The sequence below is a fragment of the Dendrobates tinctorius genome, unplaced genomic scaffold (genome assembly GCF_039654945.1).
Source record: "Dendrobates tinctorius isolate UK_male_01 unplaced genomic scaffold, ASM3965494v1 ptg000174l, whole genome shotgun sequence".
Classification (NCBI taxonomy): Eukaryota; Metazoa; Chordata; class Amphibia; order Anura; family Dendrobatidae; genus Dendrobates; species Dendrobates tinctorius.
Genome location: NW_027361841.1, coordinates 10335847 through 10407935, shown reverse-complemented (window position 1 = coordinate 10407935; position 72089 = coordinate 10335847). Strand labels below are relative to the sequence as shown.

The 72089-nt window shown below is 44.3% G+C and overlaps 1 long non-coding RNA gene across 1 annotated transcript; it reads left to right on the top strand.

Annotated features, from left to right (window-relative positions):
* The first annotated feature begins 41030 nt into the window (after window positions 1-41030).
* On the top strand, window positions 41031-66363 carry LOC141054083 (uncharacterized). The gene is made up of 2 exons (XR_012221354.1): window positions 41031-41179; window positions 65977-66363. It is a non-coding gene; the product is annotated as an uncharacterized lncRNA (long non-coding RNA).
* The last annotated feature ends 5726 nt before the right edge of the window (window positions 66364-72089 follow it).

Genomic DNA, 72089 nt, shown 5'->3' with positions numbered 1-72089 from the left:
CCCAAAGAATATCATTCAATATACAGTATTTTGGTCATGGGCAAAAAATGGCTCTTTTCAGCACCAAGATAAATGGTTGATGACAGGATATAGATGTCTCCTCAACCTAGAAGAGCACATCAGTCTACCTAGTATGAGTATCCTTCAGTGCCTCCAAATGTTTGTAAATTAGAAGCTTTTGAGACTACTCAGGTCTCTTCATCAGGCGAAGCTTGCAATGTGTTACCTTCTTTTCAGTTAGCCATTAAAAGATATCAACCACTGAGGACTCTCAAGTCTGAATATTTTTCAATCTACTGGCTAACACGATACAAAGATATACATCTTTCCTGTATGTAAATTAGAAGGCAATTTATTTAAGAGAATCTGTCAGAAGGATTTTGCTACACAGACAGCAGGAATGACCAGTAATAGCATAGTCCAGACAGGATGGATTTTCCAACTCAGAAACAGGGCGGTCACACCCTTATATGCACTGAATGCACACAGAAATGAGAAACTAGGTCTGAGCTGAAAATGTAAATTAATGTGTATGCAAAATGTAAATGCATATAAACACATGACCTTTACACAGAGAAAACCAAAAAACAAATCTAAAAAAAAGTAAAAAATAAATTGGTAAAATTGCATGAAGTTAGTAATAATAATAAGGGTATTTAGTTAACATAATTTTGACCAAAGAATGTCCAAGCCATCCTGCCAGGTCAAGGCAACCCTTGTGGGACAGTCCTAACTCTTGCATTTAAAACCTTTCCACTTGTCAAGTGACGTAAATGTGAACAAGGACGAGTTCAATGTGCATTCTGTGCATATAAGGGTGTGACCGCCCTGTTTCTGACAAGTGGAATGGTTTTAAATACAAGAGTTTAATATCATAGCTAGTTGTGTCCTTTGAATTGGAAAAGCTTTGTGCCCTATTGATATTTGGACATGCCATACATTTTCCACATGGTTTCGAACCCAAGGGTATTTTAACACCTGACAAAAAAGTAACAGGAGATGGGTTGGATATATAATGACTCTTTACCAAATAGTCTCTTATATTCCTTGATCTTCTATATGAGATGCTTGGTTTATCCCCTATATAATTGGATAATATCAGATCGGTTTTCAAGATTCCCCAGGATTTGGTTAGGTATTGTCTCATTAATTCTGTTTGGCCATGATATTGCGTGATGTACCTAACCAATTGGTTTGTTTTGGGAGTTTTATTACCATAAAGTGCTTGATGTCGGGTAGTGTTATTACCCGATTATAAGCCTTTTTAATGGATCAATGGCTATATCCACGCTCCAAAAATCTATTTTTCAAATCCAGGGCTTGTTTTTCAAATTCCTCATCTTTTGAACAGATTCTTCTCAACCTTAAAAATTACCCTATTGGAACTGATCGTATCATAGCCGGTGGATGTGATGAGCTTGCATGGAGTAGTGAATTAACTGATGTCGCTTTTCGAAAAATGTCAGTATGTAGACAATTATCTTCACCTCTCTTAATGCATACATCCAAATATTCCATCCGGTTTTTATCAAATTGGTATGTCAGATGTACATTGTGAGAGTTATTATTCAAATGTGTCATAAAGTCATGTAGGGATTCCACTGATCCATCCCATATCAAAAAAATATCGTCAATGAAACGTACCCACATTAGGACATGCTCCATTGATGATAAGGATCCAGACATAAAAAGGTCCCTCTCCCACAGCCCCAGGAATAAATTTGCATAAGCCGGCATAAAAGAAGCGCCCATTGCGGTACCCTGGAGCTGCAGGTAGAAGGACCCTTTAAATAAAAAGAAATTATGTGAAAGAGCAAATTCCAAAAGCTCTACTACAAAATGGCGCATTGAATGAGGTGTGGTTGATGAATGTAGAAAATATTCAACAGCTTGAATGCCATCAGTATGGCGTATGTTTGTATAGAGGGACTCCAAATCGCACGATACTAATAAAGTGTCACTGCCGATGTGGAGCCCATCCACCTTTTTAAGGAACTCATTTGTATCCTTAATGAATGAGGGCAATTCCTCCACCAACGGTTGTAACCTAAAGTCCATGAACCTGTTTACGTTTTTCAAATAATTACCACATCCAGATATGATGGGTCTCCCTTGGGGGATTCATTGATTTTTGTGGACTTTAGGTAACAAATACAATGTGGGTATCGTTGGTTCAGATACCTGGAGTGCTAAAAATAAATCCTTAGAAATAGTATCTGTCTCCAATGCCTCTAGAATACCTACCAATTTGGTCTGAAATTTATCTGATGGATTATATGTACGTTTTTTATAACATAATTCATCCTTTAACTGTCTGCCTCTTTTTCATAAAGTTGTTTAGGCCAAACAACCAAATTGCCCCACTTGTCAGCCGGTTTATATACTACATCAGGTATTTCTTGCAATTTTTTTAAAACCATTTTTTCTTCCTTGGTTAGATTTTCTGTGTTTGGGAATCTTGAATCTTCCCTACTCACAGCCTTCACAAATGCATCAATCACTGGATAGGCTGACAAGGGGGGAAATTTTTGTGACTTGGGTCTTATAGATTCAGGGATCTTACCTTCCACTGGTTCATTATGCTCTTGTGCCAATTCATTCAGGGTAATTAGTGCCTCCTGCCTCCTGTTCCGCCTCTGTTGGGAATTATTGCAATATTTTTTCACTATGAAAATGTCTTTTGAAAATAAGTTTCCTAGTGAATAAGTGTAAATCTTTAACTGCAGAAAATTTATCAAATTGAGCTGTGGGACAAAACATAAGACCTTTACTAAGAATTTCAATTTCAATGTCAGAAAATATATATGAACTTAAATTAATCACCTTTGGATTGTTCTTGTAATTCTCAGGAGAATATCTGAAGGTTTATTTAGCCGGTACATAACGGGGTTCCCTCTTGCAATTTGGTGTAGATATAGTTGAGACAGTTACAGAGGCAGAAGAGGAGGCACCAGAAATGGATTGGATGATATAGAGATAGACCGATCCCAATTTTTCTCCCCAATTTGATATCTACGCCATCTGTAGATTTTCCCATCTGATAAATCTTTTTGATCTCTCAATAACTTTTCGGTTTGTTTATTCTGAATGTCCTTTGTCCATTGGTCAATATGTTTTTCCAGTTCATCATCAATTGATTGATATAATTTGGTAGAAAAACATAATTTTGCTTTTGCAATGGACTCCACTAATCATTTATCTAATTCAACCAAATTTTTTGAGTTATATTTGACCAATAGCTCCATCAGTTCTCTGGATGCCGCATTACAAACGATTTCCCAGTTCTTTATAAACTCCGTTTGAACGCGTTAAAGGGACGTGATGACCCTTAAAAGTATATGATTCCTCCACTATTGCATTGCACCTTATACAAAAGTCACTGTGGCTCTTTTTTTCATATGATATGTTAGCACATAGTTGTTTGTTTGCACAATGCACGCTGCGCTTTATATTGCAGTGATTTATTAACTTACTATTTGTTTCAATTGATATATTTTTATTCATGCACATGCACTTTTTATGCTTATTAAATAATTTTTATGCAAAGTTTTTTTCACCCTTCAATATATGAGGAATGCATATTAATATAATTTGGTCCAATTTTATAGTTTTACAAATGTGTGTAAAAACTGTCCCCAAACGTGCACATTGTTTTTAATTGTTTTTTATATGAAACCACCAACGTAATAAAGATTATTGATTATCTATATCCTGTTTGGTACTTTCTGGTTGATAGGTCCTATGGTTGGTTGTTTTTAAAATTAGCAAGATGCAGCAGACACCCATGATAAAAAAAAGGGGGCAACACAGGTGCAAAATACTGATGGAGCAACCACTCACACACCTACCAATTCATAGTGGGGGTAGTTGCCTAGTATTAAAAAGCACACAGATGAAGCTTACATAGGGCGCCAATTACACAGATACAGTGGGGAAAAAAAGTATTTAGTCAGTCAGCAATAGTGCAAGTTCCACCACTTAAAAAGATGAGAGGCGTCTGTAATTTACATCATAGGTAGACCTCAACTATGGGAGACAAACTGAGAAAAAAAAATCCAGAAAATCACATTGTCTGTTTTTTTTTCATTTTATTTGCATATTATGGTGGAAAATAAGTATTTGGTCAGAAACAAGCAATCAAGATTTCTGGCTCTCACAGACCTGTAACTTCTTCTTTAAGAGTCTCCTCTTTCCTCCACTCATTACCTGTAGTAATGGCACCTGTTTAAACTTGTTATCAGTATTAAAAGACACCTGTGCACACCCTCAAACAGTCTGACTCCAAACTCCACTATGGTGAAGACCAAAGAGCTGTCAAAGGACACCAGAAACAAAATTGTAGCCCTGCACCAGGCTGGGAAGACTGAATCTGCAATAGCCAACCAGCTTGGAGTGAAGAAATCAACTGTTGGAGCAATAATTAGAAAATGGAAGACATACAAGACCACTGATAATCTCCCTCGATCTGGTGCTCCACGCAAAATCCCACCCCGTGGGGTCAGAATGATCACAAGAACGGTGAGCAAAAATCCCAGAACCACGCGGGGGGACCTAGTGAATGAACTGCAGAGAGCTGGGACCAATGTAACAAGGCCTACCATAAGTAACACACTACGCCACCATGGACTCAGATCCTGCAGTGCCAGACGTGTCCCACTGCTTAAGCCTGTACAGGTCCGGGCCCGTCTGAAGTTTGCTAGAGAGCATTTGGATGATCCAGAGGAGTTTTGGGAGAATGTCCTATGGTCTGATGAAACCAAACTGGAACTGTTTGGTAAAAACACAACTTGTCGTGTTTGGAGGAAAAAGAATACTGAGTTGCATCCATCAAACACCATACCTACTGTAAAGCATGGTGGTGGAAACATCATGCTTTGGGGGTGTTTCTCTGCAAAGGGGCCAGGACGACTGATCCGGGTACATGAAAGAATGAATGGGGCCATGTATCGTGAGATTTTGAGTGCAAACCTCCTTCCATCAGCAAGGGCATTGAAGATGAAAAGTGGCTGGGTCTTTCAACATGACAATGATCCAAAGCACACCGCCAGGGCAACGAAGGAGTGGCTTCGTAAGAAGCATTTCAAGGTCCTGGAGTGGCCTAGCCAGTCTCCAGATCTCAACCCTATAGAAAACCTTTGGAGGGAGTTGAAAGTCCGTGTTGCCAAGTGAAAAGCCAAAAACATCACTGCTCTAGAGGAGATCTGCATGGAGGAATGGGCCAACATACCAACAACAGTGTGTGGCAACCTTGTGAAGACTTACAGAAAACGTTTGACCTCTGTCATTGCCAACAAAGGATATATCACAAAGTATTGAGATGAAATTTTGTTTCTGACCAAATACTTATTTTCCACCATAATATGCAAATAAAATGAAAAAAAAAACAGACAATGTGATTTTCTGGATTTTTTTTTCTCAGTTTGTCTCCCATAGTTGAGGTCTACCTATGATGTAAATTACAGATGCCTCTCATCTTTTTAAGTGGTGGAACTTGCACTATTGCTGACTGACTAAATACTTTTTTTCCCCACTGTATGTGTGATGCACACTGTCTGGCTTACAACCTATTAATGATGCCCATACTGTTAGATCAGGCAGGCTGTCAAGCACTATATAAGTGCACCCCATATTACAGAGACTCTAAAGCACCCAACCAACAGTAAAGGGCCTGGCTTCCCTCTGCATAAAGATAGAAAAATGTGCAATAAAGAAATGAAAAGTGATGAATAAAATACATGAGATATTGTTTGATATTTTGGCACTTTATCATGGGTTGTCTGCTGCATCCTGCTAGTGTATTGCTAACCTGGAGTTGGTAAGGCTGTATTTTGTTATCAATAGACAATATACACAGAAAGCTCTCATGTGGGTGGGATTAGTTTTCTCAACTCAGCTTCATGCAACATAAAAAACTCTGATTGTATCAAACTGCTGCTCCCAGTAAACTAAGTGATACATCATTGGAATCAGGCTCTCTTGTCCCAAATTAAGCTACTCTCAAACTAAATAGCAAAAATCTTCTGACAAATTACCTTTAACTACTTTAGGGCTGCTCAAAGATTTTAAACGTCCCCATTCATTTTATAAGATCTAAGACATCAATGAATAATAGAACTGCTGCAAACAGTATGCAGTTGTGGGGACAGTGAGCCAACTGTCAAACATAGCTAGACTCCATGCAAAGAAGGCAGACATACTTTATTATCATGTCCACCATCTCCATTACTGTATATGCAATCCTGAACAAGCAGCATCTATACTTACTGTGCTTCCCTCTCCAGACTCAGAGATCAAGTGAATCCTAGGTGTATGGAGAGTACAGAAGCAGCTGAATCTCTGTAAACCCAGTCAGCACTTTTGAACTGAGAAGAGACTGATTTTTCTCCTGTAACTGAGGCAAATAAACCATTTCCATTTACAGGGAAAGTCAGCAAAAAAAATGCACTCATGTGTTCAAATGACCCCCAAAGGTCTTATGCGACCACATTGAGGTTACACTGTATAAGTAGGGAAGAAAATGTTAAATGTTTTTAGCAGTCCATTATGGTCATAAATAAAACATAAAATTAAAAATGTGAAAAATAGGCATGTATTTATTTTTTCTTTACATTTTCCTTCTATAAGTCAAAATAAGAATATAAAAATCTGGACTAATTAAATGCCATGTGTCACAAGAAAAAGACATGAAAATAATTTCAATATCCAAACAATAAATAATGTGCAGCCAAAAGCGCATGTATGATAAACAAATTGTCAGTGATATCAGAAATAGAATAGGTGATAGGTTTTATTATTACAAAGTTAATTATTTATTAATGATTCATATCCTGCTAGCAGTAAAGTGGTCATCTATAAAGTACATGCATGTTACAATGTACATTTGTGTGAAAAAGTGTTTCATATCACCAAACAAATTTAAATATTAGAGAAATATAACACAAGTAATCTCAACTTACAGGGCCCTGTGTAAAAAAAAGAAAATCCCCCCTCTTAAAACATAAATTAAATGTTGTTTATCACATCTTTGGGAAGCTGAGTTCAAATTTGCCAGCCACACCTGTTCTCAATCAAGAAATCACTTAAATAGGACCTACCTGACAAAGTGAAGTAGACTAAAAGATCCTTAAAAGCTAGACATCATGCCGCAATCCAAAGAAATTCTGGAACAAATGTGAAACAATGTAATTGAGATCTATCTGCTTGGAAAAGGTTATAAAGCCATTTCTAAAGCTTTGGGACTCAAGCAAATCACAATGAGAGCCATTATACATATATGGCAAAAGCATGCAACAGTGGTGGTGACTCTTTTCCAGGAGTGTCCAGCCAGCTAAAATTACTCCAAGAGCACAGCGATGACTAATCCAAGAGGTCACAAAACACCCCACAACAACATTCAAAGAACTTCAAGTCTCACTCAAATAGGGTCAGTATTCATTACTCTACCAAAAGAAAGAGACTGGGCAAAAATGGCCTGCATGGCAGAGTTCCATGATGAAAACCACTGCTGAGCAATAACATAAAGGCCTGTCTCAGTTATGCCAGAAAACATCTTGATGATCCCGAAGACTTCTGGGAAAATACTGGACTGACATGACAAATGTTTATCTTTTTGTAAAGTGTATATCCCATTACATCTGTTAGGGTTGTCGGAACGTAACAAATAAAATATAATAGTAAGGTGCCTTTGCAACCCAGGATCCACCGTGCAGAGATGAAACCTGCAGCTAGGCAATGGCAGACACAAGAAGACAGGCGGGTTAAATGTCACCCTGTGGGAACAGCAGCGAACTCTGTTGAACCACAGAGCTGCAGCAAACACTGCAATAGAATGTTGTTCCCTGTTAAGCATCACAGGGCACAGCAGATATGATGCTAGTGAGGTCCCTAAGTCTCAGTCCTTAGAATGCTGGGGTAAGAGTCTGGCCGGACCCAAAAAGCGTACAGTGTCACACAAGCAACGCTGCTACTTGGCCCTGGCTCTTTCTCCAATCTCCCCTGAAAACCTGCATAACCAAGGGTAGGGGATATTTAAGAGCATTCACCAGAGACAATCATACATGCATACAAATCACATCTCGTGGTCTATACTCGCGCACGGCCATGCGGCCAGGAAATCCCTTTGTTTTTGTAGGTTCTAGTCTTCCGGAACCTTGCTAGCAGACCAATCCAAAATCACTTGAGAACCTAAGCAGCTGACTGCCAACTGTTAGGAACCCCGCACTGCACTTGCTCACTGAGCCAATGCATGTGTCCTGGGTACAAAAACAGTGCTCAAAGATACCTGTGGAGCAGGGCATCAGCGGTGACGATGCGTGCTTCAGAGTATCAGGACCTGAAGCACGTGACTGCTGGGGGCATGGCCTAAGCTCCACAGAGCTAGGAGCTGCAGGGAAACTCCTAGAAAAGGTAACTACAGGACAATGTTACCAAGGGGCATAGACAGAGACAGAAACCAGATGAAGCTGGGGTCAAAGCACAAGATAGCAATACAGTACCAAAGGGTTAGACAGAATGGATAGTCTGGACGTAGCAATAGATCAGAAAACCAGAACGGGCAATGGACGGTACAATAGGGACAAACTGTAACGGAGTAACGATAGCGAAGCCAGGAGGTCAGAACCAGAAAAGACAATAATACCAAAACGAGAGACGGAGTACAGAGTGAGGGAAGAGACCAGGTCATACACGGGAAGCAAACAAGCAATGCAGAATCCACACACACCAGGGGTCAGACACACCAGAACAACAGTATAGCTGACAGAGAACCCAGGTAAAGAATGAGTATAAATACCCCTCCCAGATCCAGAAAGAGGCCACGAATACTTAACCTTGTGAGTGCAGGGCAAGAACCCTGTTCAAACCATGACAATTCCCTCCTCTTAACCGGGGGCCACTGGACCCCAGGCTTGTCTGGGTTTCTGGCGTGGAAAGCCCACACCAGACGATCGGCATGCACTGAACTGGCCGGAACCCATGACCAATCCTCCAGAGAGTACCCCTTCCAGTGTATCAGATGCTGGAGTCTCCGGCGCACCCACCGGGAGTCAACAATGCGCCCTACTTCATACTCCAGCTGCCCCTCTACCAGCACTGGCGGAGCATTTGATGAGGGATCCTCTCACCGTAGGCTACTGGGTTAACAACCTCCACAACTTTGTATGGACCAATAAACTTGGGGCCCAGCTTTATAGATGGTATCTGAAGCTTGATATTGCGGGTGGATAGCCACACCTTCTCCCCTACTGCAAATGCTGGACCTGGCCCCCTCCTCCTGTCAGCAAACCGCTTATAGTTTTCCTGGGCCTTGGAAATATTCCTCTGAACCTCCCTCCAAAGAATTCTAAGACGTTGTGTCGCACCCTCAGCTCCAGGACAACCTGAATCCATGCGGGAAAACTCTCCAAAATGTGGGTTAAACCCATAGTTGATCTGAAAGGGAGACTTCCCAGTAGACTGACTCACACGACGGTTGAATGCAAACTCTGCCATGGGCAATACCTCACACCAGTCCTCCTGCCTGGAAGAAGCCAAGCATCTCAGAATCTGCTCCATCGACTGGTTCGTGCGTTCCATCTGTCCGTTAGACTCTGGGTGGTAGGCAGATGAGAAGGACAACGAAATCCCCAGCTTTTTGCAAAAAGCCCTCCAGAACCTGGCTACAAACTGTACTCCTCTGTCTGACACCACATTCATAGGCACTCCATGCAACGGAATTATATGCTGAATAAATAAGCGGGCCAGGGTTTCAGTAGATGGTATCGTGGAGAGAGGTACAAAGTGGGCTTGTTTTGAAAACCTATCCACCACCATCCATATCACCGAGTTGCCCCTGGAAGGAGGAAGATTTGTGATAAAATCCATGGACAAATGTGTCCATGGTCTATCCGGAATTGGCAAAGGCACCAACTCCCCGGCCGGCCGGACTTGATAACTTTTAGAACGAGTGCACACCTCACATGCAGTCACAAACTTTTTAATATCTGTTACCATAGAGGGCCACCAGAAGCCCCTCGCAATTGCCCCCCGGGTAGCTGCAATCCCAGGGTGAGCACTGAACATAGAATCGTGAAATTCATGCATAAGTCTGAGATGGAAACGTTCCGGTACAAACAATTTACCCGGGGGTTTACCACCTGGAGCCCAAGCCTGGGCCTCCAAAATCCCTCTCTGTAACTCAAATGAGATTTTGGCCACCACTACTCCTGGCTGAAGAATGGAGGAGGGAGGTCCTGGAGGGGACACCGAATCAAAGCTTCGGGATTAGGCATCAGCCTTGATGCTTTTAGATCCCGGGAGGAATGTGATGGTAAACTGAAATCGAGAAAAAAAAAAGCGCCCACCGAGCCTGTCTGGGGGTCAATGTCTTGGTAGACTCGATATAGGCCAAATTTTTGTGATCAGTGATGACTGTAATGGGATGAACAGCCCCCTCCAGGAAATGCCTCCATTCTTCAAAAGCCAACTTTACCGCCAACAACTCTCTATTGCCAACATCGCAATTTCTCTCGGCAGAGGAAAATTTTTTAGAGAAGAAGGCGCAAGGCCTCAGATTAGTAAGGGTACGAGGGCCCTGAGACAAAACTGCCCCCACCCCTACTTCCGAGGCGTCAACCTCCACGACAAAAGGTCTCGACGGGTCGGGTTGTACCAATACGAGGGCTGAAGAAAAGCACTTTTTTAATGTCATGAAAGAATTTTTTGCAGCTACAGACCAATTTTTTACATCAGCTCCCTTGAGAGTGAGGTCCGTTAGAGGCTTTACCACCTGCGAGAAGCCCTTAATAAATTTCCTATAAAAGTTGACAAAGCCCAAAAATCGCTGCAACCCTTTCAAGTCATGAGGCTGCACCCAATCCGTAACAGCCTGGACTTTCTTAGGATCCATGCGGAACCCCTCCCCTGACACAATCAACCCCAGAAAGGATACTGTACTTCTTGCATGAAAAATGAGCATTTTTCCAACTTGGCATACAAATGATTCTCCCTCAGTCGCATGAGAACCGTCCGCAAATGGTGCAAGTGAGATTGACTGTCCACCGAGTACACCAGAATGTCATCCAAATAGATAACCACAAAACGACCAATTAAATCAGAGAAAATTGCATTAATAAAACTCTGAAAAACAGCAGGAGCGTTGGTGAGACCAAAGGGCATAACCAAGTTTTCGAACAGCCCTTCAGTCGTCAGGAATGCTGTTTTCCATTCGTCCCCTTCCCGGACTCATATAAGGTTATATGCCACACGTAAATCCAGTTTAGACAACCACTTGGCCCCGCTGAGTTGGTTACATAGATCAGGAATTAGGGGGAGAGGGTATGTATTTTTCACAGCAATTTTGTTTAATTCCCGAAAGTCGAGGCATGGCCGCAAACCACCATCTTTTTTCTTAACAAAAAAGAAGTCCGCCGCAACAGGTGAAACAGAAGGCCTAATATGCCCTTTGCGGAGACTCTCGATAATGTACTCCTTCATAGCTAGACGTTTGGGCCCGGACAAATTGAACAGGCGAGCCTTGGGTAACTTGGCTCCAGGGACTAGATTAATGGCCCAATCAAAGGGTCTATGTGGTGGTAGCGCCTCAGCCTCACTTTCAGAAAATACGTCTTCAAAATCTTTCAGGTACTCCGGAATACCTTCCAGATCGACAGAGGACACTGACACAGATTTTACTGGGGTAACAAGAGTTGTCAAGTTACAACATAGACCGTTAGCCATACAACCCCACTGAATGACCTCCCCCGTGACCCAATCAATAGTTGGATTGTGACGTTGAAGCTAAGGCATACCCAGTACCAGTCCAGCTGGCAGATTATTTAGAACAAAACACCTTACCTTTTCTCTGAAAGTGGGTTCCACTCACGTGGAAAAATTATCAGTCATGAAACAAATTCCCTCCTGGGTGATAGGAGAAGAATCAATTTCCACAATTTTAACAGGATCTTTTAACCTGACTGTCCCTATCTTATGAAAAGTCACAACTTTGTCATCAATCAGATTAATAGAAGAACCACAGTCAACAAAGGCGGTAGTCACAACTGGACCGCCTGTAAGTTCTAGTTCCACCGGAAGCAGAATTTTAGTAAGTGAGGAAAAGGGTACCAGGGAGTCTGGGCAACCTCCTCGATTGTTACCCAGACTCAGTCGTTTTCCTGACAGCTTCACTGAAGAAGGGTAAGAAGGACAGTTCCTTCTCCAATGTCCAGCGGATCCACAGTAAAAGCACATTTGGTTGTTTCTACGGTGTCTCCTCTCTTTTTCCTTCAATGATGTGGCACCAACCTCCATGGGCTCAGGACTAGATGCAGAGTCTCTCAGATTGGAGAAAAAGGGGTCTCCTGCAGCATGACCCCTCTTGCTCGCAGCCTACGGTCCATGCGGACAGCCTGGATCATAACGTCCTCCAAAGAATCCGGTGGAGGATGAAGGGCTAGGGCATCTTTCAAACGTTCGGACAGGCCTCTACAGAACAATCCCCGGAGGGCAGCATCATCCCAGGAGACCTCTGCTGCCCAGCGTCTGAACTCAGAGCAGAACCATTCTGCAGAGTGCCTCCCCTGTGTCACACTCATCACCATATCCTCTGCCAGATGCACTCTAGCAGGCTCATCATAAATGTGCCCCAGAGCCTCAAAGAACAAATTCACAGACATACGTTCAGGAGCAGAGGTAGAGAGAGAGAAAGCCCATGCCTGTGGAGCCCCCCAAAGTAGAGAAATTATGACCCTCACCGTCTGGAACTCATCCCTGGAGGAGCGGGGCCTCAGAGAAAAAAAAAGCTTGCATCCTTCTCTGAATGACCTGAACTCCCTTTTATCCCCTGAGAAAGGGTCTGGCAATTTGACTGGAGATTCGGGGGATGCCAATGACACATCTCTATCCCCAGCACTAGGAGCCCCAGCAGCAACAGCCCCCTGCACAGTATCCACCAACTGTTGCTGGGTATGGGACATCGTGCTCTATTCCACATTAAGTTTGTGGAACATTTGGGTCAGGTGCTTGACCTGATCAGCCAAAGCTTGTATGGGATCCATGAGGATAACATTTTTTTTTTTCCTTCAGAGGAAAAAAAAAACTGAAATGGTCAGCTATAATGTCAGGAACCCTGCACTGCACTTGCTCACTGAGCCAGTGCGTGTGTCCTAGGTACAAAAACAGTGCTCAAAGATACCTGTGTAGCAGGGCATCAGCGGTGACGATGCATGCTTCAGAGTATCAGGACCTGAAGCACGTGACTGCTGGGGGCGTGGCCTAAGCTCCATAGAGCCTGCCTTAGCTGCTATTGTGTTTTTGGCAGCACCAGCAGATGCACCACCCCCACCATCAGTACCAGGTGGCCCCTCACCCCCACATCAGCGTCCTCTTCCACCATACATCCTCATGTTTTAGAAAATTGACCCAAAATACCAGCAGATATATGGTACTGTATCAGAAGCATACAGCTCTGTACAGTCTAGGGATAACAGTAAATCTCCATATATATTTCATGAGTCATACACAGATGCTCACAGGCTCAGTATGGATTACCCAATAAAATAAAAAGGTGAAAAAGGGTACAGTATCACCAGATGCAAGGTATATATAGTATAGTGTAAACATTCAAAATCTCCATATACATTTCAGGAGGCAGACAAACGCTCTCAGACCCAGTATGGATTACACAAGAATATGAAAAGCTGTAAATGGGTAATGTAACACAAGCGTACAGCTGTATACAGTGTTGGCCAAATTTGAAATCTCGGTATATATTACCGGAGTCACCCCCAGACGCTCACTCAGTCTGGGTTTGACCGTAATAAAAAATGTTGTAAAAAAGGTATTGGATAACAAGATAGCAAGTATATATATTATAGGGTACAATTAAAATCTCCGTATACATAGTCCCATAGTCAGTCTCAGACGCTTACTCAGTATGGATTTGACCGTAATACTAAATGTCAAAAAAAGGTGCTGTATATCAAGATACAAGCTGTATCGAGTACAGGGTAAAAATTGGTATCTCCGATTCACCGTATATATAGAAGGCGTAAACCACACACGCTCACTCACAATGGATGATACCGTAATACAAAATTTTGAACAAAGGTACTGTATCAGCACATACCAGGTGTATCCAGTCTAGGGGTAATTTTAAATTTCCGTCTATATTTCTGGAGTCAGACACAGACACTCACAGGCTCAGTATGTATTACACCAGAATTTAACAAGTAGAAAAAGGGAAAGGTAGTCGAAGTGTACAACAGTATACAGTGTTGTGGTACTTTTAAATCTTCGTATATATTTCAATTTCAGTAAGCCAGTCCAGACTCTTCGCTACTGGAAACTACATGGATACAAGTACAGACAGAAAGTTGAGTGTTATCAGGAATTTGGGAATTACTTATCGCGGGAAAACCTCCGGGTACATGTTGCAGAGGCGATGCAGACCCTCAATTACTGTGTCTGTGGAGACAGTGAAAACGGTTCTTTGTGAAGAAAGGATTGCTTTATCGCAGTAGCATGGATCACATCACCGTTACTCATCTCCATCAAACTGTGATCACAGGGAGAGATGTAGACATGGTCCTCACTGCATATCATGATGTGTCTGGTAATTTTGGAGTGCAAAACATTGGATTGGCATGAGAGGAGACATTGAAAAATGCTGGCAGGAATGTCACACGTCTGTGACTATCACAACTGTGAAAGGTGATCATAAACCACCACTGCATCCGCTTGTAAGTTGACATCCATTACAAATGGTAGCCATTTATCATCTGAAGGTAGAGGCCAGCAGGAAAGGCCATAGCTACATCTTACCCATCATTGATCAATAAACCAAATTTCTAGTGGCCGTCCCTGTGAAGGATTTAACTGCCCAGACTACACAGCGGTGGAGCAGGGAGAGGTAAGTATTGCAACTTGCAAGTGCTGTGGCCATGACCAAGCAGGGGAGGCACACTCGTGGTTGACGGTACTGGCACGGGGCCCCTCATAGTACGCTGGTGTGTATGACAGCGAGTGGACCCCCCAGCTTCAGAGACACTTTATTGTACTTTGAAGGGCCCTGTGCCAGTGCCGTCGGCCATCTGTGGGCCCATCCACCTGTTCAGAGCAACGGCACTTGCCCGGGTGCGCCAGGTGTTGACACAAGCCATTGGGGGGGTGGGCAGCCCACTTAGGGACGTTTAAAAAATGGCATATGTTGATGTGTTGACTAGACATTCAGCTGCTGCAAAGGGTGGAATTGGGCAAGTCCAAGGAAGAGGAGGACAAAAGTGAGGCAGAACCTGACCTGTGAGGGAGAACATCGATACGGGAGAAGTAGTTTGTAACCATAGTTGACAACTGCTGTCTCCTGTCACTTTTAATCGATGCAGTATTAGCAGTCGTGTGAGCGGTACTCGAGAAATCATTCCACAACATGGTCATTAAAACCCTGTCTCCAACGCCACTTCGGCTGTGTGCACCACGAACACGTCTTCCATTGTGCCCACTATGGCTTGTGGGAGTACCAGCACCGCTGCTGTGTGCTGGGAAAGCCTCAAATAAACGTTTTACCAGAGTTGCTTGCTTGTTAGCCAATATTATCTCTAGGTTCTCCTGTGGCATGATGTTGTGTAATCTGCCTTTGTAGCGTGGATCGAGGATGCTGGCCAGGCAGTAGTCGTCATCCCTCATCATTTTGTCAATGCGGAGGTCCCTTTTTAAGATCCGCAAGGCATAATCGCACATGTGGGCCAATGTTCCAGGTGTCAATGATGCACTGCCAGTGGTGGGTGGAGGAGCACTTTCTGGCAAATCCACATCCCTGCAGTCATGCACAAACACTGTACCTGACCTTGGAAGACCAACATTTTCTCTTGCCCCCTGAGAAGCATCCTCCTGGACAAAATAATCATCCCCCTCATCCTCCTCCTCTTCCTCTTCTTCCTCCACCTCATCAAGGACAGTTCCCTGACCAGACAATGGCTGACTGTCATCAAGGCTTCCCTCCTCCTCCTCCTCCACTGCAGACGCCTGATCCTTAATGTGCGTCAAACTTTGCATGAGCAGACGCATAAGTGGGATGCTCATGCTTATGATGGCGTCGTCTGCACTTACCAGCCGTGTGCATTCCTCAAAACACTAAGGACTTTACAGAGGTCTTTCAGCTTTGACCACTGCACACCCGACAATTCCATGTCTTCCCTCAAACTGCCTGCCCGTGTATCCTCCCACAAATGCATTACAGCCTGCCTCTGTTTACACAGCCTCTCAACCATGTGCAGGGTGGAGTTCCACCTTGTTGCAATGTCTATGATTAGGCAGTGCTTTGGGAGATGGAGCAATCGCTGCACCTTCTGCGTACGAGTGGAGTGGACATTTGTGTGAAGGATGTGCGACCCCAGTCTTCTCACCTTATGGAGCAGTGATGTTAACTCAGGATAATTATTAAGGAAGCACTGCACCACCAGGTTCAAAGTGTGAGCCAGGCAAGGTATGTGTTTGAGTTTTGCAGGGGCTATGGCTGCCACAAAATTACAGCCGTTATCACTGACTACCTTGCCTGCCTCAAGATGTAGACTGCCCAGCCATGACTCAGTTTGTCGCTGCAAGTAGTCGGCAAGTACCTCCATGGTGTGTCTGTTTTTGACCAAAGACATCATCTTTAACACAGCCTGCTGACGCTTACCACTAGCTGTTCGATAGTGGGACACCTCGTGTGCAACACTGCCAGCTGCAGATGGAGTGCTCGTGCGACTGCGCTCTGTGGACGAGCTTTTGCTGATAGAGGAGGAGGATCGAAAGCCTACAGCCAACTGTTTCCTATACTGTGGGCTAGGCAGCACTGTTCCACCGCCGCTGTCCCCAGTGGAGCCTGCATCCACCACATTAACCCAGTGCACAGTGATGGACATGTGAGTAATGGACATGTGACGGCCCTGGTCATGCCTTCAGGTCCATGCATCTGTTGTGAGGTGCACCTTTCCACTCACTGACTGTTTTAGTGCATGGACAATGCAGTCTTTCACATGCTGGTTGAGGGCAGGGATGGCTTTTCGAGAAAAGTGCCAACTGGGTAGGTCATAGCGTGGGACAGCGTAGGCCATGAGGTCGTGGAAAGCTTCGCTTTCAACCAAACGGTAGGGCATCATCTCTAATGAGATTAGTTTGGCAATGTAGGTGTTCAAACAAAGTGTATGTGGATGAGAGGATGAGTACTTACTTTTCCTACTCAGAGTGTCTGGTAGGGTGAGCTGGACTGGAGAGCTGCATATGGGGGAAGTAGCAGTGGACCGGACGGAGTGAGAGGGGGGTTGGTGATGGTATTGGTGGTGATGGCTAGATTCAGTGTTGTGTTGCAAAACCATTGTGATTCCCTGAGTGCTTTGGCTTTGCGACGACACCTCCACATTTAGTGCTGGTGGTGTGCTTAACGGTGGCGGTGGTCTTACAGTGGGGGAAGCGATGGAGCGTTGCTGGCTACCTTCAGTCGGAGCAGGTGCACATGTGCTACCTGAGGTTTTGTAGTCCGTCCACGCTTGCAAGTGCATGTTGATTAAATGTCTAAGCATGCAACTGGTATTCAAATTTCTGAGTTGTTTACCTCGGCTAAAGGTCCTTCCGCACTTCTTACAGGTAACCTTTTCCTCAACAGTAGGATTTTGGACAAAGAAGTGCCACACTGCACTGTTCCTACTATGGTATACATTTTCTAGCCTTGCATGCTGTGCTAAGTTGACCATCTGGCCAAGCTGTCCTGCAACTCTTAGTTTTTGTTCCACGTATTTGGACAGCTATGAGCCTGGCAGATAACCGCTGCTGCGATGTCAATGCCTGCTGCGGATCCTTCTACTTATCTGAACTATTGCCAGCACCACCCTCCTCCCCCAATGGATGCCAATCCAGGTCAAGAACTGGGTCATCCATCACCTTCTCTTCAAAGTCATCTGCACCTTCCTCTTTACCTTCCTCTATGTCGCCGTGTAAGGTGGTATAATATGCGGGAAGGGGCACCTGAATTTCATCAGGGTCAGATTATGGCTCAATAGACTGCGAGGGCAATGCAGTGCTCTGGGTCGATGTACCAGCAGAATAATCTAGCAGTGGCTGTGCATCAGTGCACTCCATGTCAGATTCATCTTGGACAGGGGAATTCAGAATTTGACTGGATAACCCAGGCATGGTATGTGAAAAGAGCTCCATAGAGTAATCTGAAGTGTGGGCGGCTGCTGCATCCTTAACTTTTGGTGGGGGTGAAGGACACAAGGAAAGATGTTTTTCCTGACCAGAACCCTGCACTGACGACTCTGTGCTTGCAGGTTTCGAATGTTCAGAAGAGGAGGCAATAGAGCTGGTGGCTGTTTCGGCAATGTACGCCAAAACCTGTTCTTGATGCTCCGGCTTTAAAAGCAGTTTTCCTATTCCAAGAAAAGGCAACCTTGCAGGCCTTCATGGGCCAGACGATGATGCAGGCTCAACACCTCCTGCCTTAGCTGCTATTGTGCTTTTGCCAGAACTAGCCGATGCACCACCATCATCAGTACGAGCTGCGTCCCCCTGCCCATGTCCGCGGACTCTTCCACCATACTTCCTCATGTTTGGGAAAATGTACCAAAAATACCAGCAGAGAGATGGTACTGTATGAGGAGCGTCCAGCTATGTAAGGTGTATTAAAAAAATTAAATCTACGTATATATTTTGTTAGTCACAGATGCTCTCACAGTATGTTTTGGACAGTAATCCAACAAGCAGAAATACATAACTGTATCAGAAGTATATAGCTGTATATGTTTTTTGCTTAACTAACAATCTCTGTATATGTATTTAAGGAGTGTCATACACACACACTCACTCTTTATAGATGTGACTGTAATGGGAATGGCAGATATACAATACTATTTGAGAATCGGACAGCTCTATACGGTGTCTGTATGGAAAATTGTCAATCTCCGTCTATTTGTATATGGAATGACACACGCTCTCTCTGTCTAGTTTTGACCATTATCAAACAGCAGCTATACCAAACTGTTTGAAAAGTGGACAGCACTCTAAGGTGTAGGTCTGGAAAAATGGAAAAACTCCTCGGCTTTTTTTTCAGAGTCACACACAGATAGCTTCTATTTGTCTGTGATACCAGCCGGTACATGGTAGTGTGTGAGGAGCGTGCACCGCTATACGGTGTGTGAAAAAAATGAATGCTCAGTAACTCACCAGGACAAAATAATAAAAGTTGGAGTGCTTTGAAAAAAGCAGTTTGAACAGCAGTGTGCACACATTAATGCAGCTAGCAGGTAGTCTTAAAAGGCAGCCTAAACACCACCAGCGCTGCTGCACACAATAAAAATCCTCCCCTTTCACTGCATACTAACTGTACAGTGAAAAGCGCTATCAGCAGAAGCAGTTTTTTTTTCTTCTTCCCTGCCTAACGCTTTCCCTGTTCAGAATCTGCAGCACCTCTCCCTATTCTAAGATTGGCAGAAGTAAGATGGCGGTCGGCGGTCACAGCCTTTTATGCCCACTGTGACGCCACGCAAAGCCAGCCAATCACTTCAATGCCCTTCTCTAAGATGGTGGTGGCCGCTGCCCATGTCATCGCGTTGCCCACAGTGTGCGTCCACCTTCATTGGCTGAGAAAAGATGCTGAAAGCATTATTTGAAACGCGACTTTGGCGCTCTGATCGGTGACCTCATGGCCGACCTCACGCTATGGTCGGGTTTCGATCGCCAAAACCTGACTTTAGCTAAAGTCGGCTATTTTTGAATTTGACCGACCCGTTTCGCTCAATTCTAGGTATGACCTTAAAAAGGTGGTTCATGCTTGGAAATCCTCCAATGTGGGCTGAGTATCCTTCAGAGCGTTGTAAAAGACTGCCAGGTATGCTTGATTGACGTTCTTGCTGCCAAGTGTAGCCCAACCAGTTATTAGGTTTAGGGGGCAATCACTTGTTCACACAGGGCCCAGTAGGTTTGGATTTATTTTCTTTTCCCTTAATAAAGACATTCATTTAAAAACTGTTTTTTGTGTTTACTTGTGTTATCTTTGTGTAATATTTACATTTTTTGGTGATCTGAAACATTTAAGTGTGACAAGCAAGCAAAAGAATAGGAAATCAAGAAAGGGGCAAACACTTTTTCACACAACTGTACTGTACATATAAATCAAAATGGAAAGTCTAGTAATCTGCTAGTACAAAATAGGGTGCCTTTGTCACATAAGGCCACATTCGCACATTCAGTATTTGGTCAGTATTTCAAATGGCAGGCACGGCACTGACTAAGAATGGTGCCTCTGACTGCAGTGCCCTCTCCTTTCTGGTTGCCATGTTATTGTTGGGTGTCCCTCCACACTCATTCATATGTAAAAGGGGTTATGCAAGATTTATACGGGCCAATCAAAGGCTGGTGTCACTTTCCCCATATGCATATGGGGCTATAAAAGGTCTGGTTATTCCACTCCTCTTCTTCTCCCTCAGTGAATAGGTCCCAGAGGTGCTTGTGCACTGTCTGGCACGAGCATGGCAGACCCTCTTTTGGAGGCCCTGCGTGCTAGGATTGCGAGGGAAGGTGAACAATGGCTGCCTGCCCTTCTGGCTGTGCTTAGTGCTCATTCCGATCTCGTGCTCACTCACCCCTCGGGTGTCCTTCCTCCCAGCATGCCTGCGGTGAAGCCCCCAGCGCCGGCAGCACGTACCTCCAGAGCAGCAGCATCGGGCCCCAGGCAGGGAGACTGGCGCTCTCAGTGGAGTTCCCACCCTCCCATACGCCTCAGGGAGAGCTCTCCTGTCCTGTCAGGGAGCTCTCATCGGTGCCATGTTAGGAAGTTAGCTCCGCCCACGATGCTCCTGCCCCCTCAGCAGGCTTCAGGGATGGGCGTGCAGCTCAGCGGCGGGAATTTACCTCAGGGGACGCCATTAGCTTTTCCTGCTCCCCCTTGTCGACGGTTTCAGGTACTGAGCACCCCCAGTGACCCGGTGGTTAATATTTCTCCACAAGACAGGGGTCTGCCCGGTGGCCAGGTGCCTGCTTCTGCTGATATGGGGGGCAGGAATAGCATTCAGTCATCAGGCTCCTCAGAGGAGCCTAATATACAGTCCTCTGTCACTGCCTCTAATGCCCCTTCAAATGTTCTGCAACCCAGTGCAACGTCTGCACAGGATGCTGGGTTTGATGCAGTTGTGCAGCATTATACCTGCACTCAACAATTTTCCCAACCTTTTGAGGCTTTAACCCCTTCTGCCCCTCCACTATTTGATAGTCCAGCTCCGGCTCCAATTTTAACCTCTGTCATTGCTACTTCTGCAGGTTCTAAGCCTCCCCCTGACAGTGCCTCTGTGGCCCCTGCTGGTGCCCCACACTCGCACGGAGGAAGGAATGGCAGGCGTAGACGCCACAGGTCATTCTCGACTTCTTCCTCATTGCCGCATTCTTGTCATAGCCACCACTCGTCCCATACAGTAGGTGCAGGAGATGTTCTGCTCACTCACATAAAAGATCAAGATCCCGCCGAGTTGATAAGGCTCGGTACTCGAGGCGCCGCTCACCGTCTTCATCATCTGGGACGTCCAGCGGGTCAGCGAGCCCTGATCAAGTGTCAGCCCTCCTTTAAGGCAGAAGGGAGTCGAGGGCCACGTCAAGGGCTTACAGCCTGGTTGAGCTGAGTGTACTTCCTGGGGTTTCAAGCCAAGGCCCTCCTGTGTCATCAGTGTATTCTGGAGCTGGAGTTCCTCCATCTACGGGAGTCCCTCCTCCAGTGGCAGGGTTTGGTGAGTGTACATATTTGAGTGGTCAATATAAAGATGTTTCTGTGTTATTATCTGCCCTCAAGGAGATGTTGGGGCATATACCTGCTGTCAGCATCCAGGCGAAGGAAGCTGTAAAAGTTAACTCTTTAGCTAGCATTCATAAAGATTCTTTTTATTGTGGGGTTAGCACACTTGGTTCCCATGTGGACAATGATACTAGAACTAAAATTTGGAACAGCAAGTTTATTGATATTTGGTCTTTGATATCAGTCGATCAACACACCGTTGATAAAGAAAGGCGGTTTGGCAAAAGAGCTTTTGATAAGGTGAAACAGAAAGTTGCAAGAACGATAAATAATTGGTTACAGGCTTTTGCGGTTTTGGGTTGTATCATGGGTCAGAGGCACCCGGAGCGGTGTTCTGAATTATTCATTTATCAGGACATGATTTATAATTCCTATAAGGCGCATTGGGGTACTGCCTGGTGGCGTCATGATGAGGAATTTCGGAGGAGACTGTCTCTCCAGCTAGACATAGGCTGGGGAGTTAAAGCAACGGATGTGTGGTTGCGCCTCATGTTACCTCAAAAACAGCCCCCCTTTTCAGCGCCGACTACTGGATGCATGGCAACAGGCACCAACCCAGTGGTCGTGCGTAGACCAGGAGCCTGTTGGCTGTTCAATGAAGGGAACTGCCGCTTCTATGGCTTGTGAAAGTTCAAGCACAAGTGCTCAGCCTGCGGTGGGTCTCACCCTGCCGCAAAGTGTCCCCGTCCGTCAGGTAAACTACCGTCTACGCCTCAACAATCTGACCGGAAGGACCCCGGTGAGCGTAACCGCGATGGAACCGTGGTTAAACAGGTACCATAGAAAAGAGGCAGCTGGACAGATATGTTTTGGATTCACGTTTGGGTTTTTTATTCCTTTTAAGCTCCAGCGTTCATTCACTTTTTCCAAAAATTTTAAATCCGCAGTCGAACACCCAGAAGTTCTTAGAGAAAAGATTGCGAAAGAGGTAGCATTAGGCAGAATGGCCGGCCCTTTTCTAACACCTCCTTTTTTGACTTTCAGGGTTTCTCCTTTGGGAGTCGTTCCAAAGAAAGAACCTGGTACTTTCCGGCTGATTCACCACCTGTCTTATCCCAGAGGGAGTTCTGTCAATGATGATATCTCACTGGAGGATGCTTTGGTATCTTATGCATCGTTTGACAGACCGGTAGCCATGGTTCGAGAGGCAGGTCGTGGGGCTTGGTTAGCAAAAGCGGATATTGATTCCGCTTTTTGACTATTACCCGTGCATCCTGACTGTTTTCACCTACTAGGATGCCGGGTGGACAACAAATTTTTCTACGACATGTGCCTTCCTATGGGCTGTTCGATCTTGTGTTTTTATTTTGAACTCTTTAGCTCTTTTCTGGATTGGGTGGTGAGGTACAAAACTGGCTGTAACACGGTTGCACACTATCTGGATGATTTCTTGATTGTAGGCCCTGAGGATTCTGATCTATGTCAGCGGTAATTGAGGAATTTAAGTCAATAGCGACTAATTTCAGGATACCTTTATCAGTAGATAAAATGGTTGGCCCGGTTCAAGCTTTGTCGTTCTTGGGCATAGAAATTGATACGGTTGCAATGGTGTTTCGCCTGCTGGCTGAAAAGATTCAGAAGATGTTATGTCTCATCGATGGTTTTACTTCGGTGAAGAAGATAACATTGGTACAAATGCAATCGCTATTGGGTTTACTAGTGTTTGCTTGCAGAGTTATGCCCATTGGCAGGGTTTTTTCCCAGAGAGCAGGGTTTTTTCCCGGAGATTGTCATTGGCGACGGAGGGTCTTTTTCAACTGAGTCACAGACTGCACCTTACCAGATCCATGTGCGCGGACTTAGAAGTGTGCAAGTCCTTTTTGATGTCCTATAACTGCCATACATGATTCATGCCAAAAGAATTGTTTAGCCGGGATTTAAATTTATTCACGACCTCCGACGTAGCTGCAGGTTTCTTAGTGGTTTTTGGCGATCAATGGTGTAGGGACTTGTGGTCTGCTTCATGGTTGTCTCAAGGCATTTGCCAAGATTCTGCATTTTGTGAGATTTTTTCTATTGTGGTGTCGGTGGAGCTCTGGTGCGAGAGCCTGTCTAACAAGAAAATCATCTTTTCAACAAAACACCTCAAAACTGCGTGTTGCATAAATTCCATGTCATCTGCGTCACTTCTGGTTTTATGTCTTCTTCGACGCTTACCCTTAATATGTCTTAAGTGCAACATATGGCCCAGGGCTCGACAAGCAACAGATTTGGATGATGTTTTGATTGACATGTTACCACATTTTGATTGGCAGGTTTTCACGAACAGATTCCCCAACGCATGCATGCCGGGTTCTCCTTGCCCTCTATCCCTTTGGGATGCGGTGGTGAACAGCTGATGCCCCTGGTCCGTGCTTCTGTCGCCCCTTCGACATGACAGTCATATGGTAAAGCGTGGGAGGAATGGTGTTCGGTGATAAGGGGCAGACCTGTGCACCTGTTGGACCAATTCAGATTGGAAGTCACAATCGATTTTATTAGTCAGCTGCATCGCACGGGCATATCCAGTACTTCAGCTCAGCAGCAGCTCTCTGGACTAGCCTTTTATTTTCAGTTATTCGGATGGAGTGATGTTACAAAATCGTTTATTATAAGACAAGCGTTAAAGGGGTGGAAGCGTTCCCATCCAAGTCTTGAGTCTAGGAGCCCTGTGTCTTTGGTTCTGCTTAGTCGTCTCGTCGGCATCACTGAGGCTATATGTAATTCTCAATTCGAATCAGTATTATTATCTTCCGCGTTCAGTCTAGCTTTCTTTGGGGCTCTTCGGGTCAGTGAGATTATTCCTCAATCAAAGAATATGAGCAAGGGGGGGTTATTATGTGATGATGTGGTAGTCATAAAAGGGGCTTTGTGAGTTCGTATTCGGAAGTCTAAGATAGATCCAGCAGGAAGGGGCACGTGGCTTCTCATCTATCCATCCATGGGCCAAGTTTGTCCGGTTCAATCAGTTAATGCCTTTTTGGAAGTTAGGCACAGTGGGAGGTTTTTTCTTGTCACATTTAGATGGCTCCCCGCTAACAAGGTATATATTCCAAACATTATTTCGCAAGTGCCTGACAGCGGTAGGGGTGGTGGCTCAAGAATATGGTACCCATTCCTTTCGAATTGGCACAGAAACTGAGCCGGCAAAAGCAGGTTTATCAGACTCCGAAGTGCAAAGGATCGGTAGATGGCGTTCGGCTTATTTCTTTAGTTACAATAGGCCTGATCTGTCAATTTAATTATGTCACTTTTATCCATAGGTTCTGGCAGCCCATCTGTATGGCTTTTAGGTCACTCCTACATTTTCTGGGCAGGCCAAAGGGCTGAGTGTCGCCCAGGCGGGAGGAATTTAGGATTTCGAGGCCTGTCTTTTTTCTGGAAGGGGATTAGAGGATTACAGTGGCCTCAAGTTTTCCTGAAATCATGGACATTGCCAAAGAAGCCAAGGGTCCGGTGGTTCTTGTACTTCACGCGGGAGGCAATGACTTGTGCAACTGCAAAGTTGCTGAACTGATAACGATGATGAGGTCAGACATTGCTCGCTTTCATAGTTTCTTTCAGGAACTTGTATTTGGTCCGAAATGGTTCCACGGGCAGTTTGGCATGGTGCTAGAGATGGTTCGGCCGTGGAACGCACCAGGAGAACAATTAATGCCTGGATTTCAAAGTTTGTCAGAGACAGGTTTGGTGTAGTGGTAAGACATAAGCAATTAGAAAGAGACAATAGATCCTTGCTGAGACAGGATGGGGTACACCTGAATGAGATAGGGCTAGATATTTTTCTGTCAGGACTACAAGAAGACATTGAGCAGGCCCTGCTATTGATGGGTGGGGATCAGAGTCATGTGTAATTACACATGATCCTCCGTGGCGGGAATGAAAGAAAGGACACATGAATACGGCTCGTCGACCGACTTGCCTGTAATTAGACTGCAGGGCATTTGGCAGCAAGCACAGCTAATTAACTTATGTACCTTTCTAAGTGGTTATAAAAGAAGTTAACTGTTAAAGGAAATGTTTAAATAAAAGCTGTGACCGACCTTCACCCATCAATTTAGTGTTTTGGTCTTTCTTTAAGTGTTCTTAAGGTTAATGTGTGGGAGGGAACATGGGAGGCTTTTGTTCGGGGTCTCTGCAGTCTGGCAGGCACAGCACTGACTAAGAATGGTGCCTCTGACTGCAGTGCCCTCTCCTTTCTGGTTGCCATGTTATTGTTGGGTGTCCCTCCACACTCATTCATATTTAAAAGGGGTGGTGCAAGATTTATACGGGTCAATCAAAGGCTGGTGTCACTTTCCCCATATGCATATGGAGCTATAAAAGGTCTGGTTATTCCCCTCCTCCTCTTCCCCCTCAGTGAACGGATCCCGGAGGTGCTTGTCCGACCCACCCTCCCTATTTTAATGTTTGAATCATAATTCTGCATTTTGTCATTTTAGATTCAAGTCACAGCGGGCATGGCGGGAATGAAAGTAAGGACACATGAATACGGTTTGTCGGTTGACTTGCCTGTAATTAGACTGCAGGGCATTTGGCGGCAAGCACGGCTAATTAACTTATGTGCCTTTCTAAGTGGTTATAAAAGAAGTTAACTGTTAAAGGAAATGTTTAAATAAAAGCTGTGACCGACCTACACCCATCAATTTAGTGTTTTGGTCTTTCTTTAAGTGTTCTTAAGGTTAATGTGTGGGAGGGAACATGGGAGGTTTTTGTTCGGGGTCTCTGCAGTCTCAGTATTTGTAAGTCAAAATCAGGAGTGGAGCAATCAGAGGAAAAGTATAGTAGAAACACTTCACCACTTCTGCATTTTTCACCCACTTCTAGTTTTGGCTTACAATTACTGAACCAAATTACTGACAAATACTAAACTTGTGAATGTGGCTTAAGGCTGGAGTCACACTGGCGAGGAATACGGCCGAGTGAGAGGCGCTAAAAGCACGCATTAGACATGGACAAATGATTCTCTATGGGGTCACTCGCACCAGCCGTATATATCTCATACATATCCTACGCTCCTTGCCAATCACAGCATGTTGCGATTGTCAACGTACTACGCCCGTATTACGCCAATGCAAGTCTATGGGTGCGCAAAAAATACGGATTACACACAGACCACACGTGTGACCTGCGAGCAATATGCAGTTCTTTTGGCTGGTGACAGGAAATGGGCCAATCCATCATCAGGAAACCTAGACATGCAAATGAGCTCAAAAAGCGCTCCAGACATCCAGGAAGTACGCCTCCACGGAGTACAGCAGCAGCATGGCGTCCACATACATAAATGAGGAGATGCTCATTGTCCTGGTGCAGGAGCGTCCCGAAATATGGGACCCACGCTATGTGAATTATGCTAACCGGACAAGAAAGGAGGCATCATGGAGGCGCATCTGTCGCCAGATGTACCATGACTTTGGTGACCGACCACGTGATGAGCAGCATAAAATTCGTAAGTGCAGCGCAAAACATCATTAACCTTAGCGCGCAATAAAAAAGGAATCTAGAATCAGCACCCCCCTTCCTGTGCATGTACTTTTAGCCTCATGAGGCCGTTACATTTGGATGTGACACGTGGCTTCACACAGCCATAATTTGGGGTTAGGCCACAAGCTCCTCATCCTCCTAGCCAAACAAATTATTTTAAGTGTAGCTAATGTGACCCTGTGTATCTTCCCATTTACATATGCCACCATGGGTAGAAAGCACACCCCAGAAGGCCCCATGCCTAGACTACTGGTAGAAAATGTGACCACTCAAATATGTGAATTTTACAATATTTCCTGTCACATTGCAGTGGAAGATGTGATGAAACGCTGGCGAAGTATCCGGGACCAGTTCCGCCGGGAACGCCAGCAGCGGTCCAGGAGTGGGGATGCTGGATATGTAAAAAGGAAGTACATATACTATGACCGGCTGTCCTTCCTCGCCCCAATTCTGGATCTGAGACTGTAAGTAGATACCTCACACCACATTACACAAATACATTACACAAATACTTTACAGGGACAAAAATATTGATGTATTTTTGGCTCTGTTCTATTTCATAACAGAACTCAATCCAACCTTACGGATCGAGGAACGGCCTCAGAGGCAGAGCCCATTATAGATCCTGTAGGGGATGAGGTGGCTGGCCCATCTTCTCCCCCTACAAGAAGGATGGCTGATGATGAGGCATCACAGGACAACACAATGGCTGGCCTACACACAACACCACCAGGACGGTCTGCTGCTGCCCCATCACCCATCCTGGAAGAGCCGGGCAACTTGAGCAGCAGCCCAACTGCCCAGATCAGGGCCTCCCCACAGGCTGCTCTTACATCACGGCGAACAAGAAGAAGGCGCCAGGTCACTATTCAAGAGAGCAGGACCAATGTGGACACAGGGGTGCTCAATTATTTATCTAGAGTAACTACAGATGATGGGGAGGAGGCCTATGCACGTAGCCTCACCCTTTATCTCCATGCCCTTACCCGTGAGGTCAGGCTCCGTATTAGGGGATGTATTCAGATCCTGCTTGATGCAAGCACTCCCCCCAATACCCCATATGAGGTTTTTGAATTTCTGGAGAGGTGGCAGCTCTCACCACGAAATCTAATGCGCATGAGACCATCCACACAGATGCTTGCTCAAGCAGGGTCCGAACAGCCGCTAATACGTGGGCCAACACCTCAACCCCTTCCTCCCCCTACCCAACCTTCTATTCTGCAGCCCCAAATGTCAGCCTCAAGCCAACCCCACCAATATGGCCACTTGTACCCACCCAGTGTTGGAGGCTGGTCCCAACCTGGTTGGGGACGATCTGGCTATCTTGGTGGGTATGAGCCACGTGCCTACCAGAGCCAAGAAGAAGCCCCTCACCATCATCATTACTCTGGCCAGTATCCCCAACAGTCCCAGGAGGCAGGACAATTCCAGCATCATGGGCAACAGTATGGCCCCACACAGGGCGATTTTGGCCACAGTGTCCAGCAGCACCCACAGGCTGTTCTTCCACGTTCCCCTTCCCCAACCTATGAGGATTTATGATTCTGATGGCGGGAGATGTCCAGTGGGTTTTAACTGGTGCTCCAAATAGAAAGGAAAAAACAGGTGTTCTCCATCACCAACATTTTGTACAGAATTTAACATTCTCATTTTTAAACAATGTTTTCCAAACATATGAAACAATCCATAATGACAGGCAAGGCTACCTCACGCCTTTCAGACAGATAATACATGTGTGTACAAAAGAGAATATTTCAACGTGCTATACTGTAAAATGAAAGGATGAAAAGACACTGCTCACTTGCTAATGCCTAGGAAAGGCGTGCTGGCCTTAGTGAAGTAGTCACCTTTTTTGGTAGCAATCTCTAGTAAAACTATTCAAGGCGACCAGCATTCAGAATATCACGCTCTCTCTATGTCTTAACAAGTGAGTTTTGTTTTTTCATCCTTTCCAGTATAGCATGGTTAAATATTCTCTGTTCTACAGACAGGTAATATCTGTCTGAATGCCGTGAGGTAGCCTTGCCTGTCATGGTGGAATCTTTCTATGATTGGAAAACATTATGAGGAAATGTGAGTGTTATCTTTTAGCATTTATTTTGGTGATGGAGCCCACCTTTTTTTGGCAAATCTAGTTTAATCTTGTCATGCAGCAATGTTGTTATTGCCTAATCTTTTTTTGTGTTTTGTTATGTAATGTTACTTTTCAAAAAAGTTAAAGAAGGCACAAAGGGTCATTTTGCCCATTGCCTAAATGTTCTTATGGCAATATTATGTTTGCCTTTAAGCAAACCAAAAAAAAAAAGGCAAAACTAAAAATTTGTCTACTCTAGTTAACGTCTCTGTGTGATTTTTCACAGTCCCTCACAACATACTAACATACACTAACCAATGCAATGGAACACTCATAGAATCATAAGGGGTGGAGTAATATATATTTAGACACAATTAAAGAAGCAAATTATAACATAGACACAGCATTCTCTTGCCAAGAAGTTGCCCCCTCAGGTGAGATAAAGTAATTAGTGAAAATATCACGCACTTTTAGGCCAGAGAGTGGTCTACGTTGAGGGTTCATAGGTGGTCTCACCCTGCGCACATTGTCCGGCCTACGCACAACACCATCAGAGGAGGAACAATCATGCATCCTGGTGAAGTTATGCAGAACAACACAGGCTTTCACAACTTCATTCACATTTTGCTCACTCAACTGAATGGCAGACTGGAGTACATGCGATTTGGCACAAAGAATCCCAAAGGAACACTCCACCAGTCGCCTAGCACGTGATAGTCGCAAGTTAAAAATTCTGCGCCTGTGGTCAAGGTTGCGCCGGGGATATGGCCTCATGACATTGCACGATAACTGAAAGGTCTCATCTGCCACAAGGACATAAGAGACTGATTCTTCAGGGGAGCCTGGTAGCTGGCGTGGTGGTGGTAGATCCAACTGGTTGGTGCGTAGTCGCCGAGCCATTATGGAAGTATTGAAGACTCTAGAGTCTCCCGTCCTTCCATAGGCCCCAATGTCAACAATTATAAACTTGTATTGAGGGTCGACCAGAGCCAACAATACAACAGAAAAGTATTGTTTATAATTGAAGAATTGGGAGCCAGAGATCGGCGGCTTACGCACCCTGATATGTTTGCCATCCAGGGCCCCAATACAATTTGGAAACTGGCAGTCCTCCTCAAAGTCCCTTGATATCCTCAACCAGTCTTCCATCCTGGGCTCGGGCATGACCACTTGATGGAGTCTTGTCCAGATTTCTGTACATGTAGACCTCACTATGCCTGAAATGGTTGATTTTCCTATGAGAAACTCATGGTGGAGGGCGGCATAAGACAGGCCAGTGGACAGGAAGCTGTAGAACAACAGAAATTGTTAAGTTTAGAATGCCTAAAGTCCAAAAAAATCAGTTACATGCCGACCAAACTTGGTAGGAATTGAGATAGAATAACACACACATATTTGGTGGCACAATGACTAAGTGATATGCAGGACATATTAGATCTAACATTCTGGTGTGTCAGTTGAAACATATTTGGAGTAAGATGAGGGCATTAAACTTTGTCCAAGAAGGCCAAAAAACATAATTTAGCACACACATTATGAACATAGAGAATGTGGTTGTGTAGCACATACCGTATTGTGAGTAGAAGTCGCTCCTCAGCAGATATCGCTTTGCACATCCTTGTGTCCTGAAAGGTTATCCCAGGGCGCACTGTCTCCAAGAGTCGATCAAATGTGGAAATGCTCATGCGACAGTACTGGTAAAATTTCTCCGGATGCTCCCGCAGAGAAGAATAGAGGCGGTGAAAATGACCTCTTGTGAGTCGTTGCCTCAAAAGTGGATGTACCCACATGCGTCTCCTCCTCCGCGGATCCACTATCACTGGGTATGGTTGCCCAAAGCGCCGTGACAAAAGCCAGGTAAAGAGAACCTGCTCAGTTGTATTGAATCTCAGACCCTCTGCCATGTTGCACAAAGAACACCAACACACCTCGTGAAAGCAAGCTCACAAATGGACAGAATGGAGGCAGCCACCTGTTTCAGAGTGTATAAATAGGGTGCAGGCTAATGATTTAAATTGTTTGCAGGCCTCAAAACAGTTAAATGTCCATTTTGCTGAAAATCTCGCCATACGGATTGCATACGGATGCCACACGGATTACATACGGATGCAGACATGCGCAAAATACGCGACCTCACCTGGCTTACGGATGACCTACGGAGCACTATTTAGGGGTCATTCATCCGTATTACGCATTTAAACTATGGACCGTATTTTGCGCAGGTTAGTGTGACTCCAGCCTAACACTTTCAAACCATAATACTAGGCTTTGTGAGCAGCCTTTGATTACAATAGATAAATAGCACGATTGCTATGGACAACAGCATCTAATACAGTAGGTTAAAAGATCGGAATCAAAAAGAGTTATGACCTTCACTATGGGCAGTTCATTTCAGTCAGAACTGTAGGCATTTAAATTTTCCTCCTTATGATCGTGCCTTTCTATGATTGGACAGTGTCATAGAGCTGAACAAAATGAAATGCCCTGTTGAATGATAGGAAAATCTGCATATTTAATGCCAGTAATTTTGGTGTTCTGCATCTCCATTACAATAGAGAGAAAAAAAAAAGGAATTAAAAACGCTATCTACATTCCTGCTACTGTGTAAAAATATAAAACAACCAAAAAAGCAAAAAGGTTTACCTTCCAGGCCTCCAGACAATTGCAGTGGACCCATATAATTAAGATGGCAACACAGGTGCAAGAATACCGATGAAACAACTGCTCACAGCCTTCCATTACATGGAGGGGGCGGTTGCCTGGTATGTTAATGCACAATAAAAAACTTGTATGCAGCGCTGTTCACACTATGGCCATGCACAGCATACAGGCCAGCCTAGTAGTGACACCCTTCTATTAGCTCAGGCGGGCTGCCCAGCGCTATCAAAATGCATGCCTTGTGAGCAGACACCGCAGTTTACAAGACCAAATAGGCCAAACTGCACCCTGAATAAAAAGTGCAAAAAACACATTAAAAAATGTGGAGTATTAGCTGATATGTTGGCCAATGCTGTGCAAGGCCATAGTGTGAACAGCGCCGCATACAAGTTTTTTATTGTGCATTAACCTTCCAGGCAACCGCCCCCTCCATGTATTGGTAGGCTGTGAGCGGTTGTTTCATCAGTATTCTTGCACCTGTGTTGCCATCTTAAGTATATGGGTCCACCGCATCCTGATAGTGCATTTGTCTGGAGGCCTGGACGGGTAAACCTTTTTGCTTTTTTGTCTGTTTTCTATTATTGGAGGATTTTTAAGTCCTCTTTCTGTGCTGTTTCAATGTTAGGATTTAGTGTTAGGTACCCGTAAACGTGGAGACCTTTGGCGCAGGTTACTGGCTCACGTATTTTGGCCAAAATATCAGCTAATACTCCACATTTTTTTAATGTGCTTTTTTGCACTTTTTATTCAGGGTGCAGTTGGGCCCATTTGGTCTTGTAAACTGCGGTGTCTGTTCACATGGCATGCATTTTGATAGCGCTGGGCAGCCCGCCTGAGCTAATAGAAGGGTGTCACTGCTAGGCTGGCCTGAATGCTGTGCATGGCCATAGTGTGAACAGCGCCGCATACAAGTTTTTTATTGTGCATTAACATACCAGGCAACCGCCCCCTCCATGTAATGGTAGGCTGTGAGCGGTTGTTTCATCGGTATTCTTGCACCTGTGTTGCTATCTTAATTATATGGGTCCACTGCATCCTGATAGTGCATTTGTCTGGAGGCCTGGACCGGTAAACCTTTTTGCTTTTTTGGCTGTTTTCTATTATTGGAGGATTTTTAAGTCCTCTTTCTGTGCTATTTCAGTACTGTGTAAAAATATACAGTTTATAAGGCCACTATTTGTGAAAGGTCGTCTGTAAGAGTTCTCACTGATTTTTTTTTTTTCATGTTTCTGTGATTCTTTTACATCTTAGTTTAGTCCAGTTTTCCTTAACTGGAATAATGTAATATGTTATAGTAAAGTAAAACATGTCTTGAGCAGCCTGCAAAGAAAAGCCCTGATTCATTACAGCTTTTACACCAGAAAACTGGCATAAAAGCTTTGAAAAGTCACATTATTTCACACTATGAGCCTTCAGAAAAATGTTGCTACCTTAGTCTTTTTTATGCCATTTTGTCCCAGCTTTGACAAAGTGGGTAGAGCTGCGGTGGAGCGAGGGCATTATAGGATGTGGTGACACCCTTTGGTCAAATTCATAAGTGGTGGTATATTGCATGCCACAAATATTATGTGCCACACCTGGTACATTGAGAGGCAAACACAAATCTATACAGTCAGTGTGGCCATTCATTGGTAACTGTCAAGAGAAATAATCCCTATGACATCTTAAATATTTTGGCTGCTTGAGACATTTAATTTTAATTCATCATGAAATAGTGTAAAATTACATTGAATAACTATTAAAAATTTTTTCTGATTTGTAACTTTTTTGTATGCCCCCAGTTGCTCTGCATCAAGAAGAAAAAAATAGTTTGGAAATCAGCTAACGTCAGATAGTGATACTGATTTACAGGGGTGGTAACAAATATCCCAGCTGTAACTAGGTGGTTATTAAACCTAACCTTGGACCTCCACAGCTTATGAACCCTTTCCCACTATGTACTTGTCATTATCTTTACACTGTTACCTTCTTCTTCAGGAAGCCGATTTTCCTATAACTCTTCAGTTTAGATCCCACTGAGAGATTATAAACAGATTATTGATCCTCTTGTTTTCACAGCTGGATTTTGAATGCGCATTACCAAAACAGGGCTGTAACCACAGATGGAGAGATTGGAGTAACATCATAGTTTTGAGAATGTTACATTGCAGCTTTACCTCATGAGTAAAAAATAATTAAATATTTATGGCTTTCTAGAGATTGAGTTTTTGTACTCTAAACCATTGACATACTCCCAAATTGAATTCCTATAAAACTGTCGTAAAGAAGTATAGCATAAAGTTAGTTAGTTATCCTTTTTCTCTGGTCCAAGGATTTCAACATTTTTATCTAAACATGTAATTTTTATCTGTTTTTTTAACCCCTTTTAGACCACCTATACCCCTTTTCATGGCTGTCTTTAAGGACCCTTATTCCTCAGTGTCGCTTTCTCACTGTGATGAGGAATAAGCGAGTAGCGTCTCTTTGCTGGTGAAAATCCTGTAGGCGTCAGAAACAAAATGGACACATACACATAGTACAAATAAATCAAATAAATAACTTAGTAAACACTGTTTCTGATCAAAAAAGTATAAAATCCATCCCAGCAGCGACAAAGGTGTAACCAATCAGAACAGCCCTAAAATCTAGTATTAAAACTTACCATGTGTCAAAAATTACCTCAATGTGAATAAGACCTGAGCAAGACCGGGGCTCCACTATGGGCACCCAGCCATGGGAAGCTATTCAAACATAATGCCCAGTTCAAAGAAGGGAAGGCCACACACTTAAACTAAAATAAAACCTGAATGAAATGAACTGGATAAGCAGGGTCTAACAGGCTGTGGTAGTGCAGAAGTAAGACCAGTAGTCAAAATAAAAAAAAATATTCATATCCTAAAGTGGGAAGAAGTAAAAAAAGAAATAAAATGTGAAAAAAAGTAATAAAACACAATAAAAAGCACGCTAAAAACATGACAAATTGTTTTGCCCCTAAAAGCGTAGCTTTTGTGTAAAATAAAATAAACAAAAAAGTACATATAATTAGTATCACCACGTCTGGAATGACCCAAATTATAAAAAACTGTCATGTTGTTTATTCCATATGCTGAACATAGAAAAAAAACATGCAAAAATGTAGCGTTTTCATCATTTTGATACACAAAAAGCTGAATAAAAAGCGAAAAGTCATTTGTAAGAAAAATGGTATAAATGAAAACTCCAAATAGTGCTGCAAAAACAATGAGCCCTAAGATTGCTGTTTTGGAAAAAAGTAAAAGTTACAGCTCTCAGAATGCTAAAACAAAAGTTACAAACCATAAAAAAAAATACGATAATTCTGGTATCCCTATAATTGCACTAACCTGAAAAATAAATCTGTTTTACCACTCTTACTGAAAGATGAACTGGTAAAAACAATATATAAAAACAATAAGTACATTTCTGGCTTTTGTTCTTTCTGTGACTGAAAAAAATCTGAATAACAAGCAATGAAAAATGTTATGTACCCCAAAATGGTACCAAAAACATCTTAAACTTGTCCCGTAAAAGACAAGCCCCCATACAGCTCAAAACCATAATATTTAGAACTCTATTTTTGTTTTAAAAAGTACATTTTTAGTCCTTGATTGTAGCAAAATATATAAAAAATAGAAATATGGTATCACTGTAATCTTTCTGACCCAAGGAATAAATCCATCTTATTACTTATACCACACAAAGAACAGCACAAATAAAAGTATTCATATACTGCTGTTTGTTTACTCTGCCTTCCAAAATCAGAATAAGGTCGATATCACAGTACCTTAGAAGACGGGCGAGTGCTATGCGAGAAAACATTGCATTGCACTCGACCTAGTGTTAATCTATGGGGCAGCTCACACCAACATTTATTTTCTCGGGCATATTCAGCGTGCGTGTAAAATCACAGCATGCTGTGATTGTCACGGAAACTCGTCTGAGACTCGCCAATGCAAGACTATGGATGCGAGAAGAAAATCGCACAGCACTCGGACCTTGCGAGTGCTGTCTGATTTTTACGCACCTGTGTCCCTTCAAAAGCTGGCAAATCCTGTGCCGAATACAGTAATTTCACACTGACAGATTAGACTAGAATAGATAGAATAGATATACAGTATATACACAGAATACATAGATATATAGATGTCAGTGGCACATACATATATACACATATACTGTGTGTGTGTATATATATATATATATATATACTAGCTGAAGAGCCCGGCGCTGCCCGAGCATAGTAACTAACTGTGGTTAGTTATAACAAATTATAATTATCCTCCATCCCATATTCCGTGCCCATATACCCATCATACATATCCACCATCCCATAGGCCTGTGCCCATATACCCATCACACATCCTCCATCCCATAGCCCCGTGCCCATATACCCATCACACATCCTCCATCCCATAGTCCCATGCCCATATATCCATCACACATTCTCCATCCCATAGTCCCATGCCCATATACCAATCATACATATCCTCCATCCCATAGTCCCATGCCCATATACCAATCATACATATCCTCCATCCCATAGTCTAGTGCCCATATACCCATCACACATCCACCATCCCATAGGCCCGTGCCCATATACCCATCATACATATTCTCCATCCCATAGTCCCATGCCCATATACCCATCATACATATCCTCCATCCCATAGTCCCGTGCCCATATACCCATCATACATATTCTCCATCCCATAGTCCCATGCCCATATACCCATCATACATATCCGCCATCTCATAGTCCCGTGCCCATATACCCGTCATACATATCCTCCATCCCATAGTCCAATGCCCATATACCCATCACACATCCTCCGTCCCATGCCCATATACATATCCACCATCCCATAGTCCCATGCCCATATACCCGTCATACATATCCTCCATCCCATAGTCCAGTGCCCATATACCCATCACACATCCTCCATCCCATAGTCAACCATTATGATATCATAATGAGCGGCGGCAGGGCTTGCAACCTATGATGACATCAGCGTCGCCATGGCAACCATTGTGACATCATAATGAGGGGTGGGGCTTGATACGCACACACTGCTTCCCCAGTATGCAAATAGGGGCATTATGACATCATAATGAGGGGCAGGGCTTGACGCTCACACACTTTTTCCCCAGTATGTATATAGGGGCAAAATTGTTTGGTGAATTGGAATGCGCAGGGTTAAAATTTCGCCTCACAACATAGCCTAGGACGCTCTCGGGGTCCAGACGTGTGACTGTGCCAAATTTTGTGGCTGTAGCTGCGACGGTGCGGATGCCTATCCCGGACATGCAAACACACACACACATACATACACACATACATACACACTTTGAGCCTTATATATTAGATATGTGTGTACATATATATATATTTATGTAATTATATTGCATAGATAGATGCAAGAAAAGCCAGCAATTCTTCTGCCGTGTACTCTAAAATCTAAAATCACTGCAGGAGCAGAAAGGATAGAATAGATGGATTACATACAGTAAATACACAAATAATAGTAGATATATAGATGTCAGTGACAAATACAATTAGTACAGTGTGTGTGTGCAGCTTACTGTATATGTATTTAATAAAAGATTATTTTCTGAAAAAGTGGTGTGATCTCCTGTGCAATTTTTGTAACCAGCAGAGGGAATGCCGATGGCTGAGGACCGATGTTTATAGCATGGTAAGGGGCTAATACCTATGGAGCTACCCACACTATTAATATCAGCTCACAGCTGTATAATTAGCCTTTACTGGCTATTAAAATGGGGGACCACCAAAAAACTATGTGGGGTCCCTGTATAATTAATAACCAGCAAAGGCTATGCAGACAGCTGTGGACTGATATTAATAGCTTAGGAAGGGGCCAAGGATAATGGTCCCCCCAAGCTAAAAACATCAGCTCTCAGCCGCCCCAGAAAAGGCGCATCTCTAAGATGCGCCAATTCTGGCACTTAGCCTTGCTCTTCCCACTTGCCCTATAGCGGTGGAAAGTGGGGTGTTAGCTGAGGGGTTGATGTCACCTTTGCATTGTCAAGGGATATCAAGCCCCGAGGTTAGTAATGGAGAGATGTCAATAAGACACCCCCATTACTAACCCCGTAGTCACATTGTAAGAAAACTAAGACACCCAGAAAAAGTCCTTTAATTGAAAGACACAGACTCCTATAATATTCTTAATTAAAACATACTTATGACCTCACCCATTCCATCGATGCCCTCTTCATCTGCAAAAGAGGTAAAAAAACAAACAACAAAATTCTCCACCTTTCTGCAGAACTGCTGCTAATCCATTTGTTCCACAACAGGTCTAGCTCTGCAACATCTAGATGGCAGGCTGCATAGTAGCATGATGTGATCCAGTCATCCTATGTGACGTCGGCGCAAGCACCGTGGGAAATTTTCCCATGGCGCTTGTGCTGACATCAGAAAAATGAAGTGAGTTCATTGGCCGTGAACTTGCAGGACGTGTCAAACAGCTTTGCGAACAGGAGAACTTTCTCACACTCACGGTGGTCTCAGACAGGGAATAGCAGTTCACAGGCAGACACTGAGCACATAGTGCATCAGGGGAATGGGTGAGGTAACCTGTCATTTTAATGAATGCGGCACATAAATTGCCAGCTTTTATTCTATTGATCTATCTATGTAATATATGTATATGTGAATAAATATATATATATATATACGTCACTTACATCTATATACTGTATATGTATTCTGTATGTATATATCTATTCTATCTATTCTACTCTAACCTGTCACGCTGTGATTTTACTGAACGCGGCACATGAATTGCCGGCTTTTATTCTATCTTTTTTTTTCCAAATGTTACCAACTTTTTCTGATTTTAAGAAAAATGCACCTGTTACTGATCACAAATCCGAATGTACCATATTTGTGCCAAATTTATGTTTGGCGATCGTTTTCCGAACATATTCCCTCATCTGTAGTCCTTTTACAAATAAATGCATCCATATTGTGCAAAATAGATTTTCTAAAAAGTATTATCTCATTACCGGGTCAATCTATATATATAATTAACTTAAATTGTCTGTCATCCACTTCCATCTGGATGTCCCCGAATCCCACAATCCACCACGCTGACCGGAAGTACGCCGACTGCCATATTGAAATGCCCCAGTGATGGGTGTTCCAATATGGCGCCCGCTGGTGGTACCAGCACCACCAGCGGGACACTGATGTGACCCCCGCCGCCGGACTCCACCGCTGCCGGACCCGCTGCTGATGGACCCCCCCGCCGCTGACTGCCCACCCACCGCCGTCACAGCCGCCAGGCCGCAAGCTGTGGTCTTTCCTGCTGGCTGGCTGCCGCCAGGACCCCCCCGCCCGACCTGCCGCTGCCCTCCCACCCACCTCTGTCACAGCAGGCAGGAAAGACCGCGGTTTGCAGCTTGTGCACAGGCCGCAAGCTGTGGTCTTTCCTACCTGCTGACCGCTGCCAGGACCCCCCCACCGTTGAACCCCCCCATCACCGCCTGTACTCACATGCACACGTACTCACATACACACACACGTACACGCACTCACATAAGTACACGTACTCACATACACACACATACTCACATACACACACATATTCACATACACACACACACACACGTACTCACATACACACACACACTCACATGCACATATTCACATACACACACACATACTCACATACACACACGTACACATACACTTTCCTCCCGATGTGATAGCATCGGGCACACCTCTAGTTTAATTATAAAACACCATCAAAGTGCATGATAATTATCTATGCACTATGTGGACCGGTTAAAATGCCTATAATCCAGATATGGAGAACAGCAATTATTGGCCCAAAATGTTTATGTCTGGAAGTCAAATCTCTGCTACTCAAAATCCTGTTATGCAACAAAGAAAAGTGAAAGAAGATAGAAGAGGCTATAACAGCTGAGGCTAATGGAGACCAGAGTGCAGAAGCTTAATAGATGTGGGGAGACAGATATTAGGCTAAGTGCACACGTACCGGAACTCTCGCGGAAATTACCGCGAGAATTCCGGAATTCCAGTCCGCGGGAAAATCGCATTTTAAATTCCCGCGATTTTCCCGCGGAAAAACTAGCATTTTGCAAGCGTAATTAGCTTGCAAAATGCTAGCATTTTCCAAGCGATCTGTAGCATCGCTTGGAGAACTGATTGACAGGTTGGTCACACTCGTCAAACATAGTGTTTGACGAGTGTGACCAACTTTTTACTACTGAGGCTGCCTATGCGGCATCAGTAGTAAAAGATAGAATGTAAAAAAAAATAAAAAACGGTGTTATTCTCACCTTCCGACGTCCCGCGCATCCGTTCCCAGTAATCCTTTGCGAAAATGCCCGCGATGACGTCCGTTCTCGCGGGATTGCGATATCTCGCGGTAATTCGCGATGACGTCGCGCGAATGACCGCGAGACTTCGCGATCCCGCGAGAAGGGACGTCATCGCGAGCATTTTCGCAAAGGACTACTGGGAACGAGAGTGTGAAGAGAAGCGGGAAGGCTGCGCGGGACGTCGGAGGGTGAGAATAACAATATTTTTTATTTTAAATTCTTTTTTTTACAGGGATATGGTACCCAAAGCCCGGAGGACAGTCTTCTCTCCTCCGGACCGTGGGTACCATCCGCAATTGTTCTGCTTACTTTCTGCATGGTGTGCACAGCCACATGCGGGAAATAAGCGGAACAATGCATTCCTATGGGTGCGGGATCGCCGCGATTCCGCAAATTAATGAGCATGCTGCGGATGCATGGGATGGTTATTTTTCGCGTTTTCGCGGCAAAATCGCGCGGTTAAAACCGCCGCGGAAACGCGAAAAAAACGCCACGTGTGAACTCAGCCTTAAAGGTTCTGCTTTAATGCTGTAAAGTGCTAATGTAGTGTATAATTGCCAAATGTGGTCAAAATTATCCATAGTGCTTTTTCTGGTGACATGAATGTGTTCACATCATAAAACAAACTCTAATTAAAAACAAATATAATTATAATATTTTTTTTTTATTTTTACAGCACCAACATATTCCGAAGCACTTCACAATTTTCATGGGGATTTGTTCATACAATAAGGGCATTACAGAATAAACATAACTCGGATACCAAGAGTAGTGAGGATCCTGCTCCCAAGCTTACAATCTATGAGGAAATAGGGGAGACACAAAAGGTAAATAGTAAAATGTGCTTATATTGTATGATACGGCCATAATATGCTAACTAGAGTTTGCACATAACGCTGCATGAACCGATCATCAGCCAGTATGTGAATAGCACAGACATGGAGGACTATTAATTGCATGGAGGGTGTAAACAGATTCTACAGGGGTCATTATTTTGAAGAAAATTTTGAATGGGCCAATCAGGGATAGTTAGATTAGTGACGTGGGGCAATAGGCAGGTCTAAAGAAATGTGTTTTTAGAATTAATCAAATTGCCCTTGGTAGTGTATTCCAAAGAATTGGTGGATCAAATTTCCATGCAGCCAAACAAATACACTTAAGCCTGTCTTCCAGAATTGATGCAGGAAATTGGCAAGGTTAGCATATACAATCTAAAAGGTCTGTTAATTATTTTGATTAGCTATTATGAGTTGGCAGCTGAAGAAAATAGCACAGCATCTTACATTATTTAGTGGTCATTGTTGAGAACTGCAGCTCAGCTCTTATTTAAAGAGGACCAATGTTTCATATTGAGATGAACACAAAATGTAATAAATATATATATATATATATATATATATATATATATATATATTTTGCCTCTCTGTTATGGTGATATTAGCAAAAAAAAGCATTTGCCACCTAATTAGTTAACTTTAGTTAAGTCTAAGTGGGTGTTAATAGATACTTTTCATTCTTCTAACTGGATGATCTGCTATCTTATAGCATCCACTTGGACTTAACTTGGGTAAAAAAAAAATGTTTTATCATGCTCTGCAATGACTATTACATCGTGTCCAGTTCAACATGAAAAATTTGGTGATAGGCCCTCTTTAACTGAACATGATGAGCTGCAGAGTAATAACAGTTGTAGAAGGTCTTTATCAAAAAAAGTGGAAAACCATACACATTTACTGAATGCCTAATTAATTATATTAAACAGCATTTATGTAAATCAATTTGCAGTATCTGATCCATCTTCCATGTCAGTAATCTGTGGTCGCTGGATGGGAGCTTTGAAAACTCTCTTACGTGATGTCTTGCACGGCTCTCCTTTTGATTAGCTGGATTGACGAGATATCATTGTTGCGGTGTGAAATATTCAACATTGATTCAGGCCAACTGATCAAAATAAGCCAACAGGAAAAAGGTAGTTTCCAGGACTCCTATTTTGCGGTCACAAATTACTGACGAGGCTAATGGCCCAGTTCCTGGAAATCGATTTGCATTACAGGGGTTGTTCACTACATGGACAACACCTTCTTGAACTAATGTTTGACCCAGATAAAACAAAGGAACCTCTACTCACCTCCTGTGCTGATGCTGCTCCAGTGGTTTTGGCACTCATGGTCCCAGGGCTCTCGTTCAGTGTTGTGACACATGGTGCCTGTGACCAAACAGTTATGATGTCACTTTCTCTGCCTTTTGTACGGGTTGAATATGAAGAGGAAGCGAGGGCTGCAGCTGCTCAATGACTTCCTCTTCACACTCAATCCATATGAAGGCAGAAACAGTGACGTCAGTGCTGATTTGGTCCCGGGCATCATGTGTCACAACAGCGCACCTGAGTCTCGGGATGTGAGTGTCGAAATCGCTAGAATGGCGCCAGCAGAGGAGGTAAGTATAGGTTTTTTAATTTTATCTGGATCAAACATTTAGTTCAAGAAGGAATTGTTCCAGTAGTGGACAACCTGTTTTACCATATAAAGCACTCTAGACTATATTTTTTGAGGCCTTCATACATGTCTTATTAGGTGTAGGCCATTAACATTCTTTTTATGCCAACATTCTCATTAGTTTACATTTTTTGTGTGGTGGATCATATAGTGGTAAGATGATTGATGTCCTACATATGCCACCAGCAACAAGTTTGTTATTTTTTTCACACATACTGTGAAGCCTTCTGAAAAATTCAGTTGTCTTACATCAACTAGCAATCAATCTAAATGCTTACTATACAAAAAGTTGTAGAGTAACACTAGCAATTAAGATTGTTTGTTTTTATATCTCTAATCAATAACATCATTGAATTTAGAACAATATGTTTTATGGCTGGAGTACCAAGGGAACTGTTTGGAATGAGTATGGTATGTTTGTTGATGATTGAGTTTATTTTGTGGGTGTGTGTGCAAAAAAGATACAAGTAAAGGTCAAATCATTAAATGGATATATGCGGCAATTAGCAAATGTTTGTACAGTTTTGGTCCATCCTTTACTGTCAGTCCATGTTCTAACCCTCAACACCATTGATTTATGATAATTGGGATTTATAGAAAGAATATAAATTGTTTTTGGAAAGTATTCAGGTTATAAAGAAGCATTTGCAGTGGTAAAAAAATCCATGCATAGAAATAGATTTTTTCCAAATATAAAGTATAGTTTACTGTCAAAATAAATTATTTTTTGAACTTTTTGCACTTCTTGTTTTGCGTTTGAACTTATTACACCGTTTATCAAGTGCAAAAGTAAATTAAGAAAGCATCTTGTACTGAGAATGCTTCTGTTTCTCTGACTCTTTAAAGTGATTCATTACTGGAAGGCAGGTCAGAGGGTGATAATGACTAATTATTTTACTGTGGTCGATTTCAATCCGTAAAAATTGCCCCAAGACTTAATAATCTTAAGTGGATTTAAACTAACTGTTGAAGAAAAAATAACTATGTTTAAACATGCAAAATGCTTCCTGTCTTTATAATCAGTGTCTATCCAAGATCTTCCAACCATAGGACGCAAAATAATTAGCCTTGTCTTCAAAGTGAGACAAGTAAATTATAGCACATACCTGCTGCAGAGTTATTCAATGGGATCAGACAAGTGTGCTAAGAATAGACACCAAGCCTTCCGTACATAAGAAATACAAGGATACTTTATATCTCGCTGTATGCTTAACATCTTCATGGAAGACGGTTGCTTATATAAGTTGTTGGGTTGATTACTCTTTTTTCCCATATGTCAGATATATGTGACCAAATTAACTGCAATAATATATTAATGTCAAATTTCTATTCCATTATTAAAATTGTAGTTTAGAGTGATCTATTGAAATGAGCAGATCTGACAACATTCGAATTTACCAATTCATGGGTTTTACCAAAAGCGAATTTAACTGTACTCCCATAGTACTTTCAATTGAAGGCTATACTATGTGCCACTATATAAAGGTAGAGTAGTATACACTCACTGGCCACTTTATTAGGTACACCTGTCCAACTGTGTGTTAAGACCTAATTTCTAATCAGCCAATCGCATGGCGGCAACTCAGTGCATTTAGGCATGTAGACATGGTCAAGACAATCTCCTGCAGTTCAAACCGAGCATCAGTATGGGGAAGAAAGGTGATTTGAGTGCCTTTGAACGTGGCATGATTGTTGGTGCCAGAAGGGCTGGTCTGAGTATTTCAGAAACTGCTGATCTACTGGGATTTTCACGCACAACCATCTCTAGGGTTTACAGAGAATGGTCCGAAAAAGAAAAAAAATCCAGTGAGCGGCAGTTCTGTGGCCGGAAATGCCTTGTTGATGCCAGAGGTCAGAGGAGAATGGGCATACTGGTTCGAGCTGATAGAAAGGCAACAGTGACTCAAATTGCCACCCGTTACAACCAAGGTAGGCAGAAGAGCATCTCTGAACGCACAGTGCGTCGAACTTTGAGGCAGATGGGCTACAGCAGCAGAAGACCACACTGGGTACCACTCCTCTCAGCTAAGAACAGGCATCTGATGGCTACTTTCAGCAGGATAATGCGCCATGTCATAAAGCTCGAATCATCTCAGATTGGTTTCTTGAACATGACAATGAGTTCACTGTACTCAAATGGCCTCCTCAGTCACCAGATCTCAATCCAATAGAGCATCTTTGGGATGTGGTGGAACGGGAGATTCGCATCAGGGATGTGCAGCCGACAAATCTGCGCCAACTGTGTGATGCCATCATGTCAATATGGTCCAAAATCTCTGAGGAATGCTTCCAGCACCTTGTTGAATCTCTGCCACGAAGAATTGAGGCAGTTCTGAAGGCAAAAGGGGGTCCAACCCGTTACTAGCATGGTGTACCTAATAAAGTGGCCAGTGAGTGTATGTCACCCATAAGACCCATCGTAAAAATGTATAACCGATTGTCTACTTTAAACTGTAAGACTTGCATGGAATATGGCAGTCTATTATGCTATTTCTTCTATTTTATGCAGCAGAAAAAAATGTATAATAACAGATGCTGGTCAATAGCAAAAAGAAAATGTTTCTTGAGGCATAAGTGGAATGTACTGATAAAATGTAATGTCTCCCACACTATGTCACTTAACATACAGCAAAAATGCATCTGACTACATTATCGTTTAGTATTTTTCTCTTTCCTATCTCTGACATTATTCGGAAAGACTTAAAGGAGCTGTCTATTTCCCAAATTCCAGTCATTTTTGTCCTCATGAATTGTGATATCAATAACAGTAGGGAACATTTTCTTTACAAAAAATACTCAGCTGGAATTCACTTTGCTAGGGACATATTGTAGCATGAAGTTCCTTTATTTTAATGGCAAATCCAAAGTGGAAAAAAGAGCCGGGCTGAATAAACCGCGCTGACCAGAAAAAAACGCAGCTCCGGCAGTCCATATAATAAAAAACTTCTTTAATAAGCCTACGCGTTTCGTGGCAAAACCAGCCACTTCATCAGGGCCCTGAGAAGTTTTTTATTATATGGACTGCCGAAGGTGCGTTTTTTTCTGGTCAGCGCGGTTTATTCAGACCGGCTCTTTTTTCCAATTTGGATTTGTTTCATTTACTACCAGCGGGATACCAGCGATGACCGGACCTTTATGAGTGATTCCCAGTTTGTTGTGACTCACACAACTTCAGCAGGTGAGTCTAATTGATTGGGCTTGCTTGCTATTGTGGTTCTTCAAGACAATACACCCTATGTGCACTTTCCATTTTTGTTTTTACTTTAATGGCAAATTTATAAAATAAAAACAATCTTTCATACAGTAATTTGTATACATCTGCTCAATAGAAAGTAAATGATCAGCTGCACAAACTGCATATGCACACTACCCCTCTCAAGTAAATTTAACATTTGTAGATAAATATGCAGATAAATATCCCAGAAGGCACTGGTAATATGCAAATTATCTCCTCAGGACTCTTCCCCTGGTTTACCAATTTCCTCTTTTCAGCTGCAACCGCCAAAATCCAGTGATCGTTGAGCTCTTGGAGACTCTTTACTTATCCCAGAAGGCACTGGGAATATGCAAATTATCTCCTCAGGACTCTTCTCCTGGTATATTCATTTCATTGCTTTGAAATCTCTTTAATAATAGCAATATCGAAGAGGCCAGGAGCCATTTGGTGAGCTGCATTTCTTGCTACATGTTCACAGACTTACCAGTGGAAAAGCCAAACTTCACATGCCACAAATTCAAGCTTGTGTCCCTGTTGGAGGAAAAGTTGCAAAATTTCGAAGCTACATTGAAATTCATTAAGGAAGGTGAAGAGTTCTTAGACAGAGCAGAATTATCTCTTCATGCTACAGAAAGAGAAGAAATTCGAAGTGCACCTGAAGAAACAGAGGAATGGAAACATGTGACTCAGAGAAGCAAGAGGATCGGGAGGCAGTCAGCACCCATACTGCTCAGGAACCAGTACCAGGCTCTTACGCAGGAGAACAATGAAGAAATACATCAGGATAAGACTTTGTCAGCAAAGAGCAACCTTGCACGCCCTCAGAGTCGTCCTGGATGGAGAAAGAAAAATGTTGTGAAGAAGAAATGGAGAGTGGTAGTCATGGGGGATTCCCTGTTGAGAGGAACAGAGGCCGCTATCTGCAGACCGGATATAACCTCAAGAGAAATGTGCTGTCTTCCAGGTGCAAAAATTAAAGATGTGTCTGACAGGATATCAGGACTCTTCAGACCTACAGATGACTACCCATTCCTGCTAATACATGTGAGGACAAATGACACCGCAAGAAACGACCTGGAAACCATCTGCAGTGACTTTGAAAACTTAGATAAGAAAGTAGAAGAACTGGGAGCACTGGTGGTCTTCTCTTCCATCCTCCCAGTGGATGGCCATGGAACAAGGAGGTGGAATAAGATTCTGCAGGTGAACAACTGGCTACATCGCGGAAAAAATCGCAGCATGCTCATTCTTTTGTGCGGAATTGCAAAGAATTGCCGCGATTCCGCACCCATAGGAATGCATGAGAATCGCTTACTTCCCACATGTGGCTATGCCCACCATGCGGGAAGTTAAGCGTCTCATGTGCGGTTGGTACCCACGGTGTGGAGGAGAGGAGACTGTCCTCCAGGCCCTGGGTACCATACCCCTGTAAAAAAAAGAATAAAAAATAAAAAATCAGGGTATATTTACCTTCCGGTGTTCCGCACTGCATTCCCGGCCTAGCGTTCCCAGTAATGCCTTGCGGCAAGGCCCTGTAATGACGTAGTCTCGCGTGACTCTAGCGGTCTCGCGAGATCGCTATAGCAACGCAAGACTACGTCATCACAGGTCTCACAAGGCATCACTGGGAACGCTGAGGCCCGGGAATGCATCGCGGGATGCCGGAAGGTAAATATACCCCAATTTTTTATTTTTTTTTAGCATTTTAACATCCTATCTTTTACTATTGATGCCGCATAGGCGGCCTCAATAGTAAAAACCTGGTCACACTTGTCAAACACTATGTTTGACGAGTGTGACCAACCTGTCAATCACTTTCCAAGCGATGCTTCAAATCGCTTGGAAAGTGCTTGAATATCGCACGCGAAAATCGCGATCATAATCGTGGTGAAATCGCGCAGAAAAAAAGCGCGATTTCTGGGAAGGAGTCCGGTTTTTAGTGAGCGTTTTAAAACGCTACGTGGGCCCACAGCCTAACTTGTGCCACCCTGTTTTTAAAGGGACCAAAAGTAATTGGACAGATTAAATAATTGTAAAAAAATGTTCATTTCTAGTACTTGGTTGAAAACCCTTTGTTGGCAATGACTGCCTGAAGTCTTGAACTCATGGACATCACCAGACGCTGTGTTTCCTCCTTGATGCTCAGCCAGACCTTCACAGTGGTGGTTTTCAGTTGCTGTTTGTTTGTTTGTGGGCTTTTCTGTCTGAAGTTTAGTCTTTTACAAGTGAAATGCATGCTCAATTGGGTTGAGATCAGGTGACTGACTGGGCCATTAAAGAATATTCCACTTCTTTGCTTTAATAAACTCCTGGGTTGCTTTGGCTTTATATTTTGGGTCATTGTCCATCTGTAGTATGAAACGATGACCAATCAGTTTGGCTGCATTTGGCTGGATCTGAGCACACGGTATGGCTCTGAATACCTCAGAATTCATTTGGCTGCTTCTGTCCTATGTCACAGAATCAATAAACACTAGTGACCCAGTGCCACTGGCAGCCATGCATGCCCAAGCCATCACACTGCCTCCGCTGTGTTTTACAGATGATGTGGTATGCTTTGGATCATGAGCTGTACCACGCCTTCACCATACTTTTCTCTTTCCATCATTCTGGTAGAGGTTGATCTTGGTTTCATCTGTCCAAAGAATGTTCTTCCAGAACTGTGCTGGCTTTTTTAGATGTTTTTTAGCAACGTCCAGTCTAGCCTTTTTATTCTTGATGCTTATGAGTGGCTTGCACCATGCAGTGAACCCTCTGTATTTACTTTCATGCAGTCTTCTGTTTATGGTAGATTTGGATATTGATAAGCTTACCTCTTGGAGAGTGTTGTTCACTTGGTTGGCTGTTGTGAAGGGGTTTCTCTTCACCATGGAGACTATTCTGCGATCATCCACCACTGTTTTCTTCCGTGGGCGCCCAGGTCTTTTTGCATTGATGAGTTCACCAGTGCTTTCTTTCTTTCTCAGGATGTACCAAACTGTAGATTTTGCCACTCCTAATGTTGTAGCAATTTCTCGGATGGGTTTTTTCTGTTTTTGCAGCTTAAGGATGGCTTGTTTCACCTGCATGGAGAGCTCCTTTGACCGCATGTTTCTTTCACAGCAAAACCTTCCAAATGCAAGCATCACACCTCAAATCAACTCCAGGCCTTTTATCTGCTAAATTGAGAATGACATAATGAAGGGATTGCCCACACCTGTCCATGAAATAGCCTTGGAGTCAATTGTCCAATTACTTTTGGTCCCTTTAAAAACAGGGTGGCACATGTTAAGGAGCTGAAACTCCTAAACCCTTCATCCAATTTTAATGTGGATACCCTCAAATGAAAGCTGAAAGTCTGAACTTCAACTGCATCTGAATTGTTTTGTTTAAAATTCATTGTGGTAATTAGAGTTGAGCGATACCAGCCGATACTTGAAAATATCGGATCGGAATGGATCGGCCGATCTTAAAAAAAGTACCGGTATCGCCGATTCCGATACCGGGAACCAATGCAAGTCAATGGGGCCAAAATATCGGAATTAAAAAAAACCCTTTCTTTCCTTGTAGGTTAATTCTACATGAAGAAAAACAACTAAGAATAATGTAGAATGTATTGTGGGAGGTGGAGGAGACATTAAAGCCATAGAGGTTTAGCCCAATCAAATGGAATAGCAGGAATTAAACTTTTTTTTTAAAGACGTTAGGAGTTACAAAGATATTGACTATGTTAGCCTCATTTATATTTTGCCAGACATGTATGTCTTCTTCTTTCTTCTTTCTTCTTCTTTCTTATTCTTCTTCCTTTTTTTACCTTCTTCTTATTATTATTCCTTTTTTTACATTCTTCTTCTTCCTTTTTTTACATTCTTCTACTTCCTTTTTTTACATTCTTCTACTTCCTTTTTTTACATTCTTCTTCTTCTTCTTCTTCCTTTTCTTACATTCTTCATATTCTTCTTATTCAACAATTATTATTCTACATATTCAACTTCTTCATCTTCTTCCTATTCTTCTTCATCATATTCTTGTTTGTGTCAGGCATTCCTGTAGTTGTTATCTAGAAAAGTTAGAAGTTTACACCTTCCGTTCTGCCTGTCACAAAAGATTTACAACAGGATTTGTCCGCGTTCAGTTTGGCCTGCAGCAGCAGGCCTTTTCCAGGGGCACCACGAGGACTCACCCCCATACACTGCTTAGTCTTCTTCTGCTTATAAATAAGATAATATCATTTGCTCAGAGTATTAGTCTTATGCTTAATGTTCTTCTGCTTTGTTTTTTTATGCTTCTTTGTCTTCTCTCTCTTGTTGTTCTGCATCTTGGTGATTGTCTTCCTGTTCTTTGTCCTCTTGAACCAGCTGACGGTACTGGCACCCAGAGGGGCAGCAGAAGGAATAAGAGCCAATGGCACAACCGAGGACCAGCTGACGGTGCTGGAACCCGGTTACTAAGCAGGAGGTACCTGTGCTACAAAGCACTTCCAAGGACCAGCAGACATTGCCGGAACTCAGATACCGAGATGGAGGCACCTAGGCCAAAGGCTCTGACGAGAACCAGCTGACGGTGCTGGAACCCGGAGGGGTAGCATAAGCTGCAAGAGCAAATGGAAATAGCGAGGACCAGCTGACAGTGCTGGCACCCGGAGGGGCAGCAGAAGGAATAAGAGCCAATGGCACAACCGAGGACCAGCTGACGGTGCTGGAACCCGGTTACTAAGCAGGAGGTACCTGTGCTACAAAACACTACCAAGGACCAGCAGACGTTGCCGGAACTCGGATACCGAGATGGAGGCACCTAGGCCAAAGGCTCTGACGAGAACCAGCTGACGGTGCTGGAACCCGGAGGGGTAGCAGAAGTTACCCCTGAAAAGCAAAGTTGGCATGCCGCAAGCTGGCCGCAGTTACCGAATCACACAGTCCTACAGGGGGTGCTTGTCCTACTGGCACTACGGAACAAGCCTTTCTTACCAGAACCCGCAGTCCACATAGGAAGCACCTAAACTGCTGGCACCCTAACCTCGGCTAACCCAACCGCAACACGACATGGCAACTTGGGGTGGCAAACTGACATTGACACTTCCCGGAAACAGCAGGCAGGGCTGGAACCAAGCTGGGCAGGAGGGAGTACCCGTGCCAAAGTCAGTTATGAGCAGCAACTGGCGATGTTGGAGCCCAGGACAAGCACTTAGCAGGCTGAGGCCTGATGTGCTGTCAATTGGGAGGCAGCAGGACAGATTGCCATCAAAACAGCAGGGGAACAGCTGACGTTACTGAACCCCACAAACACAGGAGCTAGTGTTTTACTCTGTGAAGACGGCACTTCCGAGCAACAACTGGCTGTGTTGAAGCCCAGGGACAAGCACGGAGCAGGCTGAGGCTGCATTGAAGAAATTTTAAGATCGGTTGTAGACTACTAATTTGAACCAAGCTCCACTTAGGCCTGTGGCTTCACTGATTTTCGTATTTCCCCTGTCCTCCATAATGGGAATGTGGACAGAGCAGGCAACATTGCCGGACACACATCAGGGGATTAACTGACCGGACTGAACACCTGTAACACAGGAACAAGTGTGGATTGTGCAGACGCCACTTCGGAGCTGTAACTGGCGGGGTTGGAGGACAGGGGAAATACGAGAGACAGTGGAGCCACAGGCCTAATTGGAGCACGGTTAAAAATCAGTAGTGGTACGACTGTGTAGGCAGCAGGAGACTTTGCCATCCACACAGCAGGGGATCAGCTGACGTTACTGAACCCCACTGAGACACGGGAGCAAGTATCTCTTTCCGTGTGGACGGCACTTCCGAGCTACCACTGGCTGTGTTGAAGCCCAGGAAATAGGAGGGTGTAGGCAGAGGCCTACTGTATTTGGAATGTGGTGACAGCAGGAGAGACTGCCATCCACACAGCAGGGGATCAGCTGACGTTACTGAACCCCACTGAGACACGGGAGCAAGTATCTCTTTCCGTGTGGACGGCACTTCCGTGCTACAACTGGCTGTGTTGAAGCCCAGGAAATAGGAGGGTGTAGGCAGAGGCCTACTGTATTTGGAATGTGGTGACAGCAGGAGAGACTGCCATCTCCACAGCAGGGGAACAGCTGGCAGTGCTGAACCCCACTAACACTTGAACGAATGTGTTTGGCTCTGTGGAGATGACACTTCTGAACACCAACTGACGCTGTTGGAGCCGAGGATTAGGCGTGGAGCAGGCTGGGGCCTACTGGATTTTGGCAGGTGTAGGCAGCAGGAGACTTGCCATCTCCACAGCAAGGGAACAGCTGGCAGTGCTGAAACCCACTAACACTCGAACGAATGTGTTTGGCTCTGTGGAGACGACACTTCTGAACACCAACTGATGCTGTTGGAGCCCAGGATTAGGCGAGGAGCAGGCTGGGGCCTGTTGCTTTTGGCAGGTGAAGGCAGCAGGAGACTTGCCATCTCCACAGCAGGGGAACAGCTGGCAGTGCTGAAACCCACTAACACTCGAATGAATGTGTTTGGCTCTGTGGAGATGACACTTCTGAACACCAACTGACGCTGTTGGAGCCCAGGATTAGGCGAGGAGCAGGCTGGGGCCTGTTGCTTTTGGCAGGTGAAGGCAGCAGGAGACTTGCCATCTCCACAGCAGGGGAACAGCTGGCAGTGCTGAAACCCACTAACACTCGAACGAATGTGTTTGGCTCTGTGGAGATGACACTTCTGAACACCAACTGACGCTGTTGGAGCCCAGGATTAGGCGAGGAGCAGGCTGGGGCCTGTTGCTTTTGGCAGGTGAAGGCAGCAGGAAACTTGCCATCTCCACAGCAGGGGAACAGCTGGCAGTGCTGAAACCCACTAACACTTGAACGAATGTGTTTGGCTCTGTGGAGATGACACTTCTGAACACCAACTGACGCTGTTGGAGCCCAGGATTAGGCGAGGAGCAGGCTGGGGCCTGTTGCTTTTGGCAGGTGAAGGCAGCAGGAGACTTGCCTTCTCCACAGCAGGGGAACAGCTGGCAGTGCTGAAACCCACTAACACTCGAATGAATGTGTTTGGCTCTGTGGAGATGACACTTCTGAACACCAACTGACGCTGTTGGAGCCCAGGATTAGGCGAGGAGCAGGCTGGGGCCTGTTGCTTTTGGCAGGTGAAGGCAGCAGGAGACTTGCCATCTCCACAGCAGGGGAACAGCTGGCAGTGCTGAAACCCACTAACACTCGAACGAATGTGTTTGGCTCTGTGGAGACAACACTTCTGAACACCAACTGACGCTGTTGGAGCCCAGGATTAGGCGAGGAGCAGGCTGGGGCCTGTTGCTTTTGGCAGGTGAAGGCAGCAGGAGACTTGCCATCTCCATAGCAGGGGAACAGCTGGCAGTGCTGAAACCCACTAACACTTGAACGAATGTGTTTGGCTCTGTGGAGATGACACTTCTGAACACCAACTGACGCTGTTGGAGCCCAGGATTAGGCGAGGAGCAGGCTGGGGCCTGTTGCTTTTGGCAGGTGTAGGCAGCAGGAGACTTGCCATCTCCACAGCAGGGGAACAGCTGGCAGTGCTGAAACCCACTAACACTCGAACGAATGTGTTTGGCTCTGTGGAGACGACACTTCTGAACACCAACTGACGCTGTTGGAGCCCAGGATTAGGCGAGGAGCAGGCTGGGGCCTGTTGCTTTTGGCAGCTGAAGGCAGCAGGAGACTTGCCATCTCCACAGCAGGGGAACAGCTGGCAGTGCTGAACCCCACTAACACTTGAACGAATGTGTTTGGCTCTGTGGAGACGACACTTCTGAACACCAACTGACACTGTTGGAGCCCAGGATTACGCATGTCGCATGCAGAGGCCAATGGGCAGCGGTTTTTATGGAGGTTGTTGACTACTACTGATTCTAACCATGCTCCACTTAGGCCTCTGGCTCCACTGTCTCTACTATTTACCCTGGCCTCCAACCCCGCCAGCTACATCTCTGAAGTGGCGTCAGCACAATCTACACTTGTTCCTGTGTTACTGGTGCTCAGTCCCGTCAGTTGATCCCCTGATGTTTGTTCGGCAAGTTCGCCAGCTCTGTCCTCATTCCCACTACTGGTTATGGGAATGTGGACAGAGCAGGAGACCTTGCCGGACACACATCAGGGGATAAACTGATGGGACTGAGCCACAGGAACACAGGAACAAGTGTAGATTGTCCTGACACCACTTCAGAGATGTAGATGGCGGGGTTGGAGGTCAGGGGAAATAGTAGAGACAGTGGAGCCAGAGACCTAAGTTGGGCACGGTTAAAAATCAGTAGTGGTTTGAATGTTGATGGAGCTGGTGATTTTGCCGTCCACACAGCAGGGGATCAGCTGGCGTTACTGAACCCCACTAACACAGAAGCTAGTGTGTTTCTCTGTGCAGACGACACATCTGAGCGACAACTGGCTGTGTTGAAGCACAGGGATTATAGTTCAGGTGGTAGAAAAATGAACACACCAGCAGACCTGGATACAGTTGCCAACCACTAATTTAGTCTGTAAGAGGAATGGCAAAGTCTTTGGAGATCCAGGCCTTGTTCATTTTCAGGAACGTCAGCCGGTCAACATTATCGGAAGATAGTCGCGTGCAGCAGGGCAAGCCAGCACCTCCAATGCATACTGGCTAAGCTCAGGCCATGTATCCAGCTTAGAGACCAAAAACTTGAAGGGGGAAGAGCCATCTGGGAGTTCAGCGACAGGGCAAGACATGTAGTCTGACACCATCTGACGGAAGCGTTGCCTCCTGCTGACTCGAGGCGTCGCTGATGGTGTAGACAATTGTGGTGGACACACAAAACTTTGCCACATTTGGGCCATAGTGGTCTTGCCTTGTGCTGCGGCGCTGCCTCTGCTCCCTCTTTGTGCAGAGTTTCCTCCACTGCCTCGACGCACAGAGCTGCTTTGTAAAGCACTAGCAACAATGCTGTCGGGTGGAATGGAAAACATTATGGACTGCACCAGTGACTCTTCGTACTCCCGCAGTTTACGCTCCCGGTTCAACGTTGGTATGAGCCTTTGTACGCTGTCCTGGTAGCGAGGATCTAGGAGGGTGTACACCCAATAATCAGCCGAGACGAGAATGTGGGCGATGCGGCGGTAGTTTCTCAGGCACTGCAGCATGAAATCAACCATGTGCTGCAGACTCCCTACTGCCAAAGAACCGCTGTCCCCTGTTTGAGGCGTGACCTCGGCCTGCTCTGCATCACCCCACCCTCGCTGTACATACTGAGTAGAGGTTTGTGTACCTCCCTCCTCTGGAGAGATGTCTTCCTCCTCCATCGACTCCTCCTCATCCTCCTCACAAAGTGTCCCCTGCCTAGTCCTTTGTGAGGAAACACGTAGCGCAGACTGTCCAGAAGCAGATGGCATTTGGGACTCCTCATCCTCCACCTCTTCCGAAACCTCATCCCTTAGTGCTTGCAGTGTTTGTTGAAGCAGGCAGATAAGGGGGACAGTCATGCTGACTAGTGCATCATCTGCACTCGCCATCCGCGTGGATTCATCGAAGGCACGCAAAACGAGGCAGATGTCCTTCATAGAGGCCCACTCAATGGTGCTGAAGTGTGAACGGCGCACAGTGCGACTTGTTTGCGCCTGATGCAGCTGGTACTCCATGACTGCTGCCTGCTGCTCACACAACCGCTCCAACATATGTAACGTTGAATTCCACCGGGTGGGTAGGTCACATATGATGCAATGTTCCGGAAGGCCAAATCGTCGCTGCAGAGCAGCGAGGCGCGATCTTGCCGTGCTGGAACGTCGCAAGTGAGCGCACTCTATGCGGACCTTGTGCAACAGTGCATCAAGATCCGGATAGTCCCTCAGAAAGCTCTGCACGACCAAGTTAAGCACATGTGCCAGACATGGGATGTGTGTGAGGTTGCCTAGGCCAAGAGCTGCCACCAGATTTCGGCCATTGTCACACACTACCAAGCCCGGCTGGAGATTCGCTGGCCCAAACCACACATCGCTCTCCAGAGCTCCTGCGCTGTGTGGCTTCGATTCCCCAAAGAAATTAATTTGAGTACAGCCTGTTGACGTTTGGCCACGGCTGTGCTCATATCGGTCGTAACAGGCTCCTGCTCTGCTGTTTCTGAGGAACTTGAGTAGGAGGAGGAGTCTATGTGTACAGACTGGAGTCCTGCAATCCGTGGCGTTGGAAGAACACGTACAGCGCCACTCTCCAGATCTGTACCCGGCTCCACAACATTGACCCAGTGGGCAGTGAGGGAAAGGTATCGTCCCTGTCCATGGTTACTGGTCCACGCATCGGTGGTCAGGTGGACCTTGCTACTAACGGCGTTTAGTAGCGCATGTTTTATTTTGCCCTCAACATGTTTCTGCAGGGCAGGGACGGCTCGCCTGCTGAAATAAAAGCGGCTGGGCACGTTGTATTGGGGGACTGCCAATGCCATTAAGTCCCGGAAGGTGTCAGTGTCCACCAGCCTGAATGACAGCATTTCAACTGCCAGAAACTTGGCAATGCCAGCATTCAGAGACTGTGCTCGGGGATGGTTTGCCGAGTAAGTGCGCCTTTTATCCCATGCCTGTGCTACCGATGGCTGTGACGGATGGGAACGTGCTGCTATGGGTGGAATCTGACAGGGTCTCCGGACAACAGTGGCAGAGGTTCTTCCTTGGCGATCCTGTGAGGAAGCCGAACCAGCAGTGTGTGAGCTGGAGGAAGAGGCCCCAACACGAACTGAAGAGGTGGTAGGTGGTGCTGTACGTTGGCCTACGTCTTCAGGGTGTCTCTGCAACTCCAACTCGTGCTTGGTGCCCACATGTTTCCACATATTTGTGGTATTGAGGTTGCTGACATTTCTCCCTCTTTTGACTATCTGATGACACAGCTTGCATTTGACAAAGCAAATGTCATCTGCAACTGTGTCAAAAAAGGACCACGCACTGCAACTCTTGGGAGCGCCCGGTTTGCCTTTGGAATGAGGAATGCTCCTAACGGGTGCCGAAGTGGAGGGTACAGGCAACCAAGTCTTCCCCCTCCCTCTGCCTCCTGTTTTGGCCGGTAGGGGAATCTCTTCCTCCGAGCTGCTCCCACCACCTTCCTGTTCCTCACGCCATGATGGGTCAAGGACCTCATCATCTTCCCTCCCCTCTTCAAACAGCTGCTTCTCCGGGGTTGTCTCGCCAGCACCGTACGCACCAGAAAGTGGCAACTGAGTCTCGTCATCATCTGATGCGTACTGAGGTGTGCTGACCATAGGCACTGGCCCACTCGCCTCTTCAGATTCAGAGGGACAAAGAAGTTGCGCATCACTGCATACTCCCTCTTCTTCACATTCAGGAATGCTGCTTGGCTGGCCCCCTCTTTCCAAGCCAACAGATTCCGAGAACAGAAGTAGAGACTGTGATGGCTCCTGTCCATGTCTCTCTGACTGCCTGGGCACTTTGGCAGGTGGTGAAGAGACAGATGGTTGCTCTTCGGTGCTCTGATCCTGAGAGGATGCGGAAGTAATTGAAGTCGATGCGTTAGCTGCCATCCATCCGACAACGGCTTCAATTTGTTCCTCCCGCAGCAGTGGGGTACGTTGAGGTCCTACAAAGCTGCGCATAAAGGACTGTTGCCTGCTAAAACTGGGGGATGCTGATCCACTGGTGCCCGCAGCAGGCCCAGAATCCCCACGTCCTCTACCTGCAGAATCCCCACATCCTCTCCCTGCAGAATCCCCACGTCCTCTCCCTGCTGAAACTCCACGCCCACGCCCACGCCCACGCTCCTTACTCCCTGCCTTCTTCATCTTGCAAGACTGCTTAAGATAGGCAAAAAAGTACAAAGGGGGGCCTTAGTGTGCTTATTCCTGAACAGCTGGTTACAGGTACAAGAAACACTAATTTTATGAAGTGTGTGTGTGTGGACTACACTTTAATAGGAGCTGATGTGGCCTACACAAGTTCCAAATGTAGTGTTTGGTGAACTTTTTTTGTGGTTTCTTTGTTGGAAACAAACTCAAAGTATGTGAACAAAGAATTGAAACTGATAGTATCACCAACTTTTTGGAGCTATTACAATGCAGGCAGGTAACCTACAATGCAAAAGATGAGGCTCCAAAAAAATTGGGTAATACTAATCTGGCTGCGCCGGCAGGGCACAAGCCAAAAAAAAAGGCTCCTCTATCTACTCCTATATAGTGTTTGCAACCAACCAATGTTGATGGATACGGATGGATGCACACTAATAGGAGAAGAAAAAATGAGCTGCACTCAAAGACAAATATGTGTGAGGCAGTGACGCACGTTGAGCGTCCTACAACCAGACGTAGCTGCAGGACACTCTACTCAGCGTGAGCTGCACTCACACACAGTCAGAGACCTCTCAGACAGCCGTCAACAGTGCAGCTAAGTGGGCACTGGCACTGACAGGCTGCAGAAAGGCTCCGCTGTGTACTCCTATATAGTGTTTGCAACCACCGTAGATGGAGACGGATGGATGCACACTAATAGAAGAAAAAATGAGCTGCACTCAAATAAAAATATGTGTGAGGCACTGACGCACGCTGAGCGTCCTACAGCCAGACGTAGCTGCAGGACACACTACTCAGCGTGAGCTGCACTCACACACAGTCAGAGACCTCTCAGACAGCCGTGAACAGTGCAGCAAAGTGGACACTAGCACTGAAAGGCTGCAGAAAGGCTCCGCTGTCTACTACTATTGTTTGCAACCAACGTATATGGATACGGATGGAAGCACACTAGATTGAAATTATGTAAAAAATGCAGCTCAAAAAATAAAAGATGTATGAGGCAGCAGTGATCACACTGGGTGGCCTACAGCCTGACGTGGCTGCAGGACCCACTCCACAGCGTGAGCTGCACTCACACAGCCCTTGCAGACAGCTGTGAACACTGCTGCTAGGGCAAAGAAGGCTACAGTGGTGGTTTATGTAGCCTGGGTAAAGCACTAGATGTTTGGTGGAATCGCTATTTCTAACTGTCCCTCACAGTCTTCTACAGCAGCCTGTCCCTAACTGAATTCACAGCAGAGTGACCAGAAATGGCGGCTGCGGTGGCTTTTATAGTGCATCATGACATCATTTCGGCAGCCAATCACAGCCATGCCAATAGTTAACATGCCTACATGCCTAACAGGATGTGCCCACACTTCGGAGGATTCCCATTGGCTTAATCAAAGCAAGCAGGCTCATAGCATGATGGGAACTTCCGATTCCGGAATCCGATATGACAAAAGTATCGGAAGTCAGTATCGGAATTCCGATACCGCTAATATCGGCCGATACCCGATACTTGCGGTATCGGAATGCTCAACACTAGTGGTAATGTCTAGAACCAAAATTAGAAAAATGTTGTCTCTGTCCAAATATATATGGACCTAACTGTATATCTTTCCTGTATTCTTAGGGTTAGAAATAGTGCTGACTATTGGGTTGCCAATTTGTTAGATCCACGTCACAAGAGTAAATTTAGCCAGATGCTTCTCTGCCCCCCCAGAAAGGGATGGGCACATACTGGAGTATTGAAATACCATTGTAGACAATCTTAGGGGTGGTTTTCCTCAAAACAGCAGTGAGGCACACAGTGTGCATTACAGTTCTAGACATCCAACCCAGGGAACGTCAAGGTGTTTACGCAAAAAACATCATATTCAGCAGCAGCAGTGTAAGTGGCATAAGTAATTTCAGTGAGTCGTTTCACACATTCTTTAAACCAGCCCATGCACCAGCAGAACAGAGTACAAGTCTGACATGCTATGAACGATTGGAGATGATTTTGCAGGAGTATCTTGTGTGCAAGATCAATGCCATCAAGGGGGGTTTGGACCCTTTTACATTTTGGTCTTCAAAAATGGAAGAGTGGCTTGAGCTTGCCTGTCACGCCTTGGAGGTTTTGTCTGGCAACCAGAACGTGTCTTGGGTGCTTCTGGTGGTGTCCTGATGGATAAGCACACCTGGCTGTCCCCTGAAAGTGAACACTGCCTGACTCAAGTATCAGAGTCAGGCATCAAATTCAGGTATCAGAGTAAGGTATCAGAATCAGATATCACACAGAGTATTTTTGATGTTTGACTTTCCTATATGATCATGTCCTAAAATGGACACTGTACCCATGGATAACTGCTGCTGAGCCATTTGCAAATTTCATCTGTGGGTCAATTGATGCTACTTTTCATGGCGTCGACCCCTAATTTTACCTGTTTGGGAAGCTTTTTGTCATACCTTAAGGTGTTGTGTACATGTTTGATTTGGCCTCCCATTGAATCTAAAGGCGTTCAGGTATGTTTGTTGATCCCTTTGTCGAACATGTTCGACAAAAGTCTAATCATTCTACGAACTGAACTCAATCAAATCTTGAAAGATTTGTTCATCTATAGTCAGATACAAAATGTCTATTGCTTCTCTGGTGGTCAGAGATATTTTTCTGTGATTCGCTGGCCGTATGAAACCATCAGGGGTTATAAAAGGACAGGCGCTGATATGCTCAGCACACTGGCACCATTGCACACATCAGGGACTGTTCTTATTGGAGGGAGAGAGTGCTTGTTCAGGGCCGTGTGTGCACAGTTGAACAAATCAGAGTCCTCTAGTGTTGATTCTGAACCATCATACTAACATCCTTTGTAGGGGATAATTATGTTCTTTGCGATTTGTATCAGATACATTCTGCATTGGCAGAATCAACCAAACCAATAGAGAAACTTGAAAAATGTGGTCAATGGCATATGATAATAAAAATACCTTTATTCACAGTATATGCTGGCAACAAAGAAAAGAGCGAACACTCAATTAAAATAAAAACATTGCATAATCCCTGAAAGGTAAGTAATAGAAAAGAGTCTTCCAGCCGCAAGGTGCAAACCATTGTCATCCTGGTTGGGAGGTTGCTACATACGAATGGCAATGGAGATAGGGTTCATAGAAGAATTTGGGACCCGTTATCACCTCTCGTTCAACCAGCGAGCAGTAGAGACCGAACACTTGCCTCGAAACAATCTATCTTTTATCATAAATCCTCTCTGCCCTCAAGAATGTAAGCATTTTGTATTCTATTATGAACTGCTCTTTACCTAGACTACCATCTTCCTATGGCCCGCTTCAGTGCCGCTGTACTTTTTCTGTGCTGCAGAGGTAAAGCTGTCTCTGTTAGCAGCATGGGAGAGCCCTATTTTTGTACCAGTGGCAGAGACATGCCACTGATCTGAGCTGTCATTCATCAGGAGTGCACCATTCTCAGTAATCATGAAACCAAGAAGTGTAGTGGTGCACATCGGAAGAGCACATTCTAATAACAAAAGATTTGTCAATAGCAATGGAACTAAGTCCAAAGTGACAACCTATAAAGTGGCACATTGAGGTAATAATCATAACAGTAATATTATATAAATTAAATAATATAAGTAAAACTAACAGACATTATTTAACCCCTTAGTGACAGAGTCACTCGTATTTACAATTCTGACCACTGTAATTTTATGAGGTTATATCTTTGGAATGCTTCAAACAGATCCAACTGGCTATGAGAAACTTTTTTCGTGACATACTAGTGGTAACATTTCTTCAAAATGACTTGCGTTTATTTAAGAAAAAAATGGAAATTAGGCAAATATTTACAACATTTTTGTTCCCTTAAATCAGAGTGTCATATCGCACAAAATGGTTAATAAATAACATTTCCCACATGTCTACTTTACATCAGCACAATTTTGGAAACATAGTTTTTTTTTTGTTAGCACATTATAAGGGTTAAAAGTTGACCAGCAATTTAGGGACAAACCTCATATTTGAAGTGAGTATGACAGAAAATACCCAAAAGTGACTCCATTCTAAAAACTGCACCCCTCAAGGTGCGCAAAAACCACATTCAAGAAGTTTATTAACCCTTCTGGTGATTTACGAGAACTAAATCAATGTGGAAGTAAAAAATGAACATTTTACTTTTTTCACAAAAAAATTACTTTGGAACCAAACTTTTTTATTTTCAAAAGGGTATCAAGAGAAAATGGACCACATCATTTGTTGTGCAAGTTCTCCTGAGTACGCCAATAACCTGTATGTGGGGGAAAGCCACTGTTAGGGTGCATGGCAGGGCTCAAAAGAGAGGAAGCACTGTTTGACTTTTTGAACACAAAGTTGGCTGGAATCAATGGCAGGCGCCATGTCATGTTTGGCGACCCCTGATGTACCTAAACAGTGGAAACCCCCCAATTCTAACTTCAACCCTAACACAGACCTAACCCCAATCCTAACCCAACACACTGCTAACCCTAATCCTAACCACAACCCTACCTCCAACACAACCCTACCTCCAACACAACCCTAACCTCAACCCTAGCCCCAAACCTAACCCTAGCCCCAACCCTAACCCTAGCCAACCCTAGCCCTAGCTTTAACCCTAGCATCAACCCTAACCCTAGCCCAATCCTATCCCTAGCCCTAACCCAACCCTAACTCTAACCCTTGCCCAACCCTAGCCCTAGCTATAGCCACAACTATAACACCAACCATAACCCTAATCCTAGCCCACCCCTAACCCTAGCTATAACCCCTACAATAACTTTAACCGCCACCCTAACCCTAGCTATAAGCCCAACTATAACCCCAACCATAACTCTAACCCTAGTCAACCCTAGCCCCAACCCTAAACCTAGCTATAACCTCAACTATAACCCCAACCTTAACCCTAGCTCTAAACCCAACCCTAACAATAGCCCCAACCCTAACCCTAATGGATAAATGGAAATACAGCTTTTTATTTTATTTTTACCTAACTAAAGGGTGGGTAGATTTACTATTTTTTTTATTTTGATCACTGTGATAGTCTATCACAGTGATCAAAAGGAAACAATAGGAAACATTTCCTATTGTTGCCGGGTGCCGGCCGGCAGATCTTGGCGGGTGCACTGCGCATGCACCTGCCATTTTCTTCTTTGAAGAAGACGCCAATGGCCAGGGGACCTCATCGGGGGATGCAGGATGGTCCAGGGACACCGAAGGTACTGGGGGAACCGCATTTTTCTCTCCTCTGATGTGCTAGATCACATCAGAGGAGAGAAAAATTAAATGGGAAATGGGACTTTTTTGTTGTCACAGTTATTCCGTGAATAACGGTGATCGCAACACTGGGGTTGGTAAAAACCGACCCAAATCATGTTCTCCAGGGTCTCAGCTACCCACGGTAGCCGAGACCCTGGAGAATTTCCAACGCAGGGGGCGCTATACAATTATTTCTCAGCACCAATAAAAAGCGGCGCTGAGGAATAAGTACCCTTAACTGCAGCCGTTAAAAGGCGTGTTGGCGGTCATTAAGGAGTTAGGAAAATTGTGCCTAATTTAACTTTTTATTTAGTATGTGACCATTATTAATATTTAAATCATTCTCTGTGAAGAACATACATTGTCAGTATAACACTGTGCAAAAAGGAGTAGAGTTTCCACCACTCCCCCCACCCTTGGTTATAAACTTTGTAAAACTGTCACACTTGTCTAAATAACAAAAACAAATCAAAGTAAAGCAAAAGCAAAGTTTTAGGTTACATTTCAGATATTAATGTACATTTGGGCATAATTGTCTGTCAAACCATTTTATCATTTATTCCATCAGTGTGCAAACCTATTAGCCTCTAGTAGATATTTTAAGTCAGATAAGATACTAATTCCCTTTGATCTTGAGAAAAGGTCTGTCACAATAGCAGAGGTGTCTAATAAACGGTAATCCATTGACCTGAACTATAGAAGATGTTTACACAGCTTAACTTCAAAGTGGCCTAACACACCCTAATTTAGTACAGTTCATTCCACTAAATGCTTATGGATACAAACTAGTATATAGGGAGTATGAAAGCAGATTATCACTACCTACACAAAAAAGATCATTTCTTGCATCTATCACTTAAATCCTCAGACATTTGCCTAGTTGAGCCCCACTCCTTTTATGAATGAATCTTGTCTTAATATGGTTGAAAGCTATTTTAAGTGGGATAAAAGAAATCCTCCCCTTCAGTGTGCAACAGCATAGCTACTTACAACATTATTCTGGTAACAAAAAAATATAATTTTATTATAAAAATTATCTAAAGTTACCCCCTTACTGCTGCATATAGCTACATGAGGGCTTGCTGTCTGCAAGATGAGTTGTTGGATTGCTGCTTCCAGCAAGTGGCGCTATATAGTCCAAGTCCTTGTCCTCTCTGAAGAGGCATATTGCATATCAAATTTCCTAGAGGAGAACTGCATGGTGAATAAGGCTCCTTAGCTTGACATGCCGGAGCTAGTATGTCACTCTAAACAAAGAGAAAATTTACCCCTTAGACCTCAATCCAGAGCCTCTCAGCTTGCCAAATCAGTTCTCATACTTTAGCCTAAGTCATATTGCAAGTCTCGTTAAAGGGTTGATAAAGACTTGTAGGATCGCTGCTTCCAACAACTGGCACTGTAAAGTTCAAGTCCTCTTCCTCTCTGAAGAGGCAATTTGCATATGTTTTGAATGACAACATTCATTTTACCCTATAAGGTACTGGAAATGGTAAATCAAAATTTCAAGTGCAGTGTAATGTAGAAAAAAATTAAGAAATTTCCACTTTTGTTGTGTAAGGATTTGTGTTTATTCTAGAAATGACCTAACTACTATGTGATGAGCGAGCATACTCATTACTTGAGATTTTCAGATCATGCTCGGGTATTCTCCGAGTGATTGGATGTGCTCGGAGATTTAGATTCTGCTGGCGTAGCTGCATTATTTGTGGCTGCTAGAGAGCCTGAATACCTGTGGGGATTTCCTAACAAACAGGCAATCCCCACATGTATTCAGCCTGGCTAACAGCCGCAAATCAAGCAGCTACGGAGACAGAAACTAAATCTCCTAGCACATCCAAGTACTCGAAGATCACTCGAGCATGCTCGGGAAATCTCGAATAACAAGTATACTCGCTTATTTTTTTTGTGTTAATTGGAAAAAAAAACCTAATGCAATTTTGAAAAAAAATTGTGTCTTCAATTTCCATTGAAAATTTTTGGGGAAAGTGGGGGGTGCGTCTTATGGTCGCAATATACTAACCTCCGGGGCTCTGCGGTGCGGTGGTGGCAGCGGGCGGGGCTCTGCGGTGTAGTGGTGGCGGGCTGTGCTCCGGTGCAGGGGCGGCGGCTCTGCCGGCATTTCCTCACAGCCCGGAGGCCCCCGCACATCCCTTGCTGGCCGCCGCCATGTTGCGGTGGCCTCCGGGAACATGGCCACCGGGAAGATGGCCGCTGGGCCGGGGATGGCGCATGTGCGCATTCAGATCTCGTCCCGAGATCTCAGGGGACGAGATCTCATTGCCGAGATTTGAATCTTGTCCCCCTGCACCGGAGCACAGCCCGCCGCCACCCTCACCCCGCAGAGCCCACCTGCCCCAGCTCAGCACAGCCCACCTGCCCCAGCAAAGCTGCCCCAGCCCCAAAACAGCTGCCCCAGCAAAGCTGCCCCAGCACAGCTACAGTTGCCCCAGCACAGCTGCCCCAGCCCCAGCACAGCTGCCCCAGCAAAGCTGCCCCAGCACAGCTACAGCTGCCCCAGCCCCAGCACAGCTGCCCCAGCACATCCCACCTGCCCCAGCCCCAGCACAGCTGCCACCGCATGACCCCTGTGACTACTCCTCCACCTGTGCCGGATCCCTTCCCAGGTAAGCTGAATTCGGACTGTAAGATGGACCCCCACTTGACACATTATTTTTTTCCCTATTTTCCTTCTGAAAATTGGGGTGCGTCTTATAGACCGGTGCGTCTTACAGTCCGAAAAATACGGTATATTTTTGATATTTTTAATGTCTAATTTTAAAGGCTGAAAAGAGTGATCCAAATTTTTAATTTTTATTACATTTTTAATATTTTTTCCACATAGGGTACCTTTGAACTGCTTCTTCTATATACTGCAATACCAGTGTTGCTTTAATATTTGTTTATTATGCAGTGCTATGTTATTCCGCAGTGCTTTACAGACATTATTATCATTATATCTTTGGAATGTGGGAGGAAACCGGAGAACCCAGAGGAAACTCAAGCAAGGACGGGGAGAACATGCAAACTCTTGCTTTAAGCATCAAAAGTCATGGACTCCAATGAAGTCAAGTCTGCCTTACCAACATAGAAGCCATAGTAGCCTTCTTCAGATCCCCCTTCCTTGCCATAGCAAGCCCTGTGATCATGTCGGAATGCCTAGACCAGACTGCATGTCGTAAATGTCGATCTCAGAAATTTAAAGAATCTGCTATGTATGGTGCAGGCTCAGCTACTGAGCTCACTTCATATATATTAACCTGGCAGGTATATGTATGCCACATATCTGGATGGGGTTAAATATAATATTTAAAAGAAATATGGTATTGTAGTACTGTTTATGATGACAATGGGATGACTGCTGAAAAGTGATTTCTACGTAATAAGAGGTTTCAGTCTATTATAAAGCTCAACGATAACAGTGAAAACTATATAATATATAGATTTTTTAAATACAGTTACATAAAAAATAAAAAAACGACACATTACCTTTAAGACAGGCTCTATCATAATACATTCATCTGGTATTAGCCTTTCACATGGGATCTCATTGTAACAGATTTTATCTTACATCTCTTTAGACAGGCTTATCACCTCATTACACTAATTTAACACTTCCCTTTTCACTCTTCATAAATTGTCCTTGGAATCTGCCCCTTCCTATTCATATACAGGTACTTCTCACAAAATTAGAATATCATCAAAAAGTTAATTTATTTCAGTTCTTCAATACAAAAGGTGAAACTCATATACTATATAGAGTCATTACAAACAGAGTGATCTATTTCAAGTGTTTATTTCTGTTAACCCCTTTCTGCCATTAGACGTACTATCCCGTCCATGTGCCCTGGGACTTAATTCCCAAGGACGGGATAGTACGTCTAATGCGATCAGCGGCGCCCACATGGTGAGCGCCGCTAATCGCGGCCGGGTGTCAGCTGATTATCACAGCTGACACCCGGCACAATGTGTCAGGGGCTGTCACGGACCACCCCCGACACGTTAACCCCTTGTACACCTTGATCAAACATGATCGTGGTGCACCGGGTGTTAAAGGGAAGCATCGGCAGGGAGGGGGCTCCTTCCGTGCTTCCCTGAGCCCCCCACGGCAGCGCAATGTGCAGCGCTGCTGCAGGGGACTCCTTCCCTACAGGCCCCCGGATCCAAGATGGCGACGGGGGGCCTTCGGGGGCCTGTAGGGAGCTGACTTCCTCACTGCCTGCAAAGCGCAGGCATGAGGAAGTCTGTTGCACTGCCTGTGACAGATCGCTGATCTGTCACAGTGATCTGTGATGTGACAGATCAGCGATCTGTCACAGGACAGTGATGTCCCACCTGGGACTATGTAATAAAGTAAAAGAAAAAAAAAGTGTAAAAATAATTTTTAAAAAATCGCTAAATAAATTAGTAAAAAAAAAAAAAAAAATTCCCCAATAAATTCATTTTTAGAAAATAATTAAAAAAAACAATAAAGTACACATATTTGGTATCGCCGCGTCCTTAGCGACCCGCCCTATAAAACTGTCCCATTAGTTAACCCCTTTAGCGAACCCCTTAAAAAATAAAAGTAAAAAACGAAGCAAAAATATTGATTTATTATCATACCACCGAACAAAAAGTGCAATAACGCGCGATCAAAAAGACATATATAAATATCCATGGTACCGCTGAAAACGTCATCTTGTCCCGCAAAAAACGAGCCACCTTACAGCATCATCAGCAAAAAAATAAAAAAGTTATAGCTCACAGAATAAAGCGATGCAAAAATAATTATTTTTTATATAAAATTGTTTTCATTGCAAAAAACCGACAAAACGTAAAAAAAGACCTAAATGAGGTATGGCTGTAACCGTACCGACCCGAAGAATAAAACCGCTTTATCAATTTTACCGCACGTGGAACGGTGTAAACGCACCCCCCCAAAAGAAATTCATGAAACGCTTTTTGTTCATTCTGCGTCCCAAAAATCAGAATAAAAAGCGATCAAAAAATGTCACATGCCCGAAAATGGTATCAATAAAAACGTCAACTCGTCCCGCAAAGAAAAAGACCTCACATGACTCGGTGGGTCAAAATACGGAAAAATTATAGCTCTCAATATGTGGTGATGCAGAAACTATTTTTTACAATAAAAAGGGTCTTTTAGCGTGCGACAGCCGCCAAACATAAAAACCGCCATAAAAAGTAAATCAAACCCCCCGTTATCACCCCCTTAGGTAGTAAAAAATAATAAAATGAAAAAAATGTATTTATTTCCATTTTCCCATAAGGGTTAGGGTTAGGGCTGAGAATTAGGGTTAGGGGTGTGTTAGGGTTAAGGTTGGAGTTATAATTGAGGGGTTTCCACTGTTTGGGCACATCAGGTGCTCTCCAAATGCAACATGGCGTCTGATCTCAAGTCCAGCCAATTCTGAGTTGAAAAAGTCAAATGGTGCTCCTTTCCTTCCAAGCTCTGCCATGCGCCCAAACAGTGTTTTACCCCCACATATAGGGTATCAGCCTACTCAGGAAAAATTGCAAAACAACTTTTGGGGTCCAATTTCTCCTGTTACCCTTAGGAAAATAAAAAATTGGGGGCAAAAACATCATTTTTGTGGAAAGAAAATGATTTTTTTATTTTCACGCCCAGGCGTTATAAACTTCTGTGAAGCACTTGGGGGTTCAAAGTGCTCACCACACATCTAGATAAGTTCTGTGGGGGGTCTAGTTTCCAAAATGGGGTCACTTGTGGGGAGTTTCAATAGTTTAGGTACATCAGGGGCTCTCCAAACGCACATGACACCCGCAGACCAATCCATCAAAGTCTGCATTCCAAAACGTCACTACTTCCCTTCCGAGCCCCGACGTGTGCCCATACAGTAGTTTTCTCCCACATATGAGGTATCAGCGTACTCAGGACAAATTGGACAACAACTTTTGGTGTCCAATTTCTCCTTGTACCCTTGGGAAAATGAAAAAATTGGTGACTAAAAGATCATGTCTGTGGAAAAAATACGATTTTTTTATTTTCACGCCCGGGCGTTATAAACTTCTGTGAAGCACTGGGGGGTTCAAAGTGCTCACCACACATCTAGATAAGTTCCTTGGGGGGTCTAGTTTCCAAAATGGTGTCATTTGTGGGGGGTTTCCACTGTTTTAGTACATCAGGGGCTTTCCAAACGCGACATGGTGTCCGATCTAAATTCCAGCCAAAAATGTCAAATGGTGCTGCTTCCCTTCCGAGCTCTGCCATGCGCCCAAATAGTCGTTTGCCCCCACATGTGGGGTATCAGTGCACTCAGGACAAGTTGCACAATATCTTTTAGGGTCTTGTTACCCTAAAATAATTGAGGGTGAAAAGATCATTTTTGTGGAAAAAATATGATTTTTTTAATTGTACGGCTGTATGTTATAAACTTCTGTGAAGCCTTTGGGGGTTAAAAGTTCTCACCACACATCTAGATAAGTTCCTTGGGGGGTCTAGTTTCCAAAATGGTGTCATTAGTGGGGGGTTTCCACTGTTTTGGTACATCAGGGTTTTTCCAATCGCGACATGGTGCTGCTTCCCTTCCGAGCTCTGCCATGCGCCCAAATAGTCATTTACACCCACGTATGGGGTATCAGCGTACTCAGGACAAATTGCACAATAACTTTTACTGTCCTGTTACCCTTGGAAAAATAAAAATTGGGGGTGAAAAGATCATTTTTTGTGGAAAAAATATGATTTTTTAATTGAACCGCTGTACGCTATAAACTTCTGTGAAGCCCTTGTGGGTTCAAAGTTCTCACCACATATCTAGATAAGTTCCTTGGGGGGTCTAGTTTCCAAAATGGGTCACTTGTGGGGGTTTCCACTGTTTAGGTACATTAGGGGCTCTCCAAACGTGACATGGCGTCCGATCTGAATTCCAGCCAATTTTGCATCGAAAAAGTCAAACGGCGCTCCTTCCCTGCTGAGGTCTGCCATGCACCGAAACAGTGGTTCCCCCCACATATCAGGTATCAGCATACTCAGTACAAATTGCACAATAACTTTTGCAGTCCAATTTGTCCTGTTACCCTTGGTAAAATTATAAAAATTGAACCTGAAGTATTTTTTTTGTGAAAAAAGTTAGATATTCATTTTTTTTTAAATATTCAAAAAATTCCTGTGACGCACCTAAAGGGTTAATAAACTTCTTGAATGTGGTTTTGAGCACCTTAAGGGGTGCAGTTTTTAGAATGGTGTCACTTTTGGGTATTTTCTATCATATAGACCCCCTCAAAGTGGCTTCAAATGTGATGTGGTCCGTAAAAATAAAATGGTGTTGCAAAAATGAGAAATCGCTGGTCAATTTTTAACCCTTATAACTTCCTAAAAAAAAAAAAAATTTTGGTTCCAAAATTGTGCTGATGTAAAGTAAACATGTGGGAAATGTTACTTATCAAGTTTTTTGTGTGCCGTATCTCTGGTGATTTAAGGGCATAAAAATTCAAAGTAGGAAATTTGCAAAATTTTCACCAAATTTCCGCTTTTTTCACAAATAAACGCAAGTTATTTGAATGAAATTTTACCACTAACATGAAGTACAATATATCACGAGAAAACAATGTCAGAATCACCGGGATCCATGGAAGTGTTTCAGAGTTATTACCTCATAAAGGGACAGTGGTCAGAATTGTAAAAATTGGCCTGATCATTAACGTGCAAACCACCCTTGGGGCTTAAGGGGTTAATGTTGATGATTATGGCTTACAGCCAATAAAAACCCAAAAGTCATTATCTCAGTAAATTATAACACCAGCTTTAAAGATGAATTTAAAATCTGAAATTTTGGCCTACTGAGGCAATCTACACCAGCAGATGACATGGCTCCCCAAACCATCACTGATTGTGAAAACTTCACACTAAACCTCCAGAAGCTGGGACTGTGTGCCTCTCCACTCTTCCTCCAGACTCTGGGACCTTGATTTCCAAATGAAATGTAAAATTTATTTTCATATGAAAATAACACCTTGGACCACTGATTAACAGTCCATATCTTTTTCTCCTTGGCCAAGGTAAGACACTTCTGGCGTTGTCTATTGGTCATGAGTCGCTTGACACAAGGAATGTCCTGGATACATTTGTATTTGGTGACTCTTGAAGCAAGCAGTCCACTCCTTGTGAATCTCCCCCAAATTTTTGAATGGCCTTTTCTTATCAATCCTTTCAAGGATGTGGTTATCCCGATTGCTTGTGCACCTTTTTCTACCACACTTTTTCATTCCACTCAACTTTCCATTAATATGCCAGGGTACAGCACACTATGAACAGCCAGCTTCTTTAGTAATGACCTTTTGTGGCTAGAGCTCCCATCACACATAGTGATCTCACTAGCGAGATCGCTGCTGAGTCACAAGTTTTGTGACGCAACCGCGATCTCACCAGCGAGATCGCTGTGTGTGACACTGACCAGCGACCGGCCCCCCTGCTGGTTATCACTGATCATCCTGGAATGGCCAGGACTTTTTTTGATCACTGGTCTCCCGGTGGCCAGCACGCATCGCTGTGTGTGACAGGTGGGAGACCAGCGATCAGCACGTTGGTAACTAAGGTAAACGTCACATTTCTAAGTGGCGCACAGCGCTTAGAAACCCGATGTGTACCTTAGTTACCAGCACGCTGGTGCAGGGAGCTGGTAACCAAGGTACACATCGGGTTTCTAAGTGCAGCGCTGCTTAGAAACCCAATGTGTACTTTGGTTACCAGCTCCCTGCATCAGCGCACTGGTAACTAAGGTACACAGTGGGTAACCAAGCAACGTGCATTGCTTGTTACCCTCCTGTCGCTGGTGCTGATCGCTGGTGAAGCTGCCTGTTTGGCAGCTCACCAGCAATCATGTAGCGACACACCAGCGATCCTGACAAGGTAATATCGTTGTCGGGATCGCTGGTGCATCGCTATGTGTGACAGGGCCCTAGCCCTCCTTGTGGAGTGTGTCAATGACTGCCCTCTGGACATCTGTCAAGTCAGGAGGAGTCTTCCCCATGAATGTGGAGCCTACTGAAACAGACTAAGGGATCTTTTTAAACACTTAGGAAACC